The 72,089-nt window shown below is 37.6% G+C and overlaps 1 protein-coding gene and 3 long non-coding RNA genes across 5 annotated transcripts; 1 reads left to right on the forward strand and 3 right to left on the reverse strand.

The window, feature by feature from the left end:
• The first annotated feature begins 707 nt into the window (after positions 1 to 707).
• LOC126970883 (uncharacterized) lies at positions 708 to 35,604 on the forward strand. 2 transcript variants are annotated; one of them, XM_050817033.1, is made up of 5 exons: positions 708 to 874; positions 2,019 to 2,115; positions 3,708 to 3,876; positions 31,325 to 31,418; positions 35,214 to 35,604. In XM_050817033.1, exons 2-5 carry the CDS (start codon positions 2,051 to 2,053, stop codon positions 35,549 to 35,551), a joined length of 666 nt encoding a protein of 221 aa, XP_050672990.1. In that variant the 5' UTR covers positions 708 to 874; positions 2,019 to 2,050; the 3' UTR covers positions 35,552 to 35,604. The 2 variants fall into 2 exon arrangements, with proteins under 2 accessions (XP_050672990.1, XP_050672991.1); XM_050817034.1 differs by lacking the exon at positions 708 to 874 and adding an exon at positions 1,693 to 1,845.
• On the reverse strand, positions 11,582 to 13,156 carry LOC126970916 (uncharacterized). The gene is made up of 3 exons (XR_007730730.1): positions 13,085 to 13,156; positions 12,544 to 12,633; positions 11,582 to 11,764 (listed from the first exon to the last, which is right to left on the reverse strand). It is a non-coding gene; the product is annotated as an uncharacterized LOC126970916 (long non-coding RNA).
• Positions 13,844 to 15,214, reverse strand: LOC126970920 (uncharacterized). Its single transcript, XR_007730733.1, has 3 exons — positions 14,766 to 15,214; positions 14,074 to 14,348; positions 13,844 to 13,922 (listed from the first exon to the last, which is right to left on the reverse strand). It is a non-coding gene; the product is annotated as an uncharacterized LOC126970920 (long non-coding RNA).
• A 29,312-nt stretch (positions 35,605 to 64,916) lies between the features above and the next one.
• On the reverse strand, positions 64,917 to 68,712 carry LOC126971056 (uncharacterized). Its single transcript, XR_007730805.1, has 3 exons — positions 68,546 to 68,712; positions 66,605 to 66,810; positions 64,917 to 65,270 (listed from the first exon to the last, which is right to left on the reverse strand). It is a non-coding gene; the product is annotated as an uncharacterized LOC126971056 (long non-coding RNA).
• Between the last annotated feature and the right edge of the window lie 3,377 nt (positions 68,713 to 72,089).

The raw sequence follows: 72,089 nt of genomic DNA on the forward strand, positions 1-72,089 counted from the left end.
AAACGTATAATCACCAGCAGTCATCTCATCGAAATACAAACATCGTGATCGTCTCGTTCTCTCGAAAATCATAGTTACGTGACCTGTGACGTGAACGTGTAACTAGTATGCTCCGTACATATTACCTCACAGAATTAATGCGCGCGTACAATTGATTCACGGAACACTTTAACTCTAACGAGCTGATTAGTGATGAGTGAAGACTGAAGACGAGGGTCTTGAGTCTTGACGCTTTTGTTATTCAGTTAATTGAATGAGGTACACGCTCGATCACGCCATTGTCTTATCTATGGACTCACGCTAGGGCCGTTGCGGAATGCGGCATCATTTACTGCGATAGCTATATTTTTAGAATGAGACTGCGCATATTGTTTAATGTTTAATATTCATGAAACACTTAACTATTGGGCTTAGTTAACATGTAAGCTTTGGTGTTGCTGTGTGTATTTTTGAATTTGTAAATAATTTTCATATTAAGAATAATTGTAATTGGGTACCTAATTAATTAGTTTTAAGGATTTTGTATAAATATAGTGTACCTGAATCGAAATATTATATTATATTCCTCATTGTACTCAAGAGTCGGCAGCAGTTGTTTTATTTAACTAGAGAACCCTTAGTCTCTAAGTCTGTGTATATTTTTACTTATTTCCACGTCTATCTACTTTATTACATTATGACAAATAAACCAACTGGCTGTTGTTTGTTACCAATTATGAGTAAAAACCAATCAAAATGTTTTTATCTTCCCTTCTTGAAGAAATTCTTTTGCAAATTAAATTTTTGCTCTCAAAAGCAGTGTTAAATTATGTAGGGTGTCATTTAGCAAAAATAGTTTTAGTAAATTTAAAAAACGTAAAAGTTATAAATTAAGGTAAGCGCCAGTATGATATTTTAATCTGAAGATTGAAGCAGAGGTTGCATTCACAGATACCGAGTGCGATTTTGGTTGGAGCTAGTATCGGTTGGTAGTCATTCGGGGATGAAAGTGGTTAAAGCTAGGGGTTGGATCCCATATTATAATGAAACCACTCTTATTAAAAATGTTTTTTCGTGAAATTGTAACAGATGTTTCCACCGGCGATTGATCAAATCTGTCCCAGTAGGATACCTATATTATCCGTGTGGTGTTAAGCGTCGTGAAATTACTGGGCAAATAAGACTTAACATTTTATGTCTCAAGGTGACGACCGCAGTTGTAGTGCCGCTCAGAATGTTTGGGTTTTTCAACAATCCTGAGCGGCAATGCATTAATGGGCAGGTCGTATCAATGACCATCTGCTAAACGCCCTGCTCGTCTGGTGCCTTATTTTCATATAAAAAAATAGATGTATACTAGAAAAATAAAAAGAAAGTATACTGGATTCACTGCGCACAGATTCAAGAAATATAAAGTATATTTTACAAAGAAAGCTTACTATAGTATTGTTGATTATAATATAGAGGATAATGATGCATGATTCTTGTCTGCTTCTGCGCGGCTATCTAAAATTGTATAATATTAGGTAAGCTAAGTTGTGATATGATTTGAAGATGTTATCAGTTCTCCCCATGTCAATCAATACCCTTTACAAACTGATGTAGGTTGACGACGTTTACTGCATGTTGTTTCAATACTCTATATTATTGTCTTTCTCTGTGGTAAATAAATATATTTCTATTCTACTCTGTAATTGTATGTCTTAACGACTGACCTAAGCTTGTAAACTGGGCACTGATATTTTACGTAATAGGCTTATTTTTCAAGTAATATCCCTACCACGAGTAAATGTAAATACTTCCCCGGTAATCGTGTGTACTGAGGCGAGCTGAGCTCGGGTCGTGAGGCACCTCGACTGATACTAGGTTACCATTATTTGTTCTGCTGCTCCACAATAGCATACAACACACTTTTCATGGGGTGAAGCTTGGGCGTGAGGTTGGGGGAACCATAACCTTCCCTCCGTCTTGATCGACCCCCTGCGCCTACCAAATTTTATTAAAACATAACATAATATTTCAAATCGTGTTGTTAATAGTTCCAGGAAGCTTTTAAAGAAAAATCGAAAAAATGGATTTCGGCACGACAGTTAATTCAGATTATCAATGGCCATTTCCTAAACCTATTGTTGGAAAGTAAGTGGTTTTGTGACAAGAGTTAAGAATTAGAATTAAGGTTATTAACGGCAGATTATCTCACAGTCATTTAGTCTTCTTTTTACTGAGAGTTCTTTTAATATCAATTTTTGTTTTTAAAATTAAACGCTAATAAAATTCTCGCAAAATTATTTATTAACGATGTGTGTGGATACTGTAGGTACTCAATGACTCGTGTTTTTATGTATTAATTTACATTTAATTTTTTGACGTACTTGTGTAAGGCATTGAGTATTTGACGTTTGAGTATTTTTGTTGCATCACTTTACATATTGCAATTGAAATCTTTTATTAAAGATGAAGTGGTGGTAAATATCAAAAGAAAAGTAAACGTTTGACATTAATGACTTTCATTTCCTTGACTTACATAAATAAAGTGATTTTGATTTGATTTGGTAATTGATTTGAACTCTTTATACAATACAAGATATAATACATTGAAAATAAGAGAATTTATTAAATTACATCATGGAACTGACTATGCTGTGTATCCTACTCTCGGGATAGGGTTTGTTTTCCGAGTAGCCGATGTCATATTGCAGGGCACGGATAGGACATGGATATTTTCATAACAACCTCTGTAGTACCGATCGGTGGCAGATCACAGCCCTGGTTCGATGCGCCAGTTAAAGCAGCATCTGACTGCAAAAACAGGCGTATCGAACCTGGGCTGCGGCGCTGAGCACTTCGTGCATGGGAACTGCAAAATTCTAAAGAGGAAATACAACCGTGGCTACAGATTTCCATCCGCGCCAAAATACAAGCAGACCGTCTAAATCGGCGAGCAGGTTTCAAGTAACCATGAAATAATGGAAATCATTATTAAACGTCAGCTCTTGGTACATATAGAGAGTAGAGAGTCACCACCACCAGGTGATGGACGACCGACGGTACAGTGTTCGCCACATTCGATCGGCGGCCGAGCTTCTGCTAAAAAATACCTAATATCGTATCGGTGGGTGGCGGCTACCGCAAGCATGGGAGAAGGGGTCATAATAGAGCGCGGCAATACTTGAAGCGCCAAAGCGCCCATCCGACCACTACTCAGTGTCAGCTCCAACTTAGTTACCACGGGGAGGGTTCCCAACAACTGTCAACGTTCGCACGACACGCCCACCGTCTGGATGTCTCGCATTCCTTTACCGGGCAATTTTAACAATTTTTTTTTCCATAACCATAAACTAGCTTTCTTGTGTGGTGTTTCCCGCGTATTCTATACGATAATTGCACGTGAACATTTCATATCATTTATTCATTCTAACGTAGCACCTTTAACATATTAATTTCTCTGGATGTGTGTTAAGGGCTCACTGGGAAACCCTGTGCAGAGCCAACCAGCGATTTCCGTCTGCTTTGTAATTTAATTTTAATTTAATGTTGTAATGAAGAAAAACTGTACAAATATTATCTTTAAATTATGGTATCATATGTACAGATAAAGCAAATAATAATAATAATAATAAAAACATAATGTTAACTTAATTTTGATTGATCATTTTCTCTGTTTTATCAAAGCTTAATTGTACAAACCACTCTACAAGATAACAAGATAACAGCGAGTAATATTTCAGACCATGTCAGCCGCCTGAACCCAACGCGGCCCCGACCATTAGACCTGCGCCCGTCGCTCCCTACTGCCACTGCGACGCGCATTCCTACTCACCACGAGTAGAGCAGTATAAACAATTACTAGAAAAGGAGCAAAAGCTATGTCACGACTATGAACAGCTAAGGAAACAGGTTCGTTGACGAATTTACATTTTGTCTTTCTGCTGTAACTTACCAAGGTATTATTAGATATGGAATGAAGAACAGTTTGATGTACCATGGACCTGATGCCGCACATTAACACACTGAGGCAAGTGACAGCTCACCCTAATATATTTGTGAACCCGCGCCTCACTTACAGCCAGTTCACAGGGATATTGTTGGTTTTGGAAGTTGTACGACGATCGAGTTTAGTTCAACTTAAAATTTGAAACGAGTTTGAATGACCAAGGCAGCTGATGATGGAAGATGGCGGATATAAATTCCAGTGTGATTAATATTTATAAGATTTTACATCAAATAACATATCTATTATTATTAAGAGAAATATTACATTATTATTAAATTACATCAAAAAATCCGTTTATGAGCTCTTCACTGGATCTTGGAGACAATAATACGATGAGCAAGAGCATTTAGTTTTCTCTATTTTTATTTTATAACTTTAGAAATTTTTTTGCTAGCTATCTACATATTACAGGATTTATCAATTACAAGACCAAAAAGCTATTTACAAATTTTCACAAAAAGTACGTTTTATTATGTTTAGTCATTTACACTCAGTATATTATTGTAATACCTTTACTTACTGATTATCCAGTATTAACTTCATTATAAAGTTTGAATGCTCTAATAAGAAAGCTATACTGGTTATAATTACATTTTAGTCATCGTATTTCGAGTATGTTGCCTCGCCTTTGAGAGCTGACCGTGGTCCGTATCTGCTCCAACAGTTCTGTACAGTTGACTAGAGTAGCGGTAGACCGCTTGCTACTTTTATGATATAAAATATAAAATTACTTATCACGTTGTATATAATGTAATAAATTATATTATATACAACGTGATAAGTAATTTTAATATCGAATGAATATTTTTTTAATTGCTTCAAAACGGTATGTATGCATTAATCTTAATATCTTTAAATATATAATTCTTGTGTGCGTGTGTCACTGAACTCCTCCTAGACGGCTGAACCGATTCTAATGAAACTTTCTGTGTGTATTCAGGTGGATTCGAGAATTGTTTAGATTCACAATTGAACTACCTCCTAAACGGCTGGACCGATTTTGATGATATTTTTGTGTGTTCCAGTGAATTTGAGATTGGTGTGTGTCTTCAGGTGGATTTGAAAATGGTTTAGATTCACAATTCAACTACCTCCTAAACGGCTGGACTGATTTTGATGACTTTTTTGTTTGTTTCAGTGAATTTGAGATTGGTTTAGATTCTCAATTCCCCCCATATAATATAATTCTCCTGCTCATGTGTATGTTAGTAAACTCCTCCCAACGGCTGGACCGATTTTTCAAATTTAAAACGTGTGTACAGGACAACGTCTGTTGGGTCCACTAGTAATATATAAATTACGTGACACGTTGTTTGTCCGCGATGGACAAACAACGTGTCACGTGTCACGCGATGTCCTAAACTAATGAACGGATTTAAATGGGGAATATTTCATGGAGTGCAGTTTAGTCCAACTTAAGAGATAGGATACTTTTTATGCCGATTCGGGACCCATAATTATTTTTATTTCCAATATTTGTTTTGTATGGACATATTTTCTATAAGAGAATTTAGTGACGCACGGTTTGACAATACTGCTGTGAAACAATTTCATTATAACAACAAGGAGCATACGTTACGAAATAATTCTTGATGTTTTGAAATATTATTGGCAAATTTGAAATATTTTTTTTATTATCTACAGAATTCTAGATGACGGACATATTATGCATATATATATTCTCATAAGTTTTATTGATGTTAAATCAGAACACAATATCCTCCTGATAAAGCCTAATGTCTGGTTAGCGTTAATAATCATATTAATATTGTTTATATTATTAAGTTGATCGAATACTAGCTTCGTATCAAAGATAACGCCTAGACCTTTAAGGCGAGGTTTTCCCAACACTTTATGTAAAAATCGCTCGAACGTAAGATTCGATAGGTACGCATGGACACGGGCGTCGGGCATGGCTGAGAACGAACCGAGCGATGCGGGTCAACGACCGCCGACCCAGAAGGACCGCGTAATATACAAATGAAATGGATTTTGGGAACGATTTTGGGATCTTTTTGAAATCCAAGATGGCCACCGCGCAAAATTATGATTTCAACAATATGGGTATCGAATCCGAGGTTTCTAAAATGATCCCAAATTCATTCTCTGCACCCTTGAAAACCTCGGATTCGATATCCATATTGTTGAAATCATAAATTTGAGCAGCGGCCATCTTGAATTTAAAAAATGATTACAAATTCGTTCTCTGCGCCCTCGAGAACCTCGGATACGATACCCATATTGTTGAAATCATAATTTTGCGCGGCGGCCATCTTGGTTTCCAAAAATGATACCAAATTCGTTCTCTGCAGCCTCGAGAACCTCGGATACGGTACCCATATTGATGAAATCATAATTTTGCGCGGCGGCCATCTTGGATTTCAAAAATGATCCAAAATTCGTTCTCGGCACCCTTGAGAACCTCGAATACGATACCCATATTGTTGAAATCATAATTTTGCGCAGCAGCCATCTTGGATTTCAAAAAGTATCCAAAATTCGTTCTCGGCACCCTTGAGAACCTCGGATACGATAGCCATATTGTTGAAATCATAATTTTGCACGGCGGCCATTTTGAATTTAAAAAATGATCACAAATTCGTTCTCTGCACCCTCAAGAACCTCGGATACGATAACCATATTGCTGAAATCATAATTTTGCGCGGCGGCAATCTTGTATTTCACAAATGATCACAAATTCATTCTCTGCACCCTGATGAACCTCGAATACCATACCCATATTGCTGAAATCATGATTTTGTGCGGCGGCCATCTTTGATTTCAAAAATGATCCAAAATTCGTTCTCGGCACCCTCGAGAACCTCGGATACGATAAACGACCATATTGTTAAAATAATAATTTTCCGCGGCAGCCATCTTGGATTTCAAAAATGATCCCAAATTCCTTCTCAGCATCCTCAAAACCTTGGATACGATATCCATATTGATGAAATCATAATTTTGTGCGGCGGCCATTTTGGATTTATCTAACTTCCCTAAAGTACATACATATAAAAATCCCGCGTGGCATAATATTCAAACTAATATTACGTACATTTTATTTTTAAGTACTTTTCGACTTCCATTTACCTATATAGTTTAACAAAATATATCGCACCTCCGTTCAAATAGTGTCACAACTCAAAAAAACTAATTGTTGAGAGAAACGCATTTGAAATTTGCACTTACGTTTTTTTTTAATTTTCTGCTCTTAGTACGAAAACAAAAAACAATACTTTTATATGTTCAATAGAAAGTTAATTTGGTTTTTAAAGCTCTAAAAAATGGAATATTAAATTATCTGAAATCATGAAAAAAAAAAACTGAAATTTTAAGTTATGACTCTATATTGATAAATAAAACAAAAAATGTAGCAAAATTATGTTTATATAAGTGTATTTTTAGTCATCTAACATACACGTAATAGAACATTCCAAACAACAAAAAATATAAATGTTATCAAAAATAAACAGACAATTCTTGTATTTATTAAATCTTTCATAATAATCATAAAACTTATCCAAAACTTCTCTGAAAGTAATAATTCTCAAAACTGTTTCACAGCAATCATTTTTCCCTGTTAATATCTCTCTGTAGTAGTAGTATGTTTTAGTTGTTGTTGTAGTTGCTAAAAAAACAGACCATTCTTGTTCTTATAAATCTTATACAAACACCACAAAACTTATTTAAAGGTATTCTCTAAACTGTTTCATACTAATCTTTTATACTATAGTCAACAACAGTTTAAACAGTTATATTATGCATTCATCCCTCTCTTAATCTCTCTTTTTATATAATCAACAAAAATACTTGTGTTCTTAATCTATTTACAAGTTATTAAAGAAATCCGCATAAAAATTTGGGATATGGTTGTGATTTAGCAAACTAATTAAATCATTTTTTTTACCCTCCTTGATCAGTAACTTGGTTCCATACGCGTGTTTTATCTCAGGAATTATCAGGTTCTTGTTTCGGGTTAGCAAATTAGCTTCTAACCATTCGGTGTCTTTGTAAGATGTTTTGTATCTGAGAATATTTGGTCTATCTTTGACAATAATCATAGTTTTTACCTCCGAGATCTTTATCTTATTAAGAGTAGTAATACCCATATCACTTACCAAATTTTTCAATGACATGAAATCTTTCTGTGATAGCTCATTTACTTTTAGCCGCTCTCCAGTTTTTTTTGCATCTTTTATTATCTGAATATACTGACTGGGAACATAAATTGGACCCGATTTGAAAGAGCGTTTGATCTGTTTCTCTATTACCGAATGAACCGAGTCCCCTTCGTTTTGAGTGTGTCCTGTTATAAGGTATTTATGAGTAATCGAATTTAACTGAGGGTATTTTATTACTGCATACATGTATATTCCGACGATATATTTGTTTTTATTTTGGCCACAACAGTTATCGGAGTAGAAAATTATATCAATCAACTCGTTTTCTTTATGATTTTTCAGTTCTTTTTCTATGAATTTAAGCAAGCAGCTACCGATTTCATCAGCACCTCGATTACCTTCGTGCCAAAAGTAGCAGTCAGTATCACTGTGATTTACAAGAAGCTCGTTAAAGTCACCAGTTGTCGATTTAGTCTTTTTGTTGCCCTTTCTTATCTTCTTTCCTTTGCGTCCTTCTTCTTCTGATTTTAATTTACTTATTGTAAAATTGAAGTTATTTTATTTACTTTTATAGTAAAATACAGAAACATCTCCACGAGGTACCTGAAAAACAGCCTGGAGATCATATACTGCCACTATAAGATTTTTATTTATATTAAGATAAGGAAGCTCTCCTTATCTTTCTTTTTCTCTTCCCTTGATAAAACCTTTTCTTCTTGGTGCTCGTCATATTTCTGCCGGATTTTTTCTTTACCTTCCAAATTAGAATTTTCATAAGCAACACATAGTTCGCATCTATTTTTCTTTGGCACGAAGAAACCAATATTAAATTCTTCGTTAAATATGTGAGAGTACATGACGTAGTTTGCGTATTTTAGACCATCTTTTTCGCACTGAGACACGTAATCCCTATGTAAATCTGTAATAGTTTTCCCTCTACTGATGTATTCCCGTACAGTTTGTGCTCTCGAGTAATGGCTCTCAATTTTTGGTATTCCTTTAATGTGATCCCTGACGTCATTTTTCATAGTTTCGCCCACAATATAATGCTTGTTATACTTTCCTCTACGATCCTTTTCCAAAAAACCTCCAGATGACTTATCAGTTACAATTCTGATAGTTCTGTCATTAATGTCCAGAGTATTCTTGAACATATTTTTGCAGACTCTTTTCAATGAACCTCCAACTTCAAAGTAGAAAGCATAATTGTTTTTTCGTGGTGGTGGTTGGTGGTGGTTCGTTGGGCTTTGACATAGCGGTATTTTACCTCTATAGGGCTTATATGTTTGTTAATAAACTGTCTCTGTCTCTCTAAATCTTTCAAAGCCCAGTAAGAATCAAATAATTCCTGTCTTTTTTCATTTGTACCAATTGAACTGCATTTTAGTCTACAGCGTACCCCACAGCCTTCCTTAATGCTTTTTTCTGGGACGGTTCGGCCGGATTTTGTCTCATAAGATAATGTTGAGTTTCGAAGAGATTTTGTCACATTTTGCTTCCTCTGACATTCTTCACGGCGTCTTTTACGAGTAGTTTTTTTTTCATTGGGATTTTCATTTTGGTTTTGTTGTTCATTTATTTTTACATCTTGTAGTATTGACGTACTGACTGAACGTGGTTCTTGTGGAATTGATGGACTGTCTGCACCTGTTTCTTGTAGGATTGACGGACTGCCTGCTAATGGTTCTTGTGCAGTTGCCGCACTGACTACACGTGGTTCTTGTGGAGTTGACGGACTGACTTTACGTTTTGAGCCCTGTGATGATGTTGAAGAAGATGAGGTGGAGCTTGAACAGGATGACGAACAACTCGATGACGATGATGACCGACGACGAGGAACCACTGAATTTATTTTACGTTTTTTATTAGCATTCTCATAGTTGGGATCTTTAGCAGAATCATCCGTTTCCTCGTTACCACTTGAACAATCGTCGGACTCGTGGTTGGCAGGGAGTGCGTGGGAGCTTTCGTTGTTATTTTCGAGATTTACCTTCTGATTCTTCTCCAACATAGCCAATATTTTGCTTGCTCGGGACATTGTGGGTATTTGTATATTGATAGCACCACAACCTAGAAAAAGACGTAATAAGTAATCAAAAAATTTAAATATAATGTAAAAAAAATGGTTTATTAGAATACTATTTCTTAGTGTTTACAATTTTTTAATCACCACGTTCAAATAAAGATCAGTGTAATAGGCAACTAAATTTGTTTTAACGAACCTCGCATAACGTACCTACACTGTCGTAACTAACCTCAAAACAGTTTCTTTGTGAAAACAAATAGATATCATGCTAAACTTTATCACGTATAGTGTTGTAATTAACTTCAAAACGGTTTATTTGAGAAAACAAATAGATATCATGCTAAACTTTATCACGTATAGTGTTGTAATTAACCTCAAAACGGTTTTTTTGAGAAAACAAATAGATATCATGCTAAACTTTATCACATATAGTGTCGTAAATCAACTCCATACTTTAATTGAGAAAGAAAAATTAATTTTGTACTTGGATCGCATAAATTGTCGCCACTCGAGAAACAACACTTTATATACTCTATGACTACACGACCGCCATGCACAAGCTGACACGTGACACTGTTCTTGTTTTGGAAGCAACAACATTCGGTTATCGTTATAATGACACTAATGCCATCTAGCGACAAATTATGAATCTATAAATATGCCACTTATTGAGATAACATTTTGATGTTTGGCAAGCGTAATGATAGAATAAAAGTGATTTAACTTTTTTTTGAGTTGTGACACTATTTGAACCTCCGTTCAAATGCGATATGCTGTCGCATCATCGTCATAATTTTACTATGATTCCCGATTTGTACTTGTTTGCTAAAATCTTACGTAATGTGAGCCCGAGAGAAACGAACCCAGTACCGTTCTTGACAGCAGGGGGGTGCAACTTCCCTACATTGGCATATGAAATAAAATTGCATTGAAAGTGCTGCCACCTATTCTATTAGGTACGCTGCAACTTCACCAAGATGGCGATAATTTAACAATTGAATATACACGATAGATGGAGCTAGTGATAGCAAAAAACTCACATAACTTACTTATTAAAGACTTGAATATCGTGTTGTACTCATTGAATAGCTCTCTTTAGTTAAAGGCAAAGAGTATAATAATATATAGGGAAAAGAGAGCCCTCTATACGCATTATGAGCTGTCTATTTGAAGACTAGCGCCATCTGGAAATTGGCCCCGAAAATATATAAGCTCTAAATTATAAAATAAATTTTTAATGTTGTGACGCAATTAAATAACTAACCCTACTTTTAAATGTAGGTATTGCAATTTTTTACCACGTTGAAATTGCGCGTATAGTTAGTTATTTAAATTTGCCACAACATAGAACATAAAGGATAGGATTTAGTAGTGTTGGTATGAGTAATTGAAGTTATTGGGCGGGAGAAATAAAAAGCAATGTTTGCATATTTTTTTTTTATATAATGTTCAATTTTATCATAATATTGTTGGGCAGCTGTTTTTGTTTCTTCTTTACCCATATATGTTAATTTTCCGGACAAAATTCGATTGATCGATCTGCACCACCTTTTAACCTTGCTTTGAAAGATTGTCCTTTTTTTCGCAAGCGCGATATTTCTGCTTGAAGATGCTTGATCTTTGTGCGCTGTGGAGCCATTAGATCTGTGAAAGAATGTTTAATTTCCAAATTATATAGTATAATATATGTATTATATGGTATTAAATAAATGGACAATATGAAAAGGGATTCAGTCTTAAAGTCTATATATATAAAAATGAATTGCTGTTCGTTAGTCTTGCTAAAACTTGAGAATGGCTGGATCGATTTGGCTAATTTTGGTCTTGAATTTTTTGTGGAAGTCCAGTAAAGGTTTTGATAAGAAGAAGAATTTAATATGTACAGTACGACGTCTGTTGGGTCAGCTAGTAATGAATAAAAATATATTCAAAATTTCATTCCCACACGGACATTAGCTGTTCTCAATCCTATCAGGTACCAATGCAGCCTTCATCAAAAAAGACATTTGGCTCAATAGTCTTATGTCATGTCACGCATTAATCTGCTGTTATAAAATTACTGTCACATTTATGGTTAATGTTTGTTAAATAAGGACCTTTCGAATTTCTTATTATGTTTAATTTCTTATGAGTGTTGTTATACTACATCAAAGCCCGCCATTGTCAGGTGTGCTACTCCCTAACTTCGCTGACTCACATACTACAAAATAAATGATGGGCCATTACAAGAATCTTCCTGATATTTGTCCCCAGCTCCGGGACTATGAGGGAACTACTTTGCCCACCTAGAGAAAAGATCATAAACTATGCCAAAATTCATATAAATTTATTCAGCACTTTTTGGATAAAAAGTATAAAAACAATATTTTCAAAAGAAATCAGAATCTTTCCCATTTGTAATATTAGTATAATAATATTAATACCTTTTCCAGCAGTTCTTTTAGGCTTGCTAATAAAACTATAATTATGTTCCAGCATCAAGCACCTTGCTAAAGTAAATTGTTGAGATGCATCTGAAATTGGAAATAATTCTTATGTACTTTGTCAGAGTGAATTTTAATAATACTTTTCAAATCATTTCAATCGTCAATTTCAATCAGACGATAATGGAGAAAAATAAAAATAAAAACAAAAATCAAATCATAATGAAGTAGCACTCAGAAAATGTAGAACCAGGGCAGCATTTCTTAAGAGTCTAGAGCTCAAATTAAATCACAAGTTGAAATAAGCTGTCAAACAAAACCATTATAGAAAAAAAGACATACCGACACTACTCACAAAATTTATAATTATAAAAGTTTGTTTTTATTTATGGTTTAGTTGTGTATAATAGATAGAAATATATTATATTATATAATATTTTGGTATGTGTTCAAAACAAAATATAATCATTAATTTATATATTTATTATTATTGATAATAGCCAACAAATTGAACAAATTGAAAAAAATATGTTAATTTTACCTGCAGCCACAGGTTGGAATGTTGTTGAAGTTGATGCTTTTTCTAAAATAAAGTTGCTCACATATGGCTCTGTAAATAATAAATATAATAATAGATTAATGATTATTTATTATTTGTATGCCACAGAGAACCGGAGAACTTTTATTGTGATTTGTAAAATCTTATGTAAATGAAATGAAATTATGAAGACTATATTATATGAAAACATGACATTAAGATCAAGGTCAAATGTGGGATTTTCAATCAATAACATTTTATGGGCCCTAGATTTAAAAATAACAACCAAGAAATCATGATATTTATGGACATACACATCAAAATTTTGTATGTGTATGTCCATAAATATCAATAATTTAAATACATAAAAGACATGGGATTAAAAGCAGAACAAAATCAAATTGTCAATGCCCCTTTCTAGGCTAAATTTTGACAGATTTTTATCAGCAATTGAGTTTGACTTTATATTATTTCTGAATATTTTATTCGAAATAGGATATAATATCACTTACAGAAAGTCAATACTACCTATTGGAAAAAGTATACCTAAGACCTGAGAAGTAAGGGCATAAGATACTCAGCGAGCTTCTTTTTTTTTGCATAAAAATATGGTTACAATGTTAAATCATACAATAAAATTTATTATTTAATACCCTGAGGGTGGCCGCTCCATGCCATTTCTGTGGTATCATTAAGAATGTCACTTATGCTATAGCAACCTTTACGACATTGTAAATAAGTTTTAAAAATTATTTATCTGAACAGTCTTGCTGTATTATTGTAGGCAGTAAATGTTGTGTGGATGAAGCTTGTCCTAAGATTACTTGACTCTGAACTTGTCCTGAAAATTAATGTGAATATGTATAGATTATGTTTCATTATTTAATGATTATCATTGATAATGAACCAGTTTCAGCTAGAAATGCAACCATTGAATTTTGTAATCACAACTGTGTAAGAAAATCAAGTGTTTCCAGAATGATACAATATACCTTCAAAAAAACCTTCGACTCAACAGAGATTCTTAGTGGTGTGACTAAATCTGACAGAATAAGGAATAGAACTTGCAGATGAAGCATCCGAACTGCCAATGTGCTTAGCCTTTGATTATGATTTCTGTGTCTGTCAGAAAAGTGTATATCACAAATTCTCTTCTTCTTATAACATTCAAAATCAGATGTTTAAGGGTTTCCACCAACAAGACTGACCCAAGTTTTAAACTGCTCAGGAAATTTGACAGCATCTGGGAAACGATGCATTGGAATCTCTAAAAATAATAAATAACATTATTAAATAAATTGAGTGACTATTAAAGCCATCAGACAAATTGTGATAACCCAGTGTTATGACCATTGGGCTAGTATTAGATTTTGGACTCATATATTGACTTTTCTCTTGATAAAAATGGTGTCATAAGCCAGCACAGCTGTCAATTATTATTAAACTATTTAATTCAGGGGGAGTCTGAAGTCTGACATAAGGTGATTTGAGGGATTGGAGTTTAATCTTTGGGGCAAGATACAGAAAACCGGTATGTTTATAATAGTTTTAACCATGATTGCAAATTCAATCTATGGACCGGTAGTAGAACCTGAGAGTAGAAAAAACCTTAAATGATTTTTTATTTATCACAAGATTAGTCAATAAACTATACTGTTAAGATTTAAGAGAATAATTTACTTACCACGGAGCGTACAACCGAAAGCACTACGTCTCGGCATTACACCAACGTTCATAAATTCCAAAAACAAAAGTGTCTCTATCACAAAAAGTAGAAATTCACAGAATAAGAAGATTTTTGGAGTGAATTCGCAACAGCACGGCGGAGAAACACAAGGCTCGACTCGACGCACTTACACTTCGATTTCAATACCAAAAATATGCAAAATGGAACACGAGAGCTACATACATGCGCAAAGTGCAAACACTAGAAGTAGCCGCCATTTTATGACCAGTGGGCAGGTTTCAAAGCGAGTGACAGCTGACAAAGCTTTAATTTTGAGGCCAACTAAGAGATGGCACTACAGTTTTCTGAAAACGTCACTATAAGGCGACTGTCCCACCCCTGGTTAAAGGTGACTGCTGAACTTAATAAACGAATAATTATTTCCCCCCACACAAACCAAACATCAATATGCATTCAATACGGTCGACAACAATAGTAAAAAAGTAAAACCTATTAACATAATTAGCGCCATCTAGCGACGGTACGCTAAGAGTGTAAAAATAACGCAGCGCCATCTCTTGGCCTGGATACACTGATTTTATCTCTAGTATATAGTGACAATCTATGCTTGACAGTGGTCACGGGCGTACTGCTGGCATGAGCGAGCATGCAACCAAGGCGTCGCGTTTGGTTTATTACGAAAAAATATGAAGGGATGATATCCTAACTTGTGGCGTGTCGTGCGATGGTGAAATTCGGCGGCAGGAATCAGGTTAAACAGCTCTTCGGAACACTCCCCGTGATAAATGCGGTAGAAGACACACAATGAAGCGACGTCTCTACGCAACGCCAAGTGATCCAGCCGTTCACAGAGCACTGAGTCCCCGACAATTCGAGCTGCTCTACGTTGCACACGGTCAAATGGATCGAGCAGATACTGGGGTGCACCAGACCAGAGATGACAGCAATACTCCATGTGTGGCCGGACCTGCGCTTTGTAGAGCGCTAGAATGTGGGCCGGCTTGAAGTATTGCCGTGCTCTATTGATGACGCCCAGCTTCTTCGAAGCCAATTTGGCTTTGCCCTCCAGATGGCCACGGAATTGGCAATCGCTCGAGATTTCGAGACCCAGTATTCCGATACTAGGCGCGGCTTTAAGAGAAGTGTTCTCGAAGAGCGGTGATACGACAAATGGGGTTTTTTTAGTGGTAAACGCGCAAACTTGAGTCTTCTGGGGGTTAAATTGGACAAGGTTCAATTTACCCCATTCCGCGACCTTCTCGAGAGAGGACTCGATAGAAGACACAAGTTTCTCCCGGCACTGGTCGACGATTTCCCGAGAGAGACCTGCATGGCCCGTGTATACGGCATCACCAGTGCTGTCATCTGCATAGCAATGCATGTTGGAGGTGTCCAACATATCATTGATATGCAGAAGAAACAGCGTAGGAGATAGCACACAGCCTTGGGGCACTCCAGCATTCACGGGCTTCGGGTTCGAGCAATATCCGTCGACAACGACCTGTATGCTACTCCCAGTGAGGAAGCTGGAGGTCCACTTGCACAAGCTCTCGGGAAGCCCAAATGATGGAAGTTTTGAGAGGAGCGCCTTGTGCCATACACGATCAAAGGCCTTCGCTATATCCAGGCTAACTGCCAGGCCTTCCCCCTTGCTTTCAATAGCCGACGCCCATCTATGTGTTAGGTATACCAGAAGATCACCTGCCGATCGTCCATGGCGAAAGCCGTACTGTCGGTCGTTGATCAACTGGTGACCCTCTAGGTATACTAAAAGCTGGTGGCTAATTATGCTCTCCATGATTTTGGAGAGCAGGGAGGTGATAGCAATAGGCCTGTAGTTCGCCGGATCCGAACTGTCTCCTTTTTTTTGGATCGGATGGACAAGGGCTGACTTCCATGAGTCAGGGACTACGCCTTTGGAATAAGAGTGCCGGAATAAACGCGTTAGCACCGGCGTCAACTCAGGGGCACACGTTCTAAGCACGATTGGAGAAATGCCATCCGGCCCGCTCGACTTCCTGACGTCCAACGAAAACAGAGCTCGCCTAACAGTTTTCTGTCTGAACTGTACTTCAGGCATAGAGCTCTGACACCGCGGGATGGTCGGCGGTGTTTTTCCGTTGTCGTCAAGAGTCGAGTTGGAGGCGAAAAGAGCGCACAGGAGCTCGGCTTTCTCTTTTGCCGTATGGGCCAGGGTGTCATTCCTCATGTGCAACGGCGGCAAGGACGGCTGGTTGAAGTTACCAAGAGCAGCTTTCGACAACGACCAGAACTTGCGTGTTCCGGTCGGGTAACTGGAAAGCTGCTCGCCGATTTTGACGACGTGCTTAGACTTCGCACGGGCGATTTGCCGCTTAAAAAATCTGGAGGCACGGTTATATTTCCTCTTAAGAACTTTGCAGTTCGGATCCTTTGTGCCCAGCGCCGCAACCCAAGTTCGATACGCCTGTTTTTTGCAGTCAGATGCTGCTTTAACTGACGCATCGAACCAGGGCTGTGATCTGCCACCGATCGGTACTACAGAGCTTGGTATAAAAAATATCCATGCCCTGCAGTATCACATCGCCTACTGCAATGGCGCAGGCACTAGGATCATCCGAAGGGAAACAAACCTTGCCCCAAGGGTAGGATGCAAAAAAGGAACGCATCCTATCCCAATCTGCTGACTTGTAGTGCCAAACGCGGCGGGTCGCTGGTGGTCTGCGACGTTGGCGTCGGATAGGCACTACACTCCTGACCAGGCAATGGTCGGACGTTCCGAGAGGGGCGTCGACAAAGACCTGGTAACCATCGGGATGTGTAGTCAGCAGAAGATCTAATAAGGACGGCATGTGGCTATCCACATCCGGGAGCCGCGTTGGCGACTCAACCAATTGGGACAGACCATACGCCAATGCAAAATTATGCACAGATCGCCCTGCGTAGTCTGTGGTACGTGATCCAAGCCATTCGGCATTGTGCCCGTTGAAATCACCCAAGACCACGATTTCAGCGGAGGGGATCTGTGCAAGCACGACGTCAATTGCTGCTTGAACGCAGCCCATGAGATGATCGGTTTCTGCGTTACCACTATGGGACCTGTAGACACACGCATAGATACGGACGCGGTCGTCTAAATCTACGCGGAGCCAGAGAGTAGACAGGTCCCTACCCTCAAAATTGCCGAGACGGCGACAGCAGATATCCTCCCTAACGTACACACATACCCCGGCATGAGGCAAAAAGTTGTGCTCAATTTTGTACCCGGGGTACGTTAAATATGACGTATCGCTAGGTCGAGATATCTGCGTCTCCGTAAGGAAACACAAGGCCGGCTGCGCCGTCTCAAGGTGGTGGTGGACGGCGATTAAATTGGAGTGAATTCCCCTGATATTGCAAAAGTCCACGTTGAGCGTGGAGCGGGGTGCCGTGGTGTTACTGCCTCGTTTGTCCTCGGTCATGCGCGGTTCTGTGCCCACCCCAGAATACGAAGGGCGGCCCGAGCGAGAGTGCTCGGGGAGGGATTCTCCGGCTCTGGTAGAGCTGGTACCCTCCTGGGGTAATATCTTTTTACGGACCGCTCTCATAATTTGTGTGGGGGGGGCGGGAAGGGATGGCCTCCGGTCCTCGACACTAACCTATGCGAAACATAGCGGCACTAGGCCGCTACTTCACGCCGGTATTCTGTGCGAGTGTGGTAATTAACCCGGACGAGTCTGGCCCGATTGTGCTGACGTCATAAGACGGCAGCGTGACTCTCCCACTTCTAAAAAGCCCTTAGTCGCCTCTTACGACACCCATGGGCCTGGGACTCCCCTATTCTTTTTACGCCCCGGAGAAAGTACAGGGCTCTCTTTCTAATGCCTCGAGGACCGGACCATTTTAGATCAAACGTCCAGGTTTGGCAGCCACAGGTGAAGCATGGAAGAATTTGCAAGAGTCCATAACTATTTTTTTGGTAGGCATCGGAAGCTGTGATTTGAATATTTCTTTATGAGCCCAGTACTTCTTCCAGGTGATCGCTATTCTTCTGTTTATTTCTTTACTAAACGAGATCTGTTTGCTGTCGTGTGATGGGTGTCTTGTGGTGGTTAGTCATGGCTTTTGTTTTGTCTGGGTTCAGTTCTAAGCCAACTCTTATAATAGCATGGTATAGGTCGTTTAACATGTTTTCTAGTTTTTGTGCACATTCCGAGAACAGAATGATGTCATCGGCGAACCGTACATGGCTTAGAAAATTTCCATTTATACTGATGCCCTGCATAGACCATGATAAGTTTTTCATTATGTTTTGTAAGACGGATATAAATATCTTTGGAGAGATCGGGTCGCCTTGTCTCGTGCCTCTATTTATATTAATTGTTTCGCCGACTCTATCTAGTTAGACTCTGCTTGTACTGTTGGCTAGATGTTTTGAAGGATGTTTATATATGTTTCTTTTATATTTTGTGAGCGTAATGCTTCCCAGATGCTGTCATGTGATATAGAGTCAAAGGCTTTTTTATAATCAATAAAGGCTACATACAAGGGTCTGCGAAATTGTAGATATTTATCAATTACTTGGTCGACTACTTGGATATGATCCGTTGTACTAAAACCGCTTCTGGAGCCGGCTTGTTCTATGGGTTGTTGTGCGTCTATGACTGATGATATTCTTTCTAGCAAGCAGGAGGCGAATATTTTATAAAGGCAAGGCATGAGACTTATTGGGCGGTAATAATTTTTTTTTTTAAGGAATAGGAGGATTAACGAGCGTACGGGTCACCTGGTGTAAGTGATCACCGCCGCCCACACTCTCTTGCAACACCAGAGGAGACACAAGAGCGTTGCCGGCCTTTAAGGAAGGTGTACGCGCTTTTCTTGAAAGTACCCATGTCGTATCGTCCCGGAAACACCGCACAAGGAAGCTCATTTCACAGCTTCGTAGTACGAGGAAGACAGCTTGAAAACCGCACTGTGGAGGACTGTGGAAGACACACAATGAAGCGACGTCTCTACGCAACGCCAAGTGATCCAGCCGTTCACAGAGCACTGAGTCCCCGACAATTCGAGCTGCTCTACGTTGCACGCGGTCAAATGGATCGAGCAGAAACTGGGGTGCACCAGACCAGAGATGACAGCAATACTCCATGTGTGGCCGGACCTGCGCTTTGTAGAGCGCCGTGGTTTGGTTTTAGGCACGTGCTTATTAATTACAGATTCTAGAATTATATAAAATTTTTCAATCATTATATTAACATTCTTGCATTTGTTCAGTTCTTCAAGCCAATTCACTTGGTTGAGGTTATTTATAATATTTGTAAAGTTAGAATTGAAGAAATTGTATCTGTATCGAGATTTCATGAAACTGTTGTATTTTAGTAAGCTAGTACGGATATTAATATGAAGCGGAGGGTGATATGGGTCTACATCCCGCAATGGAGATACGCATTCAGTTACTGTTACTGTATGTTCATTGCCCAATACGAGGTCGAGAGAATTGCTCTTAAAGTTTAGCACACCATTACATTGAGTGAAACCACTCACTTGGAGAATATCAATAAATAACCTATTAATGGCAGAGTTTCCATTGTTGATAATATTTGTGCTACCGCCTTCAGAAAACAACGTGATTGATTTCAAATTTAAATGGCCTAGTATTAAGGTGGAGTCTTCATACGATTCGGGAAGGGAATCTAGAACCATATTGACATTTTTAATAAATGCTTCATTTGTTGTCTTACTAACAGGTGGTGGAAGATAAATACCACATAAATTAAGTTTTTTTATTCCTCCTATACTGACTGAGACCCATAAATCCTCATTATTACTTTCCCATTCAAGCTGCCGTTGAGACTGGAGCAGTTTAGATACAGCTATGAGAACTCCTCCACCCGACTTTTTATGTTTCGCTAAGGCGGAAGTTTCGCGATCCCTTCTGTAAACCACATATCGATCATCAAGGATTTCGGAATCAAAAACGCTACTGTTCAGCCATGTTTCAGTTAAGACAATTAGATCAAAATTATTACAAATAATTTGCTGTCGAATGTTTTGTAGAGTACAGTTTAGACCTCTAACATTTTGATAGTAGCAACTAAGGGATTTGACTTTGTTTGAATATAACTGAGGGATAACCATTCAAGCTAAGCAGTAATATTGTTCAGGCTATCGGAATCTTTAATATACTTATAATTAGAATTAGGACACTTACGCATAAATATTTTACCGTTTTTCACCCAAACAAATCTGTATTTAAGTTCTCTAGCTTTTATGCGGGCTTTGGCGTGCAATGTTTTAACTGCAAGTGGCAGGTGCTCACCAATGTAAATGGGTTTTTTTCACCGCTAATACCTAGATGGCTTGTGTTCAATTTGTCTTCGTTGCACTTCACTTTTCTATTGAAATTTAGAGCAGCGGCAAAAAATGAGTCACGAATCCTAGGGCTAGAAAACTTCACGAGGACGGTTCGTGGTCGAGAGGATTCCTTGTTAGTCTTAGCAATCCTTGAACATGCAACTAAGTCCGTATTGGATAGATTAAAATTTATTGCGGTAGCAAGTTGATTCATTGTGGTTGGTAGACTTTCAGTTTTGAATTCATGGATGCAGTGAATTTCTATGTTTGCTGCACGGGATTGTGTTTCCATAGACACTAATCTGGTTTCCAAAGCCCTTACTACTGTTGTCAGGTTTACGTTATCAGTTTGAAGCTGGTTTATTAACTTGGTTTTTTCACACAGATCTGTGACAGTAGCTTCGTACTTCTGCTCGAGAAAATTCAAGGAAGCTGTGATGCAGGACACTTGATCAATAACTTGCTTAGTTTCAGACTTTAGGCGTTCCAAAATATTTATTTTGAATGAATCCAGCACCGAGTTTAACTCTTCACGAATAATCCTACGTAAGGCTTCAGGACCTACGGCGGATGTTGCGTTGGTTAATATGCTTTCTGAGGTGGTTTCACGTGGTAGTGGAGATCCCCTAACCGGTGTATTGGTATTATCTTTTTTGGGGCGGGCGTATGCTGGGCAGGACCATGTAGCCTTATACTGTTCACTCAGGTCAGTGAAGAGTATTTTTGTAGTGTTAATACAAGCGTGGTGGTATTTCTTCTTGCAGATGTGACAAATTACGAATTCTATAGAGTTTAGTTGTCTGTTACAACATTCAAATATGGTTTTCATTAGCGGCATTATACAAAATTAAGTAAAAAAAAATATACAAATACAAAGAAAAAAAGAGAAAAAAAAACAAAAAAAAAATTTATTGTGACTCGAACTTAGGATCCTTGAAGCATATTCTTTGTTATACTGTGAGTAGCTATTGATGCGATACTAATGCTTGTGAATATTTGTATGATATGACGGTGATTGGTCTTGAGTGACAGGTGACAGCTATTCATTGACGTTAATTGTTTTGAGCAATATCACTGTAATTTTTAGAATCACCCTCATATAAAATGTCAATTATTATCTTTTCACATAAATAAAACTTTTGTTTTGAATTTCGAAACAATGTTTATACTTGTAATCACTTACGTTTAACTTAGAAAATGGTATATTCAGAGTCGTATATTGAGATTCACTTCGAGTAGAACTTCACAAAACTAGTTTCTTTAACTGAACTGACTATATTACAATTTTAAAACGTTTTTTATCGCGGAGCCAACGTGAACCGTGTCAGTGTTTTTTTGAAATCTCATCTTGGCTTCCCATTGGTTTCGAGACTCTGAGTCTAATTTTGTGCTAATTTTATGGATAATGATCACACCCCATGGGATACATGTATCGACCTGAATTCCCAAATGTTTCAACCTATTCAAAGTATCGTTTGTAGTATCTAACATATTTTTTATCGCACTGCACGACTCTGAAGCCATAGTTGGTTGATTCATAAAACGACCCAGTAGACAATTCGCTAAATACTTTTTATTGTTAAACCTTTTGTTTAGAATTGCCCAAGATTCGCTGTAATTCGCTGATGTTATATGAACATGTCTAAGCAGTTGTTCAGCTTCTCCTGAGAGATGTCCTTTCAGATAGTGAAATACATACATCGTCTATTTTTATGAATCAACGACACATATAAGTCCCTAAATGTTGGCCATTCCGAATAAAGGCCAGAAAATACTGGTGTTGATATTTTAGGTAACTTAATATTGTTTTCGCTCTTGAGCGATTGCCCTGTTGACGCATGAGTGATTGTGTCTGAGGATTTAAAGAGCGACAATGCTTCTCTTAAGTCAGACTTATAAATTACGTAAGTCTCCTCTATATCCTCATACACGTTGTCTTTGAAATACTTTGACTCGATTGTGGCATCTGATAATTCAGATAACTTATGATTTTCAGTTATAACTTTCCATTGCTCTTCTAATGTCTCAAGTTTGGTTTGTAAGTAAGATTGCTTAGCAAGTCTATCTTTTGGTGACTTCTTGAAATTCTCATAAGCCCTTTCAATAGTACTCTTATAACTTAATCACTTGAAGTGTACTCACAGTTTTTACTGGCAAACCTTTTCACCCTGGATGACTGCTACCGGTTGGTGCAGTGACGTGATGTGATGATGACACGCCGACAGTTGAAGTTGTCACACGAACAGTTGAAGTTGTCACGAATATAACTTAAATACTACTATGTCACAAATTAGAGATTGCGAAGTTTATTTGGACTGACAGATGACGTTGCTGTCACTTGACGTTGATGTTTCTATGGCGCCCCTGGCGTCAATTCTAGCCTCTTTTCTGTCTGCTGTCACTTATGTAGACGTCACGTCGCTGCTCCGTCGTCCTACTCCAAACGCTGACGTTGGCTCCTCTTTACTTGGAACACTTGTCACATTTACACTGAACTCTCTTCTTCTCTCTTCTTTCTTCCTCGGTTGGTGAGAGTGCACGGACACTCCTAACAGGCTACCAGGCTATGCAGCCCTGGAGAATCCGTCCCTGGGCGTCCACAATTAGGGCATGTACCTAATAGTGGTTGCCCAGGCTGCCCCGCGTATTCTGGAGGGGGCAAATCTGCGCTGACTCGGAGGCTGAAACAGAGCAGGAGGCTCAAACCACCCCACACTCCTCCACACTCGCCTTAGCATATGGTCTGGTTATTGCGCCAACGCGAATCCCAGATGTGCAAGATCATACACCTTCACTGTTGGGCCTTCTGTTGACCTCGCACCCGGACGGCTACCTAGTTTCCGTTGACCCTCCTCTGGGATCGTCGGACCACTGCCTGATCCGGAGCACCGCGTCGATCACGCGCCTAACACGGCCCCGATCCTTAGGCTGTCGCCGCGTGTGGCACTATAGGTCAGCAGAGTGGAGACAGATTTGTTTTTCGCTGGGAGATCCAGATGCCGCTGCTGACGCTGTTGCTGATGTGGTACTGCAAGGTATGGAACTCTTTATTCCATCCTCCTCTGTGCCTATCGGTGGCAGGTCCCAACCATGGTTTGACCGCTCCTGCAAAATGGCCTCTCGCCGAAAGCAGGAGTGCTATCAGGCTTGGGTCAATGCGGTGGTATCTAAGGATGTAAATTCCTTCAAAAGAGTTGTTGCTGACGCGAAGTCAAAGCACATTGGCAGAATTGGCGAGAGACTTGCACGCCTTCCCTCGGGAACTCGTGCGTTCTGGTCGCTCGCCAAGTCTGTCCAAGGAAACTTCTGCCAGCCAGCCATTCCGCCACTGCACAGGGATGATGACTCGCTGGCCCATGACGCGAAAGAGAAAGCTGATCTCATGGGCTCCCTCTTCGCGTCCAACTCGACTCTGGATGACCAAGGTGCACCACCACCGCATATTCCGCGGTGCGAGTCATACATGCCGGAGGTAAAAATCCGGCATGGCGCCGTGCTTAAGGCGCTTCTCACCTTGGACATTCACAAATCGAGTGCGCCCGATGGTATTCCCCCGATAGTGCTGCGGACATGCTCCGGGACTGGCGCCGGTCCTAACCCGTCTTTTCCGGCTCTCCTACTCATCAGGCGTAGTCCCAAAATTATGGAAGGCGGCTTTAGTGCACCCGATCCCTGAGAAAGGTGTACGCTCAGATCCGTCCAACTACCGCCCCATTGCCATTACCTCCATTTTCTCCAAAGTAATGGAGTCGATCATCAACCGCCAGCTCTTGGGATACCTAGAGGGGCACCAGCTGATCAGCGACTGCCAGTACGGTTTCCGTCAGGGTCGCTCAGCTGGTGATCTTCTTGCATACCTCACCCATAAATGGGCGCAAGCTGTTGAGTCGAAGGGAGAGGCGTTGGCGGTGAGTTTGGACATAGCGAAGGCTTTCGATAGGGTGTGGCATAAAGCGCTTATAGCGAAACTGCCATCCTATGGGCTTCCCGAGAAGTTGTGCAAATGGGTCACTAGCTTTTTGGCTGATCGGAGCATCAACGTTGTTGTCAACGGTGCATGCTCCGACTTAAAACCCATAAACGCTGGTGTCCCGCAAGGCGGCGTGCTATCCCCTACGCTGTTTCTTCTGCATATCAATGATATGCTGCAAATCAGCAATATTCATTGCTATGCGGACGACAGCACAGGGTATGCTTCCTACACCCGCCGTGCCAACATGTCCCGGGATAGTCGACGAGAACCGGAAAAAACTTGTGTCTGAAATCGAGACTATGCTTTGCAAAGTTTCGGAATGGGGCCGACAAAATTTAGTTCAATTCAACCCCAAGAAGACACAAAATTGTGCGTTCACCACTAAAAAGTCTCCCTTTGTCGTATCGCCTCGATTCGAGAACACTCCTCTAACTGCCACAGCCTGTATTGGCATACTTGGCGTCGATCGAGCGACGTTCAGTTCCATGGTCACTTGGAAGAGAAGGCCAAACTGGCCTCAAAAAAGCTTGGTGTACTTAGTAAGGCGAGACAGTACTTCACTAAAAGCCACCGCCTGCAACTTTATAAGGCGCAAATTCGGCCTCACATGGAGTTCTCACCTCTGGGCGGGTGCTCCCCAGTACCAGCTTCTTCCATTTGACTGCATACAACGAAGAGCGGCTCGAATCGAATATCTAGTCATCTCTCATCAGCTTATTGAGATGTGGGTTCTCTCTGCATCTTCTACCGGATTACAGGGAGTGCTTAGAAGAGTTGCCTCGTACAGCCACTTAGTGGAATGAATTACCGGCTACTGATTTTCCCATTTTCTCGTGAACCCTGGTTTTGCGAATGTCCATGGCCTGGCTGTTTTACCACATTAGCCATACCATTATTAAAATTACCAGAGTAACCTAGGTAGGACCGTGCCTATTAACAGAATTGTAATGTCCTACAACAATATATTTAAAATAGCAGAATTGGACATATTTTGGGACTCTGTATCGATTTTCAAGCGCAAAATTAAAAATAATTTTATTAAATAATATCATTCGTTTTTTTCATAGTTAATAATAGTTGCTGTATTTTAAATTTAGTTTAAATAAAACTTACTTTTTTCTTTATTGTTTAGAGTTTTAAGTTTTTATATTTTTGGGTAGGTAACTAATTTATAAAGTAATTTAGATAGTAAGTAAACGAGGAAATTTTCATATGTTAATAATGTTTTTAAGCACTTGTAATTTAATTAAGTAATTAATTGCATGTCGAGTTAGCCCGTAAATGGGGTATACGATGTTAAATAATATAAGTAATTAATGTGTAAATATACCATAAGGTAATACATTGTATACAACGTGGGCTTCCTATTAAATAAATAAAATAAATAAATAAATATCACAGCTTGACAGGAAAGTTGCGACGAATGACAGTAAGTGGCGCTACTAGTAGTGTTTTGATTGATTGCACTAGGATCATTAGCTTGCACTTTTGTTTTGAGGTTATGGGTATTTCTATTTTTAACAGGAACTTTTCTTAGTTTTTATCAAAATATGTTCTTAATATTCACTCACAACAATAGTACCATGCACTGTAAAAGGCTTTATATTCACTTCTTAACGATTTGCGAGTCACTTAATGCATCCTAATTTTACACTATATAACCCTGTTTTTGCAGATTAATCATTTGAACTTCATATTATTCAAGGAAGTTTATATACTTTTTATAGATATTTGCAATTCTAACACTGTTTTAAGCACTTGGTAATTTTTATAGTTAGTTTTACTAGGAGCACGATGTTAACAGTGGCACTGTGGCGCCCTCTCTCCTGCGCAATAGCTTAATATAAATCAGTTTGTAAAAGTTCAGCATCTCTAACACAATTATTAACCAAGTAAAGTATTTTTATATCGTCGGCGTACAATACTATTTTGGAGTGTCTAAAATTAAAGGTTATGTGATGTCATTTACGAAAATATTAAAAAAGAAGGGACCCAGAATAGATCCTTGTGTTCCGCAGGAATAGAACACCAAGTTGACATCTGTTGGGGACATAAGCTAAAAACCATCTAACTATACCGGGTGTAACCAGACGACCTCCGAATACGGAAGGGTTCTGTAGAGCTCCCTATAACTGAATCATAGCAATTGGTATTTTAGCAACGAAGTTCTGTAGTTGCTGGAAAAAATTTCAAAGTTTATTGTAAACTTTTTTAGTCTTTTTCTTGTAATATAATGTACAGTTCCTACGTTATAAGGGTCAATATCACGTCAACGTCATGTACAAAGTTTATAATGCTGTCAGCTATTGCGGTGAAATACTTTTCTGATTTTTATAATTCTAGGAAATATTAATAGAGATAAGTAGATAGCTATTATTCATAGTCAAAGTCAAAGTTCTTTATTTGCCTAAAATATTCACAAGTAAAGTTGTTACAAATTTAAGAGCAGGCACATGTTTCGTCTTGACAGACATGCAAATATTTTTGTGGTTTCACTTCACAATATTATAAACCTAACACAATCAATAATTACTCCTACATTTAATTTAATCAACGTTAAGTCTACTAAAGGAGCCTACAATACACATTTACAATAATAAATAAAATGCTAAGAGATAATGTAGTAAAAATGATCACAACAAAATATAATATTATTGGTAAAATAGTATTGGTGCCAGTTACCACTTCGTTTGATAATATTCATTTATTGAGTAAAATTAATTTTTTTAATAGTGTTAATAATTTAAATTTAAATCTATTTAACACTGTCTCATCTCTTATTTCTTTTGGTTATTTATTAAATATTTCTACACACATAGCATGACAGTTTTTTTTTGATACAAAGTGGTTCTAATGTGGGGTACTCGAAGTCTCGTAGGATCACGCGATGTAAACAAAGAACAGTCGCCCAGCTGAGTGAAAAGATTTAACAAAAAAATTAACTTATCAAATAAGCTAGCCTCTAGTACGTAAATTTCAGTTACAGTCAGTATGTTTAAATTTAAAAATAGAGGTCTGCAGCTATCGAATGGCCCTATACCAGCCACAGCTCTTATACATCTCTTTTTTGCCAGTAATATTTTGTTTATGTTTGTGGAGTTACCCCATAGCAAGACACCATACCTAATTAAAGATGCTATATAGCCATGATAGGCAATGATTGCAGCTTCTTTTGATATAGTCTTTTTGGTTCGCCTAAGAGCAAAGACAAATTTATGTATCCTTTTAACGAGTGATTCTATATGAGCCTTCCAGTCTAAATTTTTATCTATACTGATACCAAGGAATTTTATAGTAGGGACTTCTTCAATTGTTTTTCCTTGATAGCTTATACTCTTAAACATATGATGATTCGTGTTCTTGTTACTAAATTGAATTATTTTGGTTTTTTCAATATTTACACTTAGTTTGTTTCTTTCCATCAAATTTATAATAGTTAAGATTTCATCTTTCACAATTTTGTCATTATTTATTGATGGGTTAAGGTTAGGTATTAGAAGAGAAACGTCGTCCGCTAAAAGTATGCATTTTCGTGATGTAGAATTTGGTAAATCATCTATATATAGATGAAACAGCAAGGGCCCCAGAATGCTGCCATGTACACTTGAATTTTAATAAGTCCACTTGGATTCAAAAATCATTATATTACAATTTTGTCCAGAGTTATTATATGATCACATTGTTTTCTATTTTTAAAATAAGTTTGTAGCCAGTTTAAAGTAATTCCCCTTAAACCATATTGATGATAACATTTATTTAACAATATATCATGGTCAACATAGTCAAATGCTGTAGTCATGTTAAAAAATATGCCTGTAACTCTTTTTTTTCTGTCAATATATTTTAAAATATGATTCACTAAACAAAATGTTGCACTAGTAGTACATTTTCCTTTTTGGAATGCGTATTGAGCCTCACATAAAACATTAAATTTTGTAAGAAACTGAACCAGTCTACTTTGCATTAATTTCTCATATAATTTGGATAGGATCGGAATTAGTGTGTTTTTTCACCTTTTTTGTGGACTGGTCTTATTATTGAATATTTAAGTTTTTCTGGGAATTTTCCTTGGGAAAAAAAAAGATTTATTAGATATGTGAGGAGTTCGACAAATAAGGTAAACCTACTGCAATATTTTAGCAGCTGGGTAGAGATCTCATCGTAACCTGTTGATTTTGTATCTCCAAATGATTTTATTGCAGCTACTACTTCATCGTGAGTGCATGGCGTCAGATAAATAGAATTATTTACTGATTTAACTTGTTTATAACAAACATTGGTGTGAGTATTTTTATAATTGGGATCTGTCACATTCGCAAATATTTTATTATTAAAGAGGTCAGCAATTTCTTGAGGGTTACTTATTGTAGTTCCTTTGTATATTAATTTATCCATATACGCGGAGAGAAATTTACTGTCACTTTTGTTTTTGATTAGGTCCCAAATAGCCTTGCACTCATTTGATGAATTCCATATATTTCGTAGTTTTCGTAGTTCACTTACTGGGTTATATGTCCTTCATTAAATTGTGAGTGTGATGGTCGTGATTACTGATATAATTAGTAATCAAATACAATGATTTATTAACTATACTGGCACCACAAGCAACAACGTTCACGAGATGACACATGGACCAACCGTCGCTCCCTTCGCACGTATTGGAGACGACGCCGACACAAGCAATGAGCATGAAGAGCTATGTGTATTATAGAATAAACATGATAACTATAAAATTAAAAAAACAATGCTCACTCAGCAAGCCCACTAAACGATTCTATATGATACAATTACAGTAGATTTTATATGAACCAAAAAATACAAATATATTCATATTACATTCATGAGATTATACCATACTAATATGAAGAATTATTATTTGGTGGACAAGGGGCATCTATTTTCCATACTTCTTTATCATCTATATATTATTTAATCATATAGGAGGCTTTTTTGATAAGTCGATTTTTTGTAATCGATTTGAATTTAGCAGGATTTCGACATGTAATATTATTTGGAATTTTATAGAACTGCACACTTAGACATACAAATTAAGTTTTGTATTTACTAAGTCTCATTTTTGGAATAGTTATTTCATTATTATTTCTTGCATTGTTGCAGTATCGTTAGTCCACGATTTTGATAAAGTATGATTAGCATTAAGCCAAGTCTCATCGGTGAAAACCAGATTCGACCAGTCTTTGAATTTTTTTGGCTTTCCTTAGAAAGTCACATCAAGCCTGCGCAATGTCGTGGCGTTCCAATCTTTTCCAAGACTTTACTCTTTTTAGACTTTAGTAGTTGTGCGTGACCGAAGCCGGGGGATCACACAATACTACGATATGCTGTTCTTCCAGTACCTGTTATAAACTACTGGATAAACCTTAATATTTAAAATAATATTATTATAAGTGTTCTCTCTAGTGCCGTACGGATATTAGTGCCAGACTGTCTACCCCAGTTTGTGTGCAGGACTCCGCTAGCTGATATATATATATATATATATATGTGTGTTCAGACCTTTAATAAGGATTTATCTCAGTGTTACGGGGAAGGTGTGTGTCCACTGTTTCTATAGATCTGGGACTCTTAAGTATATAGGGACATTAATAGTATATTGGGATTTACCCCGGTGACTCATTTGCATCGCCCTAGCAATTGAGATATTTGCAAGGAAGGTTTGTGACCACCGTTTCTCTTGTTTCTTATCATGAATTACACCTAGGTCTTTAATGTTTATAATAATAAAAATAAAAAAGCCTTTTATTTCTTACTGAAATGCTATTTAAAAAGTTAATTAGTTTTATTAGTGTCAGTAAGAAAAAGATTAAGTAGTTAGTTAATTTAATTATTATAGCAGTTTTATAAAAAATAATCAATTTTGATGCGTTTTATTCTGCAAGAACCTCTCTGCAGGTAAAGGCCTCCTCGGAATTGTGCCAGTTTTCTCTGGATTGCGCAATTTGGATCCACCATCCATATTTTTGTCCACCTTTGATCTTGCAGGGGTGCTATGTGTCCTGCCCACTTCCATTTTAATGCACTAGCTTGTGCTAAACCATCTATTGCTTTTGTGGTTTTAGTATTTTTGTATGCATTAACTTACTTCACTCCATTCCCCGTTGGCACGTTGTAATTTTATTTATGACATGTTTGTTAAATTTTCTACATAGTTATTTTATTTCATTCTAATTGCGCGTTTGCCTGCCTGTGCAGCATGTAGGAAAGTACAATCGCAAATTTATGTTTAAAATAATAACGTTCTGTTTAGATGGTGGATGTGACGAATGACATCCTGGATCATCCTTGTGACGACCTGGACAGCAAAATGATGACGATGTACCAGGCAACGTTCAAGAAAAGATGTAAGTTGTAGACATGTCGTCTGTTTTCTTCTATCAAATCTCTTATTTATCTTTACAAAACTGTAAACATAAATAAGCATTGTGTTCTTATTTGTTTTTTGTATGGTCCAACTAAAACAAGGTGCGGACGCTTAATTGCCTTAGTGTGTTTAGAATTGCGAAACTAACGATCCAAATAAGGACGTGTCAGAATGAATGTCTTTCTTTCATTGTACGGTACTTAAAAATATTATTTAACAATAATTGTAAACTGAAGCAATTAGCTGAAATCAATTAGCTTTCAACTGTGGAGTAGTAGGATTTACGACGGAGAAATTTTTAATAAAACATTTAAATTTATTTATAGATAATGCCTGAACAGTGGCTGGGACTTTATTATAAATGTGTAGCAAACATGAAAAAACATTTACTCTTAAAGCTATTATGTATCTTATGAAGGCTTTTAGAGCTAGTTACAAGTAATCCCTTATTTCTAGTCACGGTCGAGTAAAATAAGAAGGATTCCGTCTCACCTTACATAACAGTGAGGCACGAAAACAAGCCGGTAAACGTGTAAATACATAGCCCCACGCATACACTTACACTAATATAAGCCGATCGGCCGCCATTATGAGATTTGCCATCGTCTGTGACAGATCGGTTTGCGTCGCAATAAAATATTTTAAAAATGCCGTCGTGCGTTGTGAAAAAGTGTAAAAACAATACTATAAAAGTATTTGTGGATATATGATTATTTAAGGGAGAAAAAATTGTGTATCTGATATACCCCGTAACTGCACACACACTAGCATAAAGGTGCTTCACTTGCTAATATCACGGCGCGGAGTCCTTCTTTTTTTACTAGTCCGTGTTTCTAGTATTATTATAATGAAAATCACTATTAAGAGCAAAATGGTGACGATTTTTGCTAACGTACGAGTACATAAAATTTTCATAAATGTATTGACAATAACAGTCAAATTACTTATTTATTTTAATTTTTATTTGAGAGACTGTTAGTTTTTATTTGTTAGACCAAGCTGATATATAGTATGAACAGCTCTCTTTTGCATAGTAAACAATATAATATCAATGTCAGCAGCATGACCCCACAATAAAATACCGTACGTCGGGATGCTGTGAAAATAACTGAAGTACACTAATCTAGCGGTCGCAACATTGGTGTACTCTCTAATCTTTCTTACCGCGTATGCGTATGCGTAGAGCTGAGTCTATCTGCTAGTTAATATGTAGACCCCACTGAAACTTTTTATCTAACGTGATACCCATGAACACCGTAGTGTCCACAAGTTCCAATCTTTGGTTATTTATAAGTACGTTGGTTTGCACCTGCACTTTGGTGTAATTAATCGTACTTTTTTTTTTACTGTTTTTATTTTACTTTACACTATACACTCTCAAAGATAGTGCATAGTGTACCTCGTCATCAATATCTGCCCGTCGCTTCACTTTAAAAATAAGTGAAGTACCATCAGCAAATATACCAAGCTCATGGAAGCTTTTCATAAATGTAGTACATATTTACACATTTAACTTGTATTTAATACATTTTGTCCGTAATACTAGTCAAATTCAAACTTTGGTTAAAGGCAGGATTTCCGGCTATAATTTATATTATGATATTGGTAATGTCTCGGGGGTTCCACAAGCATCGCTAGTGCTCCTTTTCTACTACAATATTTTTTGTATGGAGCTAGATTCTTCAAAACTACAAACAATAAAAATTAATCTATCGAATAAAAAATACACATGAGACATCTTAATGCGCTAACTTGTGAAAAATAGTAAAAACAAAGTGTGTGTGTAGTTATGTATGCACGCAAGAAGTTATACTTCTTCGGCCTAACAAAGCAAAAATCCTTAAAATTATTTATTCCTCGTGCTATTTTGTGTTTGTAGAAAGAACAATATTGTAGAAATCTTGCAACGATGGCATTGACAATTAATTATTAAATAACGTATACGGCTGTACGGGCTTGAACCCTTTGCCTATCCTAATAATGGATGAAGAAACCCAAAAAAATAACGAATGTCGCAAATGTCAGAAAATTTTAGGAACCAACCTGATCCGCCCGCATCTTAAAATTTCACTCTCATCATATTACATTCATAACGCGCCTAAAGAAGTATAACTTCTATAATTTTTCAGTCGCCAGGTTCAAGGAGGTATTTAGAGAAGGGTCAATGTCATTGTCGCCGTCATACCGTGACACACGTATTTGATATGTTGCCTTGGTTCAAATCAAATCAAATCAAATCAAATAAAATCAAAATCAGTTTATCCACGTAGTTCACGGAAATGACACTTATGAAATTCCTATTGAATCTACCGCTACTTCGTAAAGTGTTGAGTTAATGAGAAGAAGTAGCAAGAAACTCATTGCCACTCTTTTATATCAAGATTTACATTTACATCGATTTACAAATCATTTCGATTAAGTAAAATGTAAAATGATGCAACAAACACACTCAAACGTCAAATAGTCAATGTCTTACACGAGTAAGTCAAAAAAGTAAATGTAAATTAATACAAAAGTTATTGAGTACAGTAGCTGCATCATCCATATACACCATAAATAAATAAAGGTATTCTGTGAGCATTTTATAAGCGATTATAAAAAAATAAATATGTATATATCCACACTTTTAAGAATCTGAAACCGAGTCTCCGACAACAGGATCATCCTGCCACCACAAGCAGCACCCGTTCACGAGCATGACGCATGAGTCAGCCATCGCCTCCCTCAACCATATTTTAGGGAAGGGCACGACCCGTCCCATGTCGCCGCCACAAGCAGTGACATTTAAGCGAGCATGACGAAACCTGTTACGAGAACTCAGCAAACAACAATAAAATAATCCTAATCTACATATCATACAATACTCATCAAATAACATATTCATTATGTTAAATACTTACCATTTGACAATTCTGCTTAAACTTGTAATTAATATTATATTTTTACTAACAGTAATCAAAAGCTCAATCCTTTTGGGTAATTAAATCAAAATCACCTTATTCAGGCAGTTCAAGGAAATGACTTTTCTTTTTATATCCACCTCTTTTGAGGGTTGAGCTTTAATAAGAAGAAGTGGCAAGAAACTCTTTGTGACAATCACTCACTCACAAATCATTTCAGTTAAAATATATGTAAAGTGATGCAGCAATAATACTCCTACAAATACTCAAAAAAAAAAATGTAAATTATTACTTAAAAATAAGAGCTATTGAGTACAGTCACGGCCGACTTCTACTGTATCAACAATAATACTAGGCCATGGTACAGTAGATGCATCAATCCACACATACCGTAAATAAATAAAGGTATTTAGCGACCATTTTATTAGCAATTATTAAAAAATATAATTTTAATTTTTAAACCATTACACACCAGAGGTAGAGTTTCCGGCTACAGGATCATCCTGCCACCGCAAGTAGCGCCCGTTCACGAGCATGACGCATGGGCCAGCCATGGCCTCCCTCGACCATATTTTAGGGAAGGGAACGACTCGTCCCACCTCACCGCCACAAGCAGTGACATTTAAGCGAGCGAGTGAAAACTGTCACAAGAACTCAACCAAATAACAAAAAACAAGAATTTTCATCTAAAATATATTCAACAACACTCACTAAACACCTCTACTCATAATGTGACCATTTTGGTTTTAGTATAAATTATTCATTATTCAAAAATTATTTTTCTTACAACTACCTATATTATGCAATATGCGTGTTTATCCTCAATGTTTGATCAAACCACCTCACATATAATAAAACTTTTTCCATTTTAACAGCATTCCCGACCACCGACTATAAGCAAATTATAGCTGCTTCTCAGTCCACCGCGCCAATCCCAATGGAGAGCAATCGTCTTGGAGTATTACGTTGCTACAAGGATCCCACCCACTTCACTGAGAACCCACCCACAGTGCGCCCGACAATTAATCCACCAAGCGTAGTACATACTGGCGTCGCCCCCAAATCTCTGCAAACCTGGTTCACAGACTTTCCTGGGAAAACTGAGTATATGGACACTTACAGCAAGACTGCTAAAGCGTCTTGGAGGTCTATGCAGAGGTATAAAGAACCTCTGCCGTCTACGAGGCGGAGGGCCGACGATCCTTGTATCTAGACAGAGTTGCCTAACAATTTGTAGTCAATAAATATTGGGGAAGATGAAGCCTGTTTTGTGTTTGTAATGAAAAGGTACATGCACTCACGCAGAGTGAGTGCGTACGGACTACGGAGCGTCTCTAACAATACGACACAGTGTGAATTAAGATTCAAAAGTCAAATAAGTCCAGTTATTTATAGTTATTCAGTTCGATCAAAATACTAGAATAATCCAAATTAAAGATCGCGAGAACACCTACTGTACGTATCCCAGCGCTGTGTATTTATACCTATTTTCTGTTTAGATAATTGAGGCATTCAAAAGTTTTATTAAAGAATACTAACTTTTAATAGTCTCCATGCAGGATGACCCGGCCGCCGGTATAGCGTACAGTTATAATATATGTGTGTGTATACACAGCGCAGGTGCAACAAAGGCACAAATAGCTATAATTGTACTAGATGACGCAATTGCCTTTGTTTCGGGTAGGCGGGTCTTTGGTGGTTTGAAGACAATATTTAATTGGTTGGTTGTGCCCCGGAGCTACAGGCCCGTAAACGTAAACGTATTTCTGACCATTTTTATTTTCACTTATTGGAGCGACAAAAATGTAAGTACCTATTTTTATGACCTGAATTCCTTGTTATAATTATTTAAACGAATTTTGGAGATACAAAGACATTGTTTATGACGTTTTTGTAGATCCTACATTATTATACTCCCCTACATTAAGTATTGGAACTACAAAGTCGACTATGCTATTGGTACTACAAAGCCGGAAACAATAAAAATTTGATATATCTATTCAGTCTATTTTTTTTTAATTATAAAGAGATAAAGACTAATTGTAATTTGTTAATTTCAGGTAACGGATATTATTTTCAGTGTTGATACGTGGGTAACACTGAAAATGTTTAGAACTATATAAATGATATTATTAACATAACCAAACATCAATGTGTGTTATTTGCTGATGATATCACAATCGTTGTAGCGTCTGAAAAAAATAATAACTGTATCAATAATCATGAGATTGAAATTAATAACACTATAAATTAATTAATACAATGGCTTGATATAAATAATTTGAAAATAAATCTTAATAAATCCGTATACATCAATTTCAATAAATGTTATAATCCTAAATACAATATACAACTAAAAATAACAACAATTAAAGAAGAAGCACATACAAAGTTTCTAGGAGTAATAATAGATGAGAACTTCAATTGGAAAGAGCAAGTAGATAATATATGTAAGAGAATAAAAAAGTTCGTATATGCGCTTAAGCAAGTCAAAGGAGTAACAAGCTTAAAAACTGCTATAATGACTTCACGCACATGTAGAATCGGTACTGCGCTACGGGCTTATATTATGGGGACACAGCACAGATATCAAGAGAGCATTTATTGCTCAAAAAAAGTGTATTAGGGCAATGTACGGGATGCATCCTGAGCAATCGTGTCAACCCATATTTAAAAAACTAGGATTGTTACCTTTGCCGTCGCTTTACATCTTCGAGATATGTATGTTTGTAAAAAAAAATATTATAATATATATATAATAATATATATAATAAGAATTGTTTAAATCAGCTAATGATCTAAATCCGCGGAACCGACGTGATCCACAAAGACTCGTTCTTCATGATGTTCCAAAAATTACCTAATATAATAAAAGTTGTGTATGTAATTGTGTTCGTATTTATAATAAGTTACCGAGTAGCATAAAAAAATTAAATTCTAGATTATTCAAGAATAAGCTATATAGTTGGCTAAGTGATTATAATTTTTATAGTATTAAGGAATTTATGGAAACGAAATTCTGATTATATTCATTGTGTTTAATATTTGCATGCATATAGGAATAGTGCTGGCAAAACATGTAAGCTCTTATTATTTATTTAAATTTAAACACCATTGTATACTATGTTTTTTGCAAATAAATATATTATTATTATTATTCTTATTAACTGGCCAGTTAGAAACATTGCTAATGAAAACTTTATTTGAATTTCAATTTTAGAACACTTTGGTAACCTAATGTAGTACATTGAAGTCATTTGTCATTTGTTTTTGTGAATTTGCGGTAAATCTAAAACTCTTGTTACACGTGAAAATGAACCTAACGCGAGAAAATTTTTGGTCAATGATTTATTATGACTTTCGTTGTGGGCTTACTCAATAACAAAGCTATGATATGCTGCGATTAATATTCCTTAATGAAGCCCCATCTCGTGCCACTATTTACAATAGGTTTAACGAATTTAAGCGTGGACGTAGCAATCTCAATAATGATCCGCGTCAGGGACGTCCTTTAACAGCGACTACTGAAGATTACATCAGTGCTGTGCGACGCATGATGTTGGAAGATAAGAGAGTGACCTATCAGCCGATGCGGGTAAGCCTAGGCATTGGTATGAGTCAAGTTCAAAAAATATTACACGCATCACATTTAGGCGTCAGGAAGCTTTATACCAGATGGATTCCCCATTCTTTAACCGACGTCCAGAAACACCTTCGCATGGACTGGTGTCGCCAATTGTTAGATAAGTTCAACTGCGGTGACTCAAATGCTGTATTTGACATCGTCACAGGTGATGAAAGCTATATTGCTACGAACCCGAAACCAAGAGACAATCAGCTCAGTGGGTGTTTCCTTTCGAGGATCGGCCAACTAAGGTAAAGCAAGGAAGAAGTCAAGGAAAAAAGATGATTGATTCATTCTTTGGACGGAAAGGTCATTTCGCGACAGTTGTGCTAGAAGATGGAAGGACAGTTACTTCAGACTGGTATGTCAATCGCTAATTGCCTGTTGTCTTGGAAAAATTTCGACAGCAGGATTCTCCTTCACCACGACAACGCTTCAGCGCACTCCGCAAAACGGAGTGTTGAATGTTAGACTATGGCAGGTGTCAAGATAATGAGTCATGCGCCATACAGTCCTGACCTGGCGCCCTGCGACTTTTATTTATTCCCAAGAACTAAAGATAAAATTTCAATCGAAGAGACCCCTAAGGAAAAATGGGCCCACTGCTTTTCTCAGTGGTTCCATCGAATGCGACGATGTGTAGAGAGGAATGGAGATTACTTCGAAAAAGAATAAAAGTATTGGCAAATTTCTACATTAAGCCGTTTTCAGTGTTACCTAGCTATCACAGATCTAGTGACAGTGATCCAAGGACGGAGGATTGCCTTGTCCTTGAGCTAGAAAGTTTGAAAATAAATAGAGGCGAAAGTTATTTAGATTTTTGTAACCGAATACAACAAATAAGGAGTATTTTAATAGCCAAAATTAATGAAACTGACGATGTTGCAGCTGTTAGGTTATCTAAACAAAATATATACACGGATCTTTCTATGAAAATTTTTTTGTTTAATTTGCCGAAATATTTAGTAAGGTTAGTGCGATTGAAAAATGTCTCAACATTAGAAGACGCATTAAAAGCTGTTCTAGAGGAACAATATTTTCAAGAAGTTTATGATCAAAAACAAACAAGGTCCACTCAAATTAATCAAACCTTCAACGGCGAAATATTCACCAATATAATTTTAATCAACAAGCATCGACAAGTACATACAATAACTATTAATAATTTCACCTTCACAAGGCACTATAGGCTCAGACAAACCTGTGGCATATGCTAGCCGAACTTTGAGTGATACAGAGTCTAGGTATAGCACCATAGAGAAGGAACTTTTAGCAGTCATCTGGGCAGTAAAGCATTTCAGACCGTATTTGTGGGGTAAAAAGTTCCACATTTATACAGACCATAGGCCCTTAGCCTGGCTTTATTTACTTAACGAACCAAATAGTAAACTCACTAGATGGCGCCTTAGACTTGAGGAATATGATTTTGAAATTAATTATAAAAAAGGGTCACAGAAATCAAATGCAGATGCTTTATCTCGTGTAAAAATAAACAGCTTAAGAGCGGATAGTAATAATATCGTAGTTAGTTTAAATGGTAGACAAATTAGAGAAATAAAGGTTAATATGTTAGATAATGACAGCGAATCAATGCAAGTTAATATAGATGATAAAGAAACTACTAGAACTTTAGAAGATAAAAATGAAAGTGAAGTAACAATTTGCTTATAAGAATCGGACTCCGATAGGATGAGTATAGATAGAAAAGGGATTCCTGTCATAGACATATCGGAATCAGATGACAGAGCTACTGCTCACTCAATAACGAATAGGGAACATGAAGGCATACCAATTTTAAATGAAGCCATTGATACCAAACCTAGACAAATACTTATCTACATTTGGTATAAAAATGACATCAGTGTAAAAGACATTTCTAATAATAGCCAAAAAATAATAGAGGTTCACATGCCTGCTATTAATAATGAACATTTAGTTAAACAGTTTTTAAAAGAGTATATAGACTATAAACAAAAGTATTTCATTTATTTCGAAGAGGAAATATTTAGGAAAATCTTTAATAAATTAGTAACAGCTTTATATAAAAAAGGCTCTCAAAATTTAATAGAATGTACAGAGAGAGTAGTTAATGTAACAAATGAAGAAGAGCAAAGAGAGATTGTTATTAAATATCACGAGGGCAAAACTGTTCATCGGGGTATACGAGAAACATTCACAAAGCTTAGAAGACACTATTGGTGGTCTAACATGAAAGTTATGATTTCTGCCATAATAAATGCATGCGAGCAGTGTAGGAAAATGAAATATGATAGAAAACCCATTAAGCCCCCAATACAACTCACTCAAACACAGTGTATGCCATTTGAAGAAGTTTTTATGGATCTTTTGTATATAGAAAATAATTATTATTTAACTATAGCGGACGCGTTTAGTAAGATAGCGCAAGCATTTAATGTACCCAATAGAAGTACGCCGGAAATTGTTAAAGCATTAATTAAGTACTTTAGTATCTATGGAGTCCCAAAAAAGATAAATAGCGACCCCTGCACTGAATTCAATAATAATCTAATTAAAGAATTACTGAAGTTGTACAAAATTGAAATGCATGTAGGGACACCAAACAACCTTGATATTATATTGTTTACTATGCAAAAGAGAGCTGTTCATACTATATATCAGCTTGGTCTAACAAATAAAAACTAACAGTCTCTCAAATAAAAATTAAAATAAATAAGTAATTTGACTGTTATTGTCAATACATTTATGAAAATTTTATGTACTCGTACGTTAGCAAAAATCTTCACCATTTTGCTCTTAATAGTGATTTTCATTATAATAATACTAGAAACACGGACTAGTAAAAAAAGAAGGACTCCGCGCCGTGATATTAGCAAGTGAAGCACCTTTATGCTAGTGTGTGTGCGGTTAAGGGGTATATCAGATACACAATTTTTTCTCCCTTAAATAATCATATATCCACAAATACTTTTATAGTATTGTTTTTACACTTTTTCACAACGCACGACGGCATTTTTAAAATATTTTATTGCGACGCAAACCGATCTGTCACAGACGATGGCAAATCTCATAATGGCGGCCGATCGGCTTATATTAGTGTAAGTGTATGCGTGGGGCTATGTATTTACACGTTTACCGGCTTGTTTTCGTGCCTCACTGTTATGTAAGGTGAGACGGAATCCTTCTTATTTTACTCGACCGTGACTAGAAATAAGGGATTACTTGTAACTAGCTCTAAAAGCCTTCATAAGATACATAATAGCTTTAAGAGTAAATGTTTTTTCATGTTTGCTACACATTTATAATAAAGTCCCAGCCACTGTTCAGGCATTATCTATAAATAAATTTAAATGTTTTATTAAAAATTTCTCCGTCGTAAATCCTACTACTCCACAGTTGAAAGCTAATTGATCGGACAGCATTGGCCTAGATTATGATTACTTTATAGTAATAGGAATAACAGTATAATAGTGTATATGTCATTAAAGAGCGCAAAAAAGAATGCTGGGAGAGTTTCAAGCGCCGCTTTTTCTCTCTCTCTGAGCGCCATTTGTTTCCGAAGCGGTAGTAGTATCTAATATATAAGAAATGCCATCAAAAATAATTCTAGAGGAATCAGTTTTGAGAAAATGAATGCCTTTTTCTGCCTTTTCATCTAACCTATTCAAGTCTTCCTGCATAATTATATCTTATTATAACATATTGAAATCAATGAAAAAGTGTGAAAAGCAATGGGCTGAGTATAGAGCCTTGAAGTACGCCTGACGTTACGTTGACTATAGGGGAGGTGAAATCATTAATAACTACTAAGGGGAGATGAAATCATTAATAAGTACTAATTGAACTCGGGCACTTAGGTAAGCAGCAAACCTGTGCAAGAGGTTACCTTTAATACCGTTGCATGACATTTTTTTAATAACAGTAGGTGGTTCAGCTTGTCAAATGCGTTTAGGAAATCTGTGTAAACTGTTTCAATTTGTTTTATATTATCAAGGCCTTTAAATAAATAATCAGTAAAAACAAGATGATTTTACAAAGTAGATCTGCCAGCTACGAAACCGTGTTGCTGTTCTATGATTGTGTGTTTTAGCTTTGTGCATTGCATATAAAACAGCACCAGGAAATACTTGGAGATATGATATATATAGATGCTGTTTTATCTATTAATTTCGACTAGTGCGAACTGAATATAGGACCTGTTGCTCAGTGACACGGACGGTGTGGTAGTAGGCTATAGAGCAGGGCTCTAGCTCGTTCATTTTTATAACGTACGTAGTGGATATGTGTCGATGTTTGGCGAAATTATTGGTTTTTTGAATATTTTCCAATCGACGATATTTTCCAATATAATAAGTTTACAATTATTGTTAAATAATATTTTTAAGTACCGTACAATGAAAGAAAGACATTCATTCTGACACGTCCTTATTTGGATCGTTAGTTTCGCAATTCTAAACACACTAAGGCAATTAAGCGTCCGCACCTTGTTTTAGTTGGACCATACAAAAAACAAATAAGAACACAATGCTTATTTATGTTTACAGTTTTGTAAAGATAAATAAGAGATTTGATAGAAGAAAACAGACGACATGTCTACAACTTACATCTTTTCTTGAACGTTGCCTGGTACATCGTCATCATTTTGCTGTCCAGGTCGTCACAAGGATGATCCAGGATGTCATTCGTCACATCCACCATCTAAACAGAACGTTATTATTTTAAACATAAATTTGCGATTGTACTTTCCTACATGCTGCACAGGCACGCAAACGCGCAATTAGAATGAAATAAAATAACTATGTAGAAAATTTAACAAACATGTCATAAATAAAATTACAACGTGCCAACGGGGAATGGAGCGGAGTATTATATGAATATGTAAGCGAAAAGATTATAGAGAATAAAAGTAAAGTGGTAGAGAAAAAAGGCAGTGAAAAGCCTCCAGAGATACAGGAAGGAAACGAAGTTTTCTTGAAAACAACTAGGAATCGAAAAGTCAAGGAAATGCCACGGTACGAAAAAGCCAAAGTTATAGGGAAAATTGATAGGAATATTGTACCGGTAAAATTAGGGAAAAGGAATACAAAAGTAGCAATAAAAAACGTAAAACGCCCTCCACAGGTGGTGGCAAGCAGTCTTGACGCTCCTGGTCCTAGTGGAATCAGCAAGCAGCGTAAACCTGCAAGATATGAATCAGAATCCGGGATAGCGCCGTTACGGATAAGTACAGCAGTGATTCAGAATAGCCAGTGGACTATTTTTAAGACGTTAGATTTAGAAACTTTAGCTAAATACTTAGAAACTAATATAAACCAGTATTTTAGATTAAAAGATATGATTTACTCGCAAAATGAGTATCATAATGAACTTGTAGGATTAGCTTCACAGATTGAATCTTTTATGCAACTTACAAAAGATAGATTTAAACAAATTATGCCCAGTATAAGGCTAAAAAGAGGCTTAATAAACCCGTTAGGTTCTATTATTAAATTAATTTCAGGCAATTTAGACAATGATGATGCTATTAGATATAAATCCGAGATTACTCATCTCAAGGACAGAGAACATTCGTTAGAAAGAAAACTGTCACTTATGCAAAAGGCTTTCGATAAGCTTGTTAATGTTTCAGATGATTTAAAACATAACTTACTTCGACTGAATATTAAAACTTCGCAGCTACGAACATTGCAGTATAATCAGTCAACAATACATAATATAGTCAGTCAAATGAATACTCTTTATCAAATCTCAAATAACTTTCGAACTATCTATAATGTAATACAAGAGATAGAAACAGCAATAGCCTTTAGTAAAATACATATACTTCACCAATCTATAATCAATTCTACAGAATTATTTAATATATTATTAGAAATAGAAAAATATCATAGATTAGTGTATACTGTAGGTAAAGACAACCTAATGAAATTAGAAAGTACTATAGTTCTTAAATCGTATTCTGATAATAATAAGTTAGTTTTTGTGTTGGAATTTCCCCTGTTAGACACGATCACATATAATTATTACAAAATTATCCCGATACCTATATATAATCCTATTTCTTTAAAAACATCTGTTATAATTCCCGAGTATCCTTACCTCATAGTGAATGGATTGAAATACAACTGTGTCAACTCCATGACAGCAAATAGAGAATGATCGAGTACTTTGTAAGGAAGATAACATCGTGCAATACGCTGACACTACGTGCATAGAACAAATAATGCTTCTTAAAAACTATTCTTCATGTCATAAGAATGTTGTACAAATAGAGGACCTTAGAAGTCACCTAGTAGCAAATAGAATATGGTTACTTTTCACAAAGAAAAACGTAATTCTTACTGAGACCTGCAAAGAGGAAGCCAGGAAATACAACCTAAAAGGAACATTTTTGGTAATTCCCAATGGAAGCTGTGAAACACAAATCGGCGACAAGATTATCAGTAAAGTAGCTGAAACAAGGACACCCGAGGTGAAATTGCTGCTAAATCCTGTAACGATGCCAGAGCTGCAACAAGAAATCAGAATAGAAGACAGCCAGGTCGACCTTCGCGGTGTAGACCTTAACGATATCAAAGATATTCTCAATAGTGCAAAATACAATAGTGAAAGTGGTGATAAAAATAAAATTTCAGTGACCCAGGATATAAGTGTATGGACAATAAGTATCATAGTAATAATGTTTGTGTTTTTAATAGCCTTTGTAATTGTTAAATTAAAGTTGTTTAAGAAAATCCTTCAGATACGTCGAAATCATCTGGAACCAAAAGATTCGTCTCCAGCTGATTTCTCTCTTAAGGGGGGAGGAGTTAAGGGTGCTAACCCTATAGATTTATGCTTTGTCAGCCAAAGTAGAGCATAGCAACAAGTCGTAGGTACATTTACTTTACACGTGTAGAACCTTCTGGAAACAATATTGCTGATGTACCAAATTACTTTCCCACAGAAATTATTGCTGATGTACCAAATTACTTTCCCACAGAAATATGACTCTTTGTTAGAATAAACTATATAATGTAAGTTTCCGTAAAATTAAGTATTCTGTGTTTAGTCTTAGCTCCGTAAACATTGTAAATCGGGTTTATTGAATAAAGTTATTTTTTTTATAAAGTAACCATTCAGTTATTCCTTGACTCGCGTGAGCTGAAGCTAGGAAGGCGAGGAAAATTGCCGCCAAAGCCAACCCTCCCAAACCCCAAGAGGTTAAAGGAGGTGGCGCGGTGGGAGACAAAGGCAAGCCTCAAGGACAGCCTCACATCCCACCAAGAGAATCAGACAAACAGGCACAGAAAAGGCCGCGCGGGAAACGCGCGGGCAGACTAGTCCAGGAGAGGGCAGAAGCTCGAGTTGCTTCCGGGCAGGGATTACACCCTCCCAAGGGAAACAAACGAGCTCGCCCTGATGACATTTTGTCATCACGTGATGACGCAAAGCGCACGCGTACGAACTCGCGGGTCACTCCCAAAAAGGGCCTCATAAATTATGCAGACATATGCAAGTCTAACGACCTGCTAGTCACTATAATGAATGAGCCCTTTAAGGACATCAAAGCTGAGCAAGCTGAGGTAATCCAGATGGCTATAGAGGAAGCGATAGATGCAGACATATGCGCCGCCACCTCCTCTACAGACCCGCTACGGCTGCCCAGCTTCAGAGGCAGAGCCAACCACGGTGAGGGTACCCTCAAGCTTTGGTGCGAGGATACGTACACCGTGGAACGGCTTAGACAACGGTCGCAAAAATTAGCTCGCCACTGCCACACACCATACTGGTTGTTCGGCGCCAAGCCGATATTCCCAGGAAGGTGAAGGCGGTGGTGATTATTCCAGGGTTCACCAACGGCGAAAATCTGAGCCTACTTCAAACCAGATTCGCCGGTCAGAATCCCTGGTACAACGTCCGCACCTGGAGTCTGTACCATATTCCAGAACCAGACGAAAATGGCAAAGTACGCATCGTTCTTGGTATTCCGGAAGAAGACGTAGTGGAGCTCACAAAACGAGATCGACGAGTCTCGTACAAATGTGGCTCCATATATGTACATTTCCCCGACGAGGAAGGTAAGGGCAGAGAGCCTCCGAAACCTAAATCGGACTCGGCACCGCAGCCGAATCTGCCTACCTCGTCTGCTCCTGAGGCATCGCCCGGCATCCGTATGGATGACGAGCCGGAGGGTGGACAAGACCTCACCTCAGGCACAGCCGCTGCGGCCACCTGTCAGGGGACAGTGTCTCTGTGAGCACCACTCCTAAAGAGGGTGGAGCTCCCACAGAGACCAAGCCGCACTCCAAGGACTGGTGGCAGCAAGGGGTCGGGGAAGAACATCAATTAAAGGAGCTGGAGGAAAGTCTGCTGCATAGTGATGGCAGCCCAGACCCATCCACCTCCACTCCTTAAAATACTGCAAACCAACCTCCAGCACAGTTTTACCGCAACGGCTAACCTGCGAAGGGTGCTGGAGGAAAACACCGGGACCATAGCCCTAATCCAAGAGCCGTGGATTAGACATGGCAAAATATGTGGTCTGAATAACATCGGAGGCAAAATTCTAGTGGATACTGCCACCGAAGGTAAACCACGTTCATGTATCTACACACCGAAGCATGTAACGACTACCATTATAAACGAGCTATGTTCCAGAGATCTAACAGCTGTCAAGCTCCAAGCAGATGACCGCCTAGGCCCGCTAAGTGTGGTCCTAGCATCGGTCTACATGCCAGGCGACGAAGAAGTACCATCGTCGAAGCTCTCTGCGCTGGTGACATACTGCGAGACAGAGGGTCTCGAGCTCATCATCTCCGCAGACTCCAACGCGCATCACACCATCTGGGGCAGCCAGAACACCAACAAAAGATGTGAGGATCTACTTACTTTTCTCTTTTCAACCAACCTTAATATACTAAACAGGGGCTCCGAGCCGACCTTTGTCACAACGCGAGCCCAAACCGTTATTGACCTAACGCTAGCAACTGATCATGTATCCACACACATCACCAACTGGCACGCGTCGGATGAACTTTCATGCTCGGACCATAGGTGGATTAGGTACAACCTACACATAAACATAAAACCTACCCTACCAAGGCGTAATCCGCGCAAAACGGACCGTGCCAAGTACAGCAAATTGGTGAGGAATGAGCTTCAGTACATCACCCTACCGTATGAATACAACGGTACGGCGGGTATTAACACACATACAACTGATTTATCTCATGCATTAATCAACAGCTATGAACAGACGTGCCCTCTTACTTCGACAAAGTCCATTTTAAGCAACAGATCTGCGTGGTGGGGTTCAGAGCTGGAAAGGCTGCGAGGCAAAGTAAGGAAGCTGTTCAACAGAGCCAAGAACACCCGGGCACCAGACGACTGGGACGCGTACAAGCATGCCCAGTACCGGTTCAAGAAGCGTATCCGCGATAGGAAGAGGGAAGGATGGAAACGCTTCTGCACCAGTATAGAATCCACTAAACAAGCGGCTAAAGTTAAAAACATACTCTCACGCGACCCAGAGCGAGACTTAGGTTGCCTGAAAAAATGTGACGGAACGCACACCAAATCCGACACCGAGACCTGCGAATTGTTCCTGAAAACTCACTTCCCTAGCTGCCGCATCACCAACAACTAGTCGTGGAATGAGGCGTCGCAGAGTAGCACACCGGACCGGACGGATTGGACTACAGCTAATAGGGTGGTAGACACAGATAAGGTAATGTGGGCAATCAATAGCTTTCTTCCATTTAAAACAGGTGGCCTTGACGGTATTTTTCCGGGGCTGCCACACCGGGGTGCTGGCCCTGCATCTCACAGCTATATAAAGGGCCTGCCTAGCACACCGATACGTGCCACTCAAATGGAGGGAGGTGAAAATAGTATTTATCCCTAAGCCCGGCAAGAGTGACTACACGAATCCCAAATCGTTCAGACCAATAAGTCTCACATCCTTTCTGATGAAGACTTTAGAAAGACTAGGGGGATATTAGGGAAAATGCTCTTCTACACAAACCACTACATATCAACCAACATGCCTATAGTCAAGGCAAATCAACTGAATCTGCCCTTTACTGCGTAACATCACTTGTAGGTAAAGGTCTATCACGTAAACAATCAACTTTAGATGCATTTATTGATATTGAAGGTGCCTTTGACAAAAATCCTTTTACAGGCATAGGCCGAGCGCTAGCTGAACACAATGTCGATCCTACAATTGCCGGGTGGATAGACAACATGTTGAGGCACAGAGCGATACGTTTTACTGTGAACACCAGCACAAGATGTGTGGTGGCAACTGGATGCCCACAAAGAGGGGTACTCTCACCACTCCTTTGGAACCTTGTGGTGGACGAGCTCATCGCGGAGCTAAACAGAAAGAAACTACACAGTACTACACAGTAGGCTATGCGGACGATCTCGCCATTCTAACAACAGGTCCATTCGAGAATGTCCTATGTAATCTCATGAGATCTGCTTTTAGCATAATCGAAGAATGGTGCACACAACATCGGCTAACCGCTAATCCATCAAAGACTGAGCTAATACTTTTCACTAACAAACGCAATTTTGGCAATCTTACATTACCAAAGTTGTTCAATACCGAGATAAGCCTTACCAAAGAAGTTAAATAACTGGGGGTCATACTGGACAGTAAGCTGCTTTGGAATAAACACATAGACCACAAGCTGGAAAAAGCATGTATAATATTTTGGCAGTGTAGAAGACTCGTAGGGAGAACCTGGGGTCTTGCTCCAAAGATATGGAAAAGGGCTAAATACAGCAGTTATTAGACCAATTATCACCTACGGAGCAATAGCTTGGTGGCCCAGGACAGAGCTAACAACCATAAAAACCAAGCTGCAGCGATTCCAACGGCTGGCCTGCACAGCCATAACTGGTTGCATGCGCACTACGCCAACGTCTGCCCTAGAAACCATTCTAGGGCTCACACCGCTTGACATACATATCCAACATGAGGCGACAATGTCGGTTCTTCGCCTGAAGCTGTTGGGTGTATGCAAGAATGATGACTGCCTCACAGGAAACCTCTGGAACAGAGTAAGGAAGGATTTCCCACTCTGAGAGGCACCCTGTGATAGAATACACAAAACACACATCTTTCAAAAGAATTACCGCATTCAACTGTTCGAAGTGGGAGCAGACCAGTCAGGTGTAAATGAACTCAGAATTTACACAGATGGTTCCAAAATGGCAGCCGGAACTGGAGCTGGCATCTTCTCACAGGAACTGAATATACACACCTCTATACCCTTAGGCACACACAGCTCCATATTCCAATGCATATGTATAGCCATCAAGGAAGCTGCAGACGCGATACTAAGAAGGAAAATACATGGATATTATATCCGTATTCTATCCGATAGTATGGCAGTACTGACTGCGCTGGGGAGCAACACCTATAACTCAGCGCTGATATACGAGTGTCACCGATCCTTAGAACGAGCTGCCTCTAACAACTGGGTGACTCTGAAATGGATGAAAGGACACAGCGGTTCGTTGGGGAACGATGCAGCGGATGAACTTGCAAGGCGGGGGTCGGAATCGCAAATGGCTGGCCCAGGGCCAGTCCTGCCGCTACCCTTCAGCCAAATGCGGTCATGGATACGCTCTCTCACCAACAACCTACACAGAACCCGATGGACAAATGTCTCAGGCTGCAGACAGTCGAAAGAGGCGATTCCTGCACTATCGCCCAAACTGACACGTCGACTTATTAGCCTAAACAAACACGACATCCGAATTATGGTCGGCACCCTAACGGGTCACACATCACTGAACAAACACCTATTTACAATCGGCGTTACGGACAGTCCTAAGTGCAGGGGCTGTCTAACCGAAGATGAAACGGTCACTCATGTAATCCTGGAATGTGTTGGGGTGGCCAACCAACGCGGTCGCTCCAGGAAGTCTGCGAACACCCCAGGAGTGTTCTGAACTTCTGGAAGGAGCTGGGCTGGTTGGAATGACTGGCCAACACTGCACGCAAAATGGACCCAACTAAGCGGTATAATTGCGGAAACAGGAGCCCTTTACCAATACCCAATACCAATGGACTTAAATTTTCCGAACATTTACAATTGTAATTTAATTTTTTTTACACCATCAGAAAGTAGATATTTCAACAAACAAAAAGCCCCCAAACTTTTTGAAAACAGCTGATATTTTGATGTAAGAATTTTCGATTGAAAATTAGGATGCTTTTTTGATATTAAGTTAAAATATGGCGAAAAAATAAATATTTTAAATCAAATAAATTACAGTGTATTTGGGACATAATAAGGTAAGTTTTGACTAAATTTCGTAGAAATTTTTTTTTTTTGAAAAAGATATTAAAAAAAAAACCAAAAACTTGGTTTTTTGAATTTTTCACCTAAATTTTGAAGTTATGTGAAAAAAGTGTAATTATAAAAGTTGAAGATCTCTTTTTATTTAACTTTTTGCCATAGGACTTGTAGTTTTGCTGGAAATCGAGATAAACGGTTTTTTACTCTTTTCCACTTCCCGACCTCAGATCGCCCGTAATTTATTTTTCCTTAATTTTTGTTATATTCTCGTCCTTTACCAATGGGTTTCAGCCCACTGTAATTTTTTATGGTTTCAAAAATTATCGACCCTGGTCTATGGTGTTTAATAGAAAAGTACCATTATTATATCGAATATCGCCTTTACATCAACTATTGCCCTGTACTTTTCCCGGGGCGTAAAAAGAAAAGGGGAGTCCCAGGCCCATGGGTGTCGTAAGAGGCGACTAAGGGCTTTTTAAAAGTGGGAGAGTCACGCTGTCGTCTTTTGACGTCAGCACAATCGGGCCAGACTCGTCCGGGTTAATTACCACACTCGAACAGAATACCGGCGTGAAGAAGCGGCCTAGCGCAGCTATGTTTCGCATAGGTTAGTGTCGAGGACGGGCCATCCCCCCCCCTCTCCACCCGAATATGACAGTGGATCTTAAAAATATTTTACCCCAGGAGGGTACCGGCTCTACCAGAGTCGGGCACAGAACCGCGCATGACCAAGGACAAACGAGGCAGTAACACCACGGCACCCCACTCCACACTCAACGTGGACTTTTGCAATATCAGGGAAATTCACTCCAATTTAAACGCCGTACACCACCACCTTGAGACGGCGCAGCCAGTCTTGTGTTTCCTTACGGAGACGCAGATATCTCGACCTAGCGATACGTCATATTTAACGTACCCCGGGTACAAAATTGAGCACAATTTTTTGCCTCATGCCGGGGTATGTGTGTACGTTAGGGAGGATATCTGCTGTCGCCGTCTCGGCAATTTTGAGGGTGACCTGTCCACTGTCTGCATCTATGCGTGTGTCTACAGGTCCCATAGTGGTAACGCAGAAATCGATCATCTCATGGGCTGCTTTCAAGCGGCAATTGACGACGTGCTTGCACAGATCCCCTCCGCTGAAATCATAGTCTTGGATGATTTCAACGGGCACAATGCCGAATGGCTTGGATCACGTACCACAGACTACGCAGGGTGATCTATGCATAATTTTGCAGTGGCGTATGGTCTGTCTCAATTGGTTGAGTCGCCAACGCGGCTCCCGAATGTGGATAGCCACATGCCGTCCTTATTGGATCTTCTGCTAACTACACATCCCGATGGTTACTAGGTCTTTGTCGACGCCCCTCTCGGAACGTCCGACCATTGCCTGGTCAGGAGTGTGGTGCCTATCCGACGCCAACGTCGCAGATCACCAGCGACCCGCCGCGCTTGGCACTACAAGTCAGCAGATTGGGATAGGGTGCGTTCCATTTTTGCATCCTACCTTTGGGGCAATGTTTGTTTCCCTTCGGATGATCCTAGTGCCTGCGCCGTTGCAGTAGCCGATGTGATACTACAGAGTATGGATATTTTTATACCAAACTCTGTAGTACCTATCGGTGGCAGATCACAGCCCTGGTTTGATGCGTCAGTTAAAGCAGCATCTGACTGCATAAAACAGGCGTATCGAGCTTGGGTTGCGGCGCTGCGCACAAAGGATCCGAACTGCATAGTTCTTAAGAGGAAATACAACCGTGCCTCCAGATTTTTTAAGCGGCAAATCGCCCGTGCAAAGTCAAAACACGTCGAAAGCTGCTATTGGTAACTTCAGCCAGCCGTCCATGCCGCCGTTGCATATAAGGAATGGCTCTCCCTGGCTCCCTGGCTCCCTGGCTCATACGGCAAAAGAGAAAGCCGATCTCTTGTGCACTCTTTTCGCCTCCAACTCGACTCTTGATGATAACGGAAAAACACCGCCGACCATCCCGCGGTATCAGAGCTCTATGCCTGAAGTAAAGTTCAGACAGAAAACTGTTAGGCGAGCTCTGTTTTCGTTGGACGTCAGGAAGTCGAGCGGGCCGGATGGCATTTCTCCAATCGTGCTTAGAACGTGTGCCCCTGAGTTGACGCCGGTGCTAACGCGTTTATTCCGGCACTCTTATTCTAAAGGCGTAGTCCCTGACTCATGGAAGTCAGCCCTTGTCCATCCGATCCAAAAAAAAGGAGACAGTTCGGATCCGGCAAACTACAGGCCTATTGCTATTACCTCCCTGCTCTCCAAAATCATGGAGAGCATAATTAGCCGTCAGCTCTTGGTATACCTAGAGGGTCACCAGTTGATCAACGACCGACAATACGGGTTTCGCCATGGTCGCTCGGCAGGTGATCTTCTGGTATACCTAACACATAGATGGGCTACGGCTATTGAAAGCAAGGGGGAAGGCCTGGCAGTTAGCCTGGATATAGCGAAGGCCTTTGATCGTGTATGGCACAAGGCGCTCCCCTCCAAACTTCCACCATTAGGGCTTCCCGAGAGCTTGTGCAAGTAGACCTCCAGCTTCCTCACTGGGCGCAGCATACAGGTCGTTGTCGACGGATATTGCTCGATCCCGAAGCCCGTGAATGCTGCAGCGCCCCAAGGCTGTGTGCCGTCTCCCACGCTGTTTCTTCTGCATATCAATGATATGTTGGACACCTCCAACATTCATTGCTATGCAGACGACAGCACTGGTGATGCCGTATACACGGGCCATGCAGGTCTCTCTCGGGAAATCGTCGACCAGTGCCGGGAGAAACTTGTGTCTTCTATCGAGTCCTCTCTTGAGAAGGTCGCGGAATGGGGAAAATTGAACCTTGTCCAATTTAACCCCCAGAAGACTCAAGTTTGCGCGTTTACCACTAAAAAAAACCCATTTGTCGTATCACCGCTCTTCGACAACACTTCCCTCAAAGCCTCGCCTCGTATCGGAATACTGGGTCTCGAAATCTCGAACGATTGCCAATTTCGTAGTCATCTGGAAGGCAAAGCCAAATTGGCTTCAAAGAAACTGGGGGTCATTAATAGAGCACGGCAATACTTCAAGCCGGCCCACATACTAGCGCTCTACAAAGCGCAGGTCCGGCCACACATGGAGTATTGCTGTCAACTCTGGTCTGGCGCACCCCAGTATCAGCTCGATCCATTTGACCGCGTGCAACGCAGAGCAGCTCGAATTGTCGGGGACACAGTGCTCTGTGAACGGCTGGATCACTTGGCATTGCGTCGCTTTATTGTGTGTCTTCTACCGCATGATAAATGCGGGGAGTGTTCCGAAGAGCTGTTTAACCTGATTGCTGCCGCCGAATTCCACCTTCGCACGACACGCCACAAGTTAGGATATCGTCCTCACCATCTGGATGTGTGACGGTCCTCCACAGTGGGGTTTTCAAGGAGCTTTCTTCCACGTACTACAAAGCTGTGGAATGAGCTTCCTTGTGCGGTGTTTCCGGGACGATACGACATGGGTACCTTCAAAAAAAGCGCGTACACCTTCCTTAAAGGCCGGCAACGCTCCTGTGATTCCTCTGGTGTTGCAAGAGATTGTGGGCGGCGGTGATCACAACAGGTGACCCGTACGCTCGTTTGTCCTCCTATTCCATAAAAAAAAAACTATTGCTGACATTGTGATTTGACGCTTTGGGTACTGTTGGTATTAGTAGGTAACAATATAGGAGTAAATATAAATCGGCTGCAAGTCGTATTGTGAAATACGACTTGAATAAATTTATGAAATTGAATGATATACGAATAAAATAAAAAATGTTTCAACAGATTTCACTGAATGAGCAAACTAAAAGTTGTCTGTCATGCCTATTTAATTTTTATCTTGTAGATAGATGACCAGGGTCTCCGCATGATGCCACAATATTTAAATTCAGAGTAACGAGATGCTTCTTTTACTGGTTTCTCGGTTTTAGTATTAAACTTAAAATTTGTGTATTTACTAATTTAAAGTTTTGTTAAAGTTCTCAATAATTATTATTTCTGTCTAGAAGGCTTCAATGTGAAGGCGGTATTTATGGCAATATAACCTTGCTGTTCATTGGACATAGGTACTTTAATATTTATCGTCAACAATGCAAAAAGTATCCGACAATTGAACGTGAAACGTTTTGTCAAATTTCAAGAATTACTGCCATTAGAAAGACGTTCCGTTGTCATCACATCTGTATATTTTTTATATTTAAACCAATGACGTTCTATACATATGAACATATTATCATTCGCAGTCTGATAACGGAACGGCAAAACGATCGTCATGCTAAAAGAAACAATGTTATCAAATCCTTAAACTATGGAACGCAGATCGGAGGTTAATATTGGATACTGTGAAGTTATAACAATTTAATTTACTTTTTATAAAAAATGCTCACGATTTAAGCTCTAGGGCCAAGATCCAATATAGCCAGAATGCTGTTGCTATCAAGTTTTTTGCACTCGTCTGAAATTTTTTTCTATTCTTCTTCAACTCTTTTCTTCTTGATGTATATTATACCTGGACTTGAAAAGTTCTTTATCTACAACATTCTTTCGGCCGTTCCCAATATACTATCTACAGATAGAGATAAATTACTACCTTCTACTGTCAGTAATTAGCCGTCTATCATCTGATACATTGGATTTAAGAACGGTGTGCTTAAATCGTGAGCATTTTTTATAAAAAGTAAATTAAATTGTTATAACTTCACAGTATCCAATATTAACCTCCGATCTGCGTTCCATAGTTTAAGGATTTGATAACATTGTTTCTTTTAGCATCACGGTCTGGGTAAGCAAGGAGCAATGAAATAGGTTCTTGTGTGTACAATTTTTCAAAAGGATATTCTTCCACTAAACAAAATTCAACATAACAGACATTTCTTTAAAAATAATTGGAAAAATTTAACAGCAAAAAGTAAAAGTCGATTAAGATGTCCCACCTGGGCCCTGTTCTCTTCTTGGTGTTTATAAATAACATTACCTCTTCTATACATCTGTAAATACTCACTTTTTGCCGATGACTTAAAAATATTCAAAACTGTTAGTTCGAATAGTGATGTGGAATTCATCCAAGCTGATCTTAATGGAATAAATATGTGGTGCAAAATAAATGGTATGATTATATTAACACGAAGAAATTTTGTCACAAAATTTTATTATAATTTCCATAATCGTTTAAATTACAGTCTGATAAGTTTCAAGGTAACTTTTTGAATTTCAATTGAAATTCAAAGTGCACATGGACACAAGAGTAAAACAAGCGGCCAGGCTGTTAGGTTTCCTTAAAAGGCATAAAGGCATTTATTTTCTCAAAATTGATTCGTTTTGAATTCTTTTTGATGTCATTTCCAATATACTAGATACTACTACCGCTTCGCAAACAAATGGCGCTCTGAGAGAGAAGAAGCGGCGCAACAAACTCTCCAAGCATTCTTTTTTTGCGCTCTTTTCAATAAAAATGTACAATATTGTACAGTCATTTCTATCGCTTTAAAATAATCATAATCTAGTCCCAGGCTGTCCGATCACTTAGCTATTCAACTGTGGAGTAATAGGATTTACGAAAGAGCCATTTTTAATAAAACATTTAAATTTATTTATAGATAATGCCTCAAAAGTGGCTGTGTGGTAGTGGGACTTTATTATAAAAGTGTATACATTTACCCTTAAAGTCAATAAAAAGAAGTACGGTACGATAATTATAAAGATGAAAACAAAGTTAACATATTTAATGAATTCCTAGGACTTAGATCTAAATGTATGTTGTGGGAAAATACACATTCAAATTTAATAAATGTTTTACTAAGTAAGTATGTATATGAAAATGGAAAATTATAAGATATGCCTATTTGAAAATAAGAATTATTACTGTTCAATGCATAGATTTAAGTCAATAAAGCATAATATTTTCACTCAACGAATAAATAAATCTAGTTTATCATACCAAACGGTATATCTAAGCAAATTATATTGATACCTTAGCTTGGAGTCATCATAAAATAAAATAAATATTATACAAGTTTTAAGGTTGAATTATTTTTTTTGAAAAGAATAGATTAGATATATAACTTGAAATGAAATGAAATGAAATGAAATTTTATTTGCAGGAAACATTGTACTTACGGTGTTAACAATATAATGGATAATCCAATATGTTTCGTCAATTTACATGCAAAATATGTTACAAAATTTTCTAAACACTAATCGTACTGTTATATTGAAACATGTCGGATTTCACAATGATATCAATAATATTTATAAAATGAAATTTTAAGATATTATAATATGACACGTAAATAACTTAATAATTCATTTAGTACCTATGTATAATATTAACAAATTCAATGTCATAAAAGTATATTAATTTACATATATTATTATCAAATAGACTAATTCATTTTGTATTGAAAAATTCATTTAAGCTATAGAAGCACTTATTTGTTAACCACTGATGCAGTCTTCTTTTAAAAACTTTGAACGGTAAATCTTTCAATTCATTGGGCAATTTATTATATATTTTCACTGAAACAATTTCTACTAAAAGATGCAGTTCTACAGAAGGGCATTATGAGTTTATTTGGATACCTTGTGTTTAAAACCTTCTGGCTTTTTTTTGTATAGAAATCACACATATGTTTTTGAACAAATAGGCTTATTTCATAAATGTATAGGCATGGCAGCGATAGAATTTTCAATTTTTTAAATAGCGGTCGACAAGAATCTAGGGGGCCGGCTCCACAAACCGCCCTGATACACTTCTTCTGTCCAATAAATAAATGCCCTATGCTCACCGAGTTGCCCCATATGACCAATCCATATCTTAAAGCTGAAACCACGAATGCATGATATGCCATTAGCGCTGTTTTTTCACCTATTGTTTTTGATACGCGTTTGAGGACAAATACATGTTGGTTAATTTTTTTGCTAATTTTGTCAACATGTGACTTGAACGACAAGTTGCTGTCTAAAGAAATACCAAGAAAATTGACAAGTTGTGCTTCTTTAATATTCTCATTATGATAATTAACATTAATATCTTTTCCTTTCCCATTCTTATTATAATACTGCATATATATTGTTTTTTTTATATTTACAGTCAGGTTATTTTCAGTAAGCCATTCAATTGTGTCCTTTATTGTTTTATTAATTTCTATATCATATGTCAATTCATTGTTACATTTAATTACAATAGAGATGTCATCAGCAAAAAGAGTACAGTTATTTGTAGTAATGCTAGGTAAGTCGTTTATGTAGATTATGAATAGAAGTGGACCCAATATACTTCCTTGTGGTACACCTTTTGTTTTAAGTCTAAGTTCTGATCGATAAGGTATTACTTCTTGTTTATTATTTAATTTAGCAATTTCAAAGTGGAAATTTGAAAATTGTGGAGTAAGTTATGATGCAGGTACTGTATATTGTTTTATTTATAAATTTTTATATTTAAATATAATCAAATAGGTGGGAGTTTAACAATAAATCGTCTCATTATAAAAAAATCATAGAATTTTAAAATTCAAACAAAGTTACAAAATTACATAGATTTAAATACAAACATGCATAAACAAGCTACCTACATCTGATTTCAAAAAGATTTTTATAAATTAATGAATACATCAAATACATCAACTCTAATAAGATGACTTTTACTATAACTATATGTTAAATAAGTTTCGAAATATATTAAAATTATTGTACACTGATACTTATACTTTAATATATAAATTTTTAAAGAGATATAAAACCTGATTTACTTTTGCGCTTCGAAACATCTGACAATGCAGAAAAAATATTTTGCTATCTATCTAACTCAATAATAAGAAGTTAGGCTATTTTAAAGATGGAACAAAGTTAACATATTTCATGAATTCCTAGACTTAGATCAAAATATATGCGTAAGATGTTGCGGGAAAATGCAACTCCAAATTTTATAAGTGCTACTAAGTAAGTTTATGAAGATGAATAATGCCTATTTAAAAATAAGACTGTATATTGATCAATGCATAAACTTACGTCAATAATGCATAATATTTTCACTCAACGAATAAATAAATCTAGTTTGTCATAACCAAACGGTATATTTAAGCAAAATATATTGATACCTTAGCTTGGAGTCATCATAAAATAAAATAAATGTTATATAAGTTTTAGTTTGAATTTTTTTTTTAAAGAATTAGAGTAGATACATCTTTTATTTAGATATATATAACTTGTGGAGTAAGTTATGATGTAGGTACTGTATATTGTTTTACTTGTAAATTGTTTTAGTTAAATATAATCAATAAATGGTAGTTTAACAATAAATCGTCTCATTATATTATATGAAACCTTTTTGTAGTAGAGGGTGCATTGTGTGTGGGTGTGGAAAATCAGTTTTCGTTAATAATTTTATAATATTTTTGAATGATGTCAGTGACACAAATTGTATCTAAATCACCTGATGCTTTGATGAAATGCAACCTTTATACAATCTCAACCATGTCAATTAGTTTCAAGATATAACTACCTGATCTCTATAATATGTTTGGCGGAAGAAAAATCTTAAATCTAAAAATAATTAATGACCCGATGAGGAAATCTGATGGTCGAATTGTTGATAAATTCGCGAAAGGAAGTAATCACAGAAACTAAAGTGTATTTTATTTATCTCAAAATTTGATAAATTAAGAAAATGACAAAGAGCTTTATCACTTAACTCAAGTTACATATTTCATAAATCAAAGTTCGTTTTGAATAAGCTCTTATACAATAAAATTTATAAAAATCATAATATTTCAGTAGATTACCGCAGTTATGTTTATGTTTGATCGTTTGTAAGGGTGTGTATTAGTTTTAGTTAAACTTACTACTATATTGCCTTATAACTTTGAAATTAAATATGTACTGAAGATGATGTTTTGTTTTATTGTAAGTTGTAATCCAATAACTTTTAAATACATTATTCTAAGGTAATATGAATACAATCGAGATACAGAATTATTTGAAGAAAATTGATCTCAGTATTCAAAATAATGTTTACGCAGGAAACGGATTGTCGATATACGTTGTAACGCCCTGTTATATTGTCAGCAATGTAGATAGTGAAAATAAGCCAGGCTCTCACTGGGTTGCAATTCACGTTGGTGAGTAGGGTATTGGACAATACTTCAATTCATATGATCGTCCAGCTCAGGGATTCCAGCTGAGGTTTTTACAAAGCAATTGTATAATGTACAATACTACAAGAGTAAAGAATTTATTTACCGCAGCATGTGTTGCGAGTACTGTTTAATGTATCTATACTTTAAGTTTAATAAGAAGAGTTTGAATGATATCATCAAATATTTTTAAAATGATACAATCTGCAACGATGTTTTATTATATATTTTATTTATATCATCTGTTAACTTAATAATAAACACAGCACAAAACTGTCGTTTTAACCGTAGCAAGGAATGTGAGAGGTAATTTACTAATTACATCTATCACTTTCAAAGAATCGACATTGAGTCGCTCACCAATCATTAGGTTAATAACCACTGATTAGTAATGAGTATGGATCTGTTTAACTTAAAAAGCTAACTTTGAAACTATAAGAGATATCGAAAAACGGATCAGCGCAATCGCTCGGAAATACATCAAAACCCCCAGTTTGACAACAAACTTTTTTTTTTTTAGTAGGCATCACGAACAAGTGAGCCAGAACCGGGGAGGCAGAACCGGTGAATCCCCACTACTGTGAGCCAGAACCGGCGAATCCCTACTACTCGCATTTAACCGGCTGCTTTCTGTTATTTATGGCAGCCCTCAGAAACTAAGAAAAACGCGATTCACTCTATTGTATGAAACGGGCAGTCAGCGGAGTGATAGATTGACAGACGACGGCTATAATCTTGTAAAAAACGCTTCCACCATGTTTTAAACAACTGTTTGCTTTCAAATTTAGCCGGATTATACTTCGTCGCCCATCGTCATGCTGTAATTACTAGTACTATTTCAAACTTATGTCAAATCAATGCACGTTTCATACTAACCTAAATTTAAAATTTTTACTTCAGTCTGCAGTCCCACCTCTTATTACGTAGTTACCGATCATCATAGCGAATACCTACGCCGTTTAATATCAGAGAAATATAAAATGCGTTTCCAACCTAAAAACTTTGATTGTAAATATTTCTTTCATAAGTCTGCTGTTCGAATCCACAATCCAAAATAAATAAATTCATTCGCAAAAAAAACGGCCGGTTATAATTATTATTTCTGTCCCTTTAGAAAATGCAATACACCAATTTAAGACGTAGTCGGGCTTTATCAAAAATTACAGTTCTTAAATAATTTATACGCTTAGATAGTCTCTTGCTGTTAGACATCCGATAAAAACAGGTCAGGAATAATAGTTTAGTGTGCGTGACAAGTTACGTCTTACACTCACGATTTGTATGACACTTTGTGTTAGTGTGCGAGAATTGCTCAAAGTACAGGTTAGTTCTAAAGTCGATTTTTTTTCGATATTTTCACAGCTGTCATAGTCTATCTAGACGTATGATCTAAGTTACAGTTATGTAATAGCGTGTCGTGGATAGTTCGTATTAATTCTAAATCATTTTTAGATAGTTAATTATTGTCGGATTGTCCTATTTCCTTGATATTTTTATGTCTGGATATCATTATTTTGCGGTCTCTAAACCGGTTGATAAAAGCGATATCATTGCCAAGTCCTCTTGGCAATATATCAAGAGACTGGTTCCGTCAGTAGAAGGCCTGGGTGTGGAAGAAAACCATGCACAGAGTGGACTCAAGAGTACTGGGATAGAGTATTATTTTCGGATGAAGCCAGAATATCACTATATGGCGAGGACTGACGTCCGCCTGACCGCACGGAGTTAGTCTTCATAGAAAACGGCACCATGTTCTAATTCCTTACAAAGACAGCATTAACGGTTTTTGGAGAAAAATTGATTTTTATAACGACGATAATGCTCGTACTCACCGTTCTGGCGATGTGGAAGCGTTATATTCAAGAGGAAGGGATTCGCCGTTTGGAACGGCAAGCTCGAAGTCCCGATCTCAACTCCATAGAGCACATTTGGGATGTTCTAAAACGAAGAGTAAGATCGGTGCAGCCCGCTCCGAAAAAAATCAGGAATGTACAAAATGTGAAACAATAATTAAGAATAGCATCGATAGGATCATGTTATATTTGCCAAAGAGTGTATTTTATTTAAAATCAAATTTTACAATTTCTTATTTTCAAAACTTTTTATTTTTTAAGTGATATCCCTCACTTCTGGGATTAAGTATAATTTAATTTGAACGATTTTTTTTTATTCTTTTATCCCACATCGCTCATTAATTTTGGTACAACTTAAATTTGTATACTCACTATTATTTCACATCACAACCAAAACCGAGGAAAACATTAGGTGTTGTGGGTAGGTGTGGGTAGGTATATTATTCCATGACTCCTCCATTGTGCTTTGACAGTTCGACGGTGATCGAAATTCAACATCCGTTTAAGATTAGTAATTATGGTTTACTCTATGTTCACGTGGTCCGATGTATCTCGTAATAACAGTCGTTAGCGGCGTGCCCGGTGGCCGTGGGTTATGGCCGTATATGGCCGTCATACATCTAGTATATATACATGTTAGGTAATATCCTTGGTTCGGTAATACATATAATGTGATACATTCCATGCATGTTAACAAGAACATGTTCGCTTCTAGTACCTTCTATTTATCTACTAATTGTTACTAATCCGTGTAACACGGTATAATATCTACTATTTAACTAATATTTAACACATTGTTCCACATATTTGAATAATATTCATTATATATTGACGACCTGTATAGCTGAGTGGTTAGTGATCCTACCTACTAAGCTAGAGGTCCCGGGTTCGAATTCCGGTAGGTGCAAGCATTTATATGATGAATATGGATGTTTATTTTCGAATAATGGATGTTTATATGTATTTATCTATGATCAATTAAGTATATTGAATATAAATATATATATATATCGTTGTCTTGCAACCCATAACACAGGCTATATGCCTAATTTGGGGCAAGATAATTGGTGTAAAAGTTTGTCAATATTATTGTAAAAATTATTATATCTTATAATATAAATACATCTAGGTACCTATAGGACAACCGTGTAGCCTCTGTCAGCGAGTTTCAAAAAGTTTACGTATTGCCACGGACTAGTAAAAAAATAAGGACTCCGTGTCACCTTACATAACGGTGTAGCAGCAAAACAAGCCGATTAACGTGTAAATACATAACCCCACGCACACACTTACACTAATACAAGCCGATAGGCGGCCATTATGAGAATTGTCATCGTCTGTGACAGATCAGTTTGCGTCTCAATAAAATATTTTAACATGCCGTCGCGCGTTGTGAAAACGTGTAAAAACAATACTACGGCACATAGAAAGTGTCAAGGAGTTATATTTCACACGTAGAATAGTAGTAATCACACTTTTTTTGTTCTTTTCATAATTATCAAATTAATTCGATGTTTGGACCACAAAACCTCCAACTCGTGATACTAACATCCAGCATGACCGGAAAATAAACAGGGACATTACCCGAAAACTTGGGTAATCCATATTTTAATGGTGTTATAAGTAGATAATATTTTTTTTTATGAAAATAAGGGTCGAGACGAGCTGGACGTTCAGCTGATGGTAATTGATACGCCCTGTCCATTAAAATGCAGTGCCGATCAGGATTCTTGAATTACCCAAAAATTCTGAGCGGCACTACAACTGCGCTAGTCACCTTGAGACATAAGATGTCAAGTCTCATTTACCCAATTAATTTATTTTAGTCTACCAACATTTTTTAAAGTAGTGTGGAACACTACTTCAAACCGGCCCATATTTGTGTGCTTTATAAGGTGCAGTTCCGGCCACATAACGAGTATTGTTCCCATCCTTGAGCAGAGCTGCTCGAACTGTGAGGGGTCCAGGACTCTGTGAAAATTTCCATTACTTGACGTTGTGGAGAGACGTGGCGTCTTAAGACACAAAATGACTGACAGATGGCAGACCGCATTTGTCACGGACATAAAAGTATGAATTGTAATTTTGTCTTTGTAGGAAGATGACGCTGTACCAAGAACTGAACTTAAGACCCTTTATATAAGTGATACCTACTATATGATGTGTATTTACTTAGCTACCAAATCACTATTAAGAACATAAGTAGTTGTTTGTTCTCTAAAAATCTACTTATTTGAAACCACGTCAGTGGCAAAAAAAAACGAATTTAAGAATGAATTTTGTGTAGGTATTCTTAAAAATAAGAAACGTTGGTAAGTCATTTTTATATCAGTTAAAACAAAGATACTGCAAACAAGACACGGGCACAGGAATCAAACCTGCAATCCTTACTTTCAAGGTGTAACTGTTTATGTAATTTATTTATTTACTCATAATATGACGATATTTATTTTATTTAAGGAAACAATCTGACTATCAGATATTAAAAAAATGTGGCTATATAATACTATGATTAATAACGGGAAAAAATTTGTGTTATCAGGTATCCCCCGTAACTGCACTTACACTAGCGTAATGTTGCTTCACTTCTTAATATCATGGCGCGGAGTCCTTCTTTTTTTATTCGTCTGTGCGTATGGCATGATAAGTATAATTATTAAGAAAATCCTTAACACTACAATTTTTTTTGTCCATTGACCATTTAACAGGACGCCAGAAATTCGTTTCTGTGGTAAGTTTTTCAATTAATAATAAATTATTTTATAGTTTGACACATATTTTAGAGTTTTCATATATTGTTTTTTTATTTGATTAACCGTTTTGACAGACTGTGACAGAAAGGCAGTCAAAAAGTCTTCAAAAATATCTCCGCGTTTTTTGAACAATAACTATTTGCAATTTATTTGCTAAAATTATAATAATTTGTATATAGTTCTCTTGTTGGTGCCGTATAGCTCACCATGCATCATGATCCAACTACTCTGTCGTGTCGGAGTGTCATTCGTTTTAGTCTGGTCCTACAAACTCCACTCCCGTTAAGAATGGCTTACTTCCTACCTTTGTGCATAATACTTACTTAATACTATACTTACTATAATATAATGTACTGTATAATAATGTTAAGCGTGGCCAAGTGGCTTCAATCTTAAGGCGCGTGACACGTGTCTAATTCCCCAGTTGTGGCGTGATTGAGTTATATGTTACTAGTTGCTAATGAGAAACATGCAGACTCTCACATTACTAAGGCCATACATACAACATTGAAATACTTTATCGTTACAATACTATGAGTACATTAATATAAATAATTATGTTTATCATCAGGAATGCGGAGCGGTAGTCGGCTGTTGACAGTTGACAGTTGACAGTTGACACAGTTCAAAACCAGAGCCTCTCTCATCAGTCATCACGCGCTAATATAACGCGCGCCGACCAGAGCGCTTGACGACAAGTTACAACATTACGAAGTTTCAACTAATCATAATAATAGAGTAATAAGTTCGTCATATTCTACCAAACTTTACTCGCCGAACATATAAAAATAATCAGTTTAAGGTAAACTCTCTTTTGTCACGAATTCTCCTTATTTGTTTGAGGATGAACGTGACGAAACAACGTTATGTGGTTAACGGACTTTCATTGAACGGTTGATAGATATTAATATAGCGTAACTAATTATTTATTTACTAATTTAATTAAATTTTTATTATATTTCTGCCTATCATTATAAGTAAATGTAAATTAAAAACTTCAACCAATTATAAAGTAAGTCGCTCCTATTCAAGAGTGTTATCAAGTTCATGTCTTGTCTGTAACGTATCTGTCATGGTAACACCCAGCAGGTAACAGAAGGCCTGCTATCTGACCAGGATCCGTGATCATCTGCTCGATCACATCACATCATGGACTGGTGGACTGTCAAATATAGTTTCTAGTTTCACTCTGAAGTTGTTTAAAACTTTTCTTATTTCTTAACTACTTTTGGCATTCCTCGTCTCCGTCATACGCACAACAATCCTGAAAAGAAAAACCTTTTTGAATTACTTTAATTTATTTTTGTTGCACTCTATGAGTCCGTGTGATGCGCATACAACTACAACATATATCTTGATCACGGACTCCGCATCAAGCTGCCGCATGGACCACATCCCCAGTAACTAGTTCGGTGTATCTGTCGACATTGACATCCTTTCACTCACATTATCTCGCACCAAACTGGCCAGAACTCAGGGAACAGCCTCGCCACTGACCTGTATGAGTCGTCTTGAAAACATTCATTGATTACCCTTTTTTAAGCATAAACCAATGACGTTCTATTATATGTATTGAACGTCAGCATAAATCGACTATTGTTCATGAACAATAATAAAAAAATAACATTAAATACCTGAACAAAACACTTTCCAAGTTTGCAATTCCCAGATTAAATATCGCAGCTTATAAAGAAATAATAACTGTCGTCTGACTGGAGCACATTGTTATATCTACACGTTGTGATACATACTGCTAATGCTAGAAATATGATATTTTCAGACATTAATTTATATTACTACCTACCTACTACTAGTTTTTAAGATAGGTTTTGGAAAAAATGTTTGGTTTTTGTGTAAGACCTCTCAAAGTTAAATTCTTAATTAGATATTTAATTATTAAAAAGCTGAATTGTTTCGACATTAATTCCATTAATAAAAAGCGATGATTAACAGCGTTTGGATTTTACACCCTGCCCATTACAACGGAGTGCCGCTCAGGATTCTTGAAAAAAATTATAAATTCTGGGCGGCACTACAATTGCGCCCGTCACCTAGAGACATAAGATGTTAAGTCTCATTTGCCCAGTAATTTCACTTGCTACGGCGCCCTTCAGACCGAAATACAATAATGTTCACACATTACAGCTTCAAGGCAGAAATAGGCGCCGTTGTGGTACCCATAATCTAGCCGGCATCCTGTTCAAAGGAGCGGCCCACTGGTAAATGGATGATACAAAAGGCCTACTATTGAGCTTAGTTGAGACAAAAAAATCATGAACATAGACGGAACAGTGAGGCTGTACTTTTAAATTTTCTCTGACAGTTTTATTTTTGGAAAATAACATAAATTTGCAAATATCTCCAGAACCAATCAATATTGCTGAATATGGGGTTGGTATTTTTTCATTTTGGTAAGTATTGAGGTCCCCCATCCCTGGGACACGGCGTCCGAAACTGATCTATGAGTCTCCTCCCCTCCTCTCCTGGAGTGGACAGGCGATGGCTCCTCAGAGCACAAAACAATTGACTGAAATTGTAAATCGGGCCGTCACCAGTTTTCTAATACAAATATTAAAAACTTAAATAGCAACTCAGTACCTGCAACGTCTCAGATCCGCAGCCCATCTCAACTGCTATAAGTACGTAGTTATCAAGTAGCTGTACTTGATGTAGTCTGCAGAATGGCTCCGTGTTGTGTTTGTCTGGTCTGGTAGCGGCTGGTGGGTCCGTTCTCTGTGTGCTGGCAACATTCTACACAGAGTCTCGTTGGCCAGCAGGACAGCGTAGGTCAGGACTAATAGTATCTGAAACAATTAACTTGAGTCAGATTGATTCATAAATCAAATGAATAGGATCATCCTGCCACCACAAGCAGCGCCCGTTAACGAGCATGACGCACGTCATGAGCCAGCCATCGTCTTCCATCGCGGCCCCGCTCTCGCCTCTCGCCTCCTCACGTCGCGCGTGCGACTCAAGCACATCCGACCTTTAACTATGTATGTAGTTACAAGCCTACCTTGACTGACAGCGACTCCAAAAATTACAATAATCGTAACTAGAATTGGATTAATTAATCAGATTGTATAAAAATACGCAATTATTTTTATACTTTTTAGTGCACATTATATCTATTGTTTTGGAATAGTGTTTTTGAAGTCGGTTGTTTTTTTGCGAAAATTTTATTTTATTTTATGATTTTTCGTGAATTTGAAGTACACATGTATAAAAATAATTGCGTATTTTTATACAATCTAATTAATTAATCTAATTCTAGTTACGATTATTGTTATTTTTGGAATCGGTGTGCTTCCGCCGCGACCCGCTCTCGCCTCTCGCCTCCTCACGACTCAAGCACATCTCACATATAACTATGCATGTAGTTACAAAACTATCTTCGCTGACACCGACTATTTTAAGACTTTTATGGTTTTCTCATGGATGGCATTGTCAGATCTGGACCAATAATTATCAAAATCGGTTCACCCAGTCGGAAGTTTTGAGGTAACAAATGCAAAATAAAAAATAAAATAACGACGAATTGAGAACCTCCACCTTTTTTGAAACCGATTAATAATATAGGTACATAATAGACTACTGCAGGATTCTTTCCGTGAATTTGACCTCGTACGATTCTTCGGAAGTACTTCCAAATATCATTACCTACTTTAAAAAGATAAACTTCATAATTTACAGTGAAGTAGTTTAGTCCTGAACAAATAAATAAAATAACAATGACATTTATGATATCGATTAGGATGCATTTTGCAATGCTCAATTTAAAGTTTAATATAATGGTTTTGTTTGGTTAATAAAAACTATAATATGATGATCTAAAATATATTTTATATATTTGTAACACTTTACAAATTTAAACAAAGCTGTATTTTCTCCACCGCTCACATCTTCGCAGTTATTTTTAAATATTCAATCACTAAAAACTCGCGTCCTAAAAAGATAAAAATAACGACTGTCTTCTACGTTCGTGTGTGTGTGTGTGTGTCAGTGAAACAGTCAGTGTTGAGTGTACAATCAACATTTCAAATATAATTTTAGATTATTAAATGCGCTCTTAGTGAGTTATGCTACAGATTGAGTCTGACATTCAAATCACAATATTTAGCAAGAGGTCGTAACGTAGTGACTCTAACAGCAAGTGTCGCTTGTGATAATTAAGATTCATCTCGATAGAACCAAAGGATTGAGCCATAGCACAGTATACCTACTCACTACTGTTAGAGCTAAGCTAATAATAACTTATATATTATTAGTTTAACACATATTGGTTGTTAATTAATTCAAAAAGTCAATTGTCTGCACTATATTTATATCTATATGTCATGATAATTACATTGCACTATTGTCACTAATTGTATATTAACATAACTATTAAAAAAAACAAATGTGAAAATAACTATGAAATTCAGGAACTGAAAAACTTTATAATACTGCCACTGTAAATAACATTTGTCAAGCCTGAAGTTAATTGAAATAAAAATGAAGATGTTAATTAATAATACGACGGAGTCAGTCAACACTCACCAGTACCTTGTGTGACATATTATTATTAAACAATAACAAAGTTCACGTGCTGATGTTGAGAGTTCACAATAACATTATCAATGTCCGGCTTCCGGCACACTTCACAGTTGGGTGACGACTGACGACTGCGGACTGCGGAGTGGTTACTGCCTACTGGATGGTAATTGATTGATGTGCGATGTCAAATCTAAGTAAATATAGATAGTGGACTTATATATTTAGGATTGTTACGTTAATCTGTGTGCTTTGGAAATTTATTTACTTTTTAATACATATTATTGTGAAGGTTGTTCACTAAAGGGAAACAATATTGTCTAAATTGGCTGAAGAAGCTGTAGAACGTAGAGGAATACAGATATGGTGTGGTGGGCAGAGAACACAAGTGTTAGAGAGGACCAGACCTATCCTTACAGCCCAGGCCCACAATAACTATTATACCTAGTTTACAACGCTTCCACCAGTAGTACGCCTGTGTCATCTACATTTTGTTTCATTCTCGAGTCACTTGACAGTTGACAGTATGTAATCGCCGCCGGCACCGGTGGGTGCAGTCAACTATATGATGGATGTTTACATGTATTAATGTATGTTTAAGTATACTATATTGTATTATGTATCTATATCGTGGAGTATAATCTGTGTTGGGGCTTGGTGTTGTTCAATATTATAAATAAATATCTTTGTTTTAATTCCCAATGTAAGTAATTAAATTTAAATAATTGTTAATTCCCCTCAGTTTTGTTACTCGAGTCTCATGACTCGCCGAGCTCTGAGACGAGAGATGTGTGTGAGTTGGGCTCGGCCACCTGGGCGATCGATCAGTCGAGAGGTCAGGGGGGGGGGTTTCCTCGGTGGCCTGACTCTGTAGTGTGGAGTGAGCATCTACATACAGACTAACAGAACTTAGCGGAATTAGCACCTTGAAATTAAATAAACTATGGAGGTATATAAATATTATTATTATATAATATAAGTATATTTAGTTATTAGTAATGAAGTATAACGCACAGCGTGTCCTTCGTGTACAGACTATGGAGACTCCACAGAGGAGCTGCCATTGTCTACTACATATAGGTACATATAACATGATACAGCAGATAGTTATCTGTGAGTGAACTTTGTCATTGAACTCGGGTAAGTATTAACATATTATATATTAGTGATTGTGTTTGGTTTAGTTGTGTGTGTGTGTGTGTCCATCCTGCGTACATAATAATATTATAATGACGTGTGTTGTAACTAATCCACCGCGACCTAAAATGAAATACTTAACCAAAATAATATATAGTTTTAAAAATATAAGAAGATTATACTTATATGACACACATAACCATAATTAAAATAAAATTTCATATCAGTTTATAAAAAATAGTAATTAAAAAAATTCACAAAAATAACACAGTAGGTATGAAGATCTTATTTTTTTTTTAACCAACATAATATTGGTGGAGCCGGAAAGTTCAAATTCGAATATTTTTACTCTAAATAAGATTTTCAATCGATTAAAATTAAATAGATTGAACGTCAAAAATACCCAGTCCACCGAAATTCAATTCAACCAATTCAATCACAGGGATTTGATTCTCTTTATCACCCGCTCCATTTTAATATCGCAAATGCGCGGCCGCGGCGGAGGACGATACCTGAGAACACCGTCGTCATGTGTGGTCACTGGGAATTGCAGCTGGATTGTTCTTACAATTGAGTTGGTTGTTGGTGATAATGCCGAGCGCAACATACCAATAATAATGTAAATAAATAAAAAAGATCTTCGTTCATTGTAGTATGTACAAGACGTTATGCGATAGAATTGCAACCAAAATTTATTTTATGGAAAAGGATGACAAACAAGCGTACGGGTCACCTGGTGTTGAGTGATCACCAGAGTGGCCCACACTCTCAGCATTGTCGGCCTTTAAGGAAATAGTACGCGCTCTTTTTGAAGGTACCCATGTTGTATCGACCCGGAAACACCGCAGATAGAAGCTCTATGGTATGTGGAAGAAAGTTTCTTAAAAACCGAACCGTGGAGGAACGCCACACATCCAGAGATGGTGGGGATGATATGTGGTGTGTCGTGCGAAGGTGGAATTCGGCGGCAGGAATCAGGTGAAACAGCTCTACTGAACACTCCCCGTGATAAATGCGGTAGAAGACACACAATGAGGTGACGTCGACGCCAAGTGATCCAGCCGTTTACAGAGCACTGGGTTCTTTATCATGTATTCTTTCTCGATCTCCTTTTCTTTTCTCTCCTTACTCTTGCTCCATGGCTATGTGCTTCATGCTACGTTCGCCCTTTCTCACTCTTTCTCAATCGATCTCTCCCTCTTCTTGGTCGAAAACGTCCCACATTTTTATGTCACTATTATTATTATTATTATTGCGTTTCATCCGTTTACATTCTACCATCATGCGCGCAAAAAAGTTTCACTTCAAAAACCGTACATCAGTGGTTGTCTACGGCACAAAAGGATGTCGCAGGAAGGAATCTGCGATGATGAAACCTGTGGATGATACAGTCCGTTAGGAGATAAATTTTGATATATTGTATAGATAATCCAACATGAACGCAATGGCCGCGTTATCTATTAGGAAACTTTATCGGGACCTCTGTTGTGCATCTTGGACGTTATCAGAACTCATCCTTGATCTGAAATGTATCTTGAGAAGCGCGCGCTTACGGTACTATCTCACAAGGACGAGCGACTCGCGGCTCTGATAGTGACTCAGACATTCGCGGGTGTCGATACTAAATGTACTTTTTCTTGACTTATCTGTCGAATTGTACGTGTTTGTCCACGTGGTCATACTGTCAGTATAAATACGGAGACGGCACTTAGCAGAGCGCTGGTGAACACAATGATAACATCTGTCGGCGGGGCTTCAACACCTTCACATGGACAGAGCACTCACCGCTCACAGTAGCGGTTGTCGGTCCTTCCATTAAGATGACAATAAAGTCCGAATCGACTCGAAAAACAATATTTACAACAAACATACAGAAGACTAACATAATACTGACAACAACATTTTTAAGTTGGTGGTTATTACCATTAAGATACATAATATAATTGGCATTATTACGAGTACTTTATTATAAATAAGTATTGGATAGGGCAACTTAGCTTGCCACCAACTTAAAAGTTTTTATTTTACACTTTAGTTACGGCTAGATTTGTAGCAGATTCTTGAAATAGGATAATAAAATGCATCATGATATACAGGGTCTTATTCCCTTTAGGAGGTGATAGGGGCGATTATTTGCGATAATTTTAACCCCCATATAACAAATGCATTATGCAAAAGTGGACCAATTTTGAACTATCATATTTTTTGCTTTTTTCAAAATAGTTAAGTCAAAAATGCAACATCAAAAATTTATTTAAACAAAAGTATCTAATTAAATAACTGTTATTTCCTCTGATTTAAAAAAAACATTAAGCTGAGGTTTTCCCAACACTTTAGGCAAAAATCGCTCGAACGTAAGATTCGATAAGTACGCATGGACACGGGAATGGCTTAGAACGAACCGAGCGATGCG

This window comes from Leptidea sinapis, chromosome 22, assembly GCF_905404315.1.
Source record: "Leptidea sinapis chromosome 22, ilLepSina1.1, whole genome shotgun sequence".
Classification (NCBI taxonomy): Eukaryota; Metazoa; Arthropoda; class Insecta; order Lepidoptera; family Pieridae; genus Leptidea; species Leptidea sinapis.

Coding starts and splice junctions, on each gene's coding strand:
- LOC126970883 (XM_050817033.1), top strand. CDS start 2,051: ATGGATTTCGGCACGACAGTTAATTCAGATTATCAATGGCCATTTCCT. Junction 2,116..3,707: donor CCTAAACCTATTGTTGGAAA/GTAAGTGGTTTT, acceptor GTAATATTTCAG/ACCATGTCAGCCGCCTGAAC. Junction 31,419..35,213: donor GGCAACGTTCAAGAAAAGAT/GTAAGTTGTAGA, acceptor CCATTTTAACAG/CATTCCCGACCACCGACTAT.